At 41.4% G+C, this 65,268-nt stretch overlaps 5 protein-coding genes across 5 annotated transcripts; all 5 read left to right on the forward strand.

Moving 5' to 3' along the window:
* Nucleotides 1–4,219: 4,219 nt before the first annotated feature.
* LOC106899749 (solute carrier family 2, facilitated glucose transporter member 11-like) lies at nucleotides 4,220–16,128 on the forward strand. Its single transcript, XM_014961650.1, has 11 exons — nucleotides 4,220–4,351; nucleotides 5,330–5,490; nucleotides 6,011–6,135; nucleotides 7,140–7,269; nucleotides 8,535–8,683; nucleotides 12,106–12,293; nucleotides 13,496–13,606; nucleotides 14,225–14,326; nucleotides 14,675–14,750; nucleotides 15,077–15,204; nucleotides 15,925–16,128. The coding sequence occupies exons 1-11, from the start codon at nucleotides 4,256–4,258 to the stop codon at nucleotides 16,126–16,128; spliced, it is 1,470 nt and encodes a 489-aa protein (XP_014817136.1). The 5' UTR covers nucleotides 4,220–4,255.
* A 4,504-nt stretch (nucleotides 16,129–20,632) lies between these two features.
* On the forward strand, nucleotides 20,633–28,507 carry LOC106899612 (solute carrier family 2, facilitated glucose transporter member 11-like). Its single transcript, XM_014961498.1, has 12 exons — nucleotides 20,633–20,656; nucleotides 21,589–21,687; nucleotides 22,434–22,594; nucleotides 23,186–23,310; nucleotides 23,672–23,801; nucleotides 24,414–24,562; nucleotides 24,954–25,141; nucleotides 25,573–25,683; nucleotides 26,221–26,322; nucleotides 27,239–27,314; nucleotides 27,838–27,965; nucleotides 28,301–28,507. Exons 1-12 carry the CDS (start codon nucleotides 20,633–20,635, stop codon nucleotides 28,505–28,507), a joined length of 1,500 nt encoding a protein of 499 aa, XP_014816984.1.
* A 5,336-nt stretch (nucleotides 28,508–33,843) lies between these two features.
* On the forward strand, nucleotides 33,844–45,003 carry LOC106899623 (solute carrier family 2, facilitated glucose transporter member 11-like). Its single transcript, XM_014961506.1, has 12 exons — nucleotides 33,844–33,927; nucleotides 35,488–35,586; nucleotides 36,127–36,287; nucleotides 36,909–37,033; nucleotides 37,819–37,948; nucleotides 38,091–38,239; nucleotides 38,838–39,025; nucleotides 40,076–40,186; nucleotides 40,263–40,364; nucleotides 41,657–41,732; nucleotides 42,717–42,844; nucleotides 43,173–45,003. The coding sequence occupies exons 1-12, from the start codon at nucleotides 33,904–33,906 to the stop codon at nucleotides 43,377–43,379; spliced, it is 1,500 nt and encodes a 499-aa protein (XP_014816992.1). The 5' UTR covers nucleotides 33,844–33,903; the 3' UTR covers nucleotides 43,380–45,003.
* Nucleotides 45,004–48,151: 3,148 nt separating this feature from the next.
* Nucleotides 48,152–57,361, forward strand: LOC106899704 (solute carrier family 2, facilitated glucose transporter member 11-like). Its single transcript, XM_014961594.1, has 12 exons — nucleotides 48,152–48,175; nucleotides 50,095–50,193; nucleotides 51,080–51,240; nucleotides 52,932–53,056; nucleotides 53,333–53,462; nucleotides 54,021–54,169; nucleotides 54,730–54,917; nucleotides 55,065–55,175; nucleotides 55,708–55,809; nucleotides 55,974–56,049; nucleotides 56,706–56,833; nucleotides 57,155–57,361. The coding sequence occupies exons 1-12, from the start codon at nucleotides 48,152–48,154 to the stop codon at nucleotides 57,359–57,361; spliced, it is 1,500 nt and encodes a 499-aa protein (XP_014817080.1).
* Nucleotides 57,362–59,963: 2,602 nt separating this feature from the next.
* Nucleotides 59,964–65,043, forward strand: LOC106899760 (macrophage migration inhibitory factor-like). The gene is made up of 3 exons (XM_014961672.1): nucleotides 59,964–60,071; nucleotides 64,146–64,318; nucleotides 64,977–65,043. Exons 1-3 carry the CDS (start codon nucleotides 59,964–59,966, stop codon nucleotides 65,041–65,043), a joined length of 348 nt encoding a protein of 115 aa, XP_014817158.1.
* Nucleotides 65,044–65,268: the final 225 nt, after the last annotated feature.

Below are 65,268 nucleotides of genomic sequence, written 5' to 3' on the forward strand. Positions count from 1 at the left end.
ACCTTATCTTCACAATCCCAGCGTACCAGAACTGGAAAAAGTGAATGGGGTCCGCACCCACGTTGGTGAAGGGTTACCTCTTCTTCCTAACTTTGCAGAGGAGAGACATGCTCTTCTCCCCTGTACAAACGGATGCGTCTAGCCCAAATCCTCCCTCCCACCCTCCCTTAACCCTAAGGCTGTACTGTGAGACACGATGCAGCACAGAAACCCCCGCCAGAGTTGATACTCCCCATCGCCCCACCGACAAGGGGGTGTACGAGAGGATAGACAGACATGGCGTTCCCTTTCCTTCTACTTCCCTGAGTGCACTTCCATGGCGGGAGCCAGCAGGCAGGCGACCGCGGGCGGTAAAGAAACCCCCCCGCACACACACAGCCCCCACCCAAAAAGCTGTGAACAAAACACCAGCTCTGAGGGGAGGAAGCTCCAGGCGGGGGAGAAGCGCTTCACGGCACCCCCCGCCGGGGAGGGCAACCCCCTGGAGCCACAGGCTGTCTCTGTGTTCGCCTCCGCTGCTCGGGGAAAGGCCCCTCACGGCTCCCGGAGGAGCGGCGGCCGCACGGTGCCGGCGGCGAGGAGCGCGACGGGCCGGGCGGCCCCCGCAGGCGCCGCGGCCTGTGGGGACGGAGGGGTTACTGCCCGCGCGGCGGCGCACAGGCCCACCCGTGAGCGCCCTCCCCATCGCCCCACGGCGGCAGCACCCACCTGAGCCATCCCCGGCGTCCCTGCCGCTCCTCCGCGGGTCGAGGGGGGACAGAGAGGCGGAGAGCGAGCTCTGCCACTTCACCAAAACCTCCCCCCGCTCCGCGCTGCCGCCGCCATCTTTAAACGCCTGCTCCGAGTCGCTCCAGTCTCCGCAGGCGGGACTCCGCCCTCGCCGAACCAATTGCTTTCCCAGTCTCTTCTGTCACGGATTTGAAATCTCGGTAGCCATTGGTGAACTCCCTGGCATGTTAACTCGCTCTGCCAATAGAGACGCGAGAGGCACACGCCCTCACAGTAGCAGACCAATGAGAGGGAGGTGGAGGCGGGACTTGACGGCGGGAGGGCGCGGCCGGCCGTGATAGGGCCGGGCTCCTTTGTCTGGTGTCGGGGGAAGTCGCGGCGGCGGCGGGCGGCCCCGGGGAGGCCCCGGGGAGGCCCCGAAACCACCTCCGCCCCGCCGACGGAGGAATCCTCGGCACCAAGGAGCAGTCGGTGCTGAGGGAGGTCGTTAAAGGCGGCCGCTGAGGGGAGGCGGGCGGGTGAGGCTGCCCCGGTGTCGCTGGGGGCGCGGCGTCTGAGGGATGGGCGCTCAGGGCTTTCCCCCCACACGTGTCTTTAGCTGAAGAAAAGATGCCACGTTCTCCTACAAACGCTGCTTTATATCTTTAAGCAGCACAAGTACAGCATTGCCCCTTCGAACCACGTGTACCTAAACTGGATAAATCAAAGCAGGTCCATATTTCACACCATGCGTACCCGGCAGTTGACAGAACAAGCCCCAAATCTGACCGTAGTGTTTTGACAATTCTTAAATAATTACAAGAAACATCTTACACAATTCATGTAACGCTACTTCCAAAGCATTCATGAATATCTGCTGTTCTTACTTTGATATTCTATGATTTGCTTCCCCCCTGAAATAGAACGATAATAGCTTTTGCTGATACACTTAAATTACAGGGCTGTCTCTCGCCCGTCACTGTCACGCCGAGTTGCAAACAACATGGAATCATAGAATAGTCACGGTTGAAAAGGACCCTTAAGATCATCGAGTCCCTCCTTTAACCTCACACTGCCAAAACCACCACTAAACCACCTCCCTCAGCACCACATCTCCCCAGCTTTTAAATACCTCCAGGGACAGTGATTTCATTGCTTCCCGGAGCAGCCTGCTCATGTGTTTTATAACCCTTTCAATGAAGAATTTTTTCCTAATACCCAATCTAACCCCCTCCCGGGCACAACTTGAGGCCATTTCCTCTTGTCTTAGCGCCTGTTACTTGGGAGAAGAGACCAACCTCTCACTAAGACCTCCTTTCAGGGAGTTGTAGAGAGTGATAAGGCCTCCCCTCAGCCTCCTTTTCTCCAGGCTGAACACCCCCAGCTCCCTCAGCTGCTCCTCACAAGACTTGTTCCCCAGACCCCTCACCAGCCTTCGTTGCCCTTCTCTGGACACGCTCCAGCCCCTCAATGCCCTTCTTGTAGTGAGGGGCCCAAAACTCAACACAGTATTTGAGGTGGGGCCTCACCAGTGCCGAGTACAGGGGGACGATCACTGCCCCAGTCCTGCTGGGCACACTATTCCCAATACAGGCCAGGATGCTGTTGGCCTTCTTGGCCACCTGGGCACGCTGCTGGCTCATATTCAGCTGACAGTCAACCAACATGAATGTCGATACATGAAAATGCAAGTATTGTGACTCATTTACATCCATTTTAAATTTTACATTACTATATAACTGAAGTATTACAATGAAATTTTGAACGCTGCAGAAAATAGGTTATTTTTTATATGCACACAGACGACGACAATAGGATCAGAAGAGGCACAAACACAGATTTTTGTGTAGAGTTGGAAGAATTAAAGTACCTGCAGTGCTGTGAAAGTGAAAAAAAAAAATAACCCGTATGTTAACTTTTCCATTGTGCATCTGTTTTCAGAGAATCACAGTACCATGACTTACGGCAACAATGCTCATTCTTTGAGACACTGACTCTACAGGGAAATATACTTCTATCTTTTCATAAACAAAAGAATAACAATCCAGTAGCAAAACAACGGTTTCATCAAAACAATGTTAAAATCATGGTTAAATTTTTAACCCAGAAGGCCTGTGGGACCTTGGAGAATTCAATCTCATCTGTTATGTCTGACAAGTTACAAATTCACCTGAAAATTGTGGTCACCTGCACTTCTGACGAAAGACTTGCTAAACGTGCACAAAACCCTTATCTTCCATCCAGACTTTAGAATTAGAAGCACACGGGTCCTCCTGCACAGTGCGACCAGGACTTGCAATAGTATCATGAACTATCAACATTGGCAGCAAAACCACTAATTTCAAATTACAAGGAGATTTTCATAGGCAAGATATAAGAAGACTGGACAGAAACAATTGCCGTCAACATAAAATACAGACACCAAGCCTATAAGGAAAACAACTATGAGTTTCCTAATAAAGTGAACAGGCTGCATTCATGGGAATGAAAATTAGGTGGAGCCAGTGTCTTTTTCATATTGTCAGTTACAATGCCAGTAACTGGAGCACACACTGCGCTGTTCCTACAGCGAAATCTACTGGAAGACAAGTTTTGCTCAGCTCGCATTACTTTTATTTCAGTAAAATAAGTTGTTTTGCAAAAAATGGTATTTTACTTTCTGAAGATGTGAAACACAAAGAAGTTAACATGACTTATCTTTCTAAGGACACTTTAAGCACTAATCATCAAGGCATAGAATACATTTCAGGTACAAAACAGATTTGTGTGTACTTTACAGTATGTATGATTAACCTGATGGAAGCAATAATGACCAGATCCAGATCTGAGTCCCTCTAGCTACAGCCTACTGTGTGCTGATTTGCACCCAAAGATGTGGAACTGTTTAAAAATGCAATTTGTACGCAGTATTCATATTTTGGCCACCATGGACCCTGATCTCACTTTTTGCTCAAATCTGCTCTCCTCAACTCAACTACCAGTAGTAACGGGGAGCAGTGGGAGTCGGAGGCATGAGGTACACACGTATCACAGCACTGTACCCCGGGGGAATTCTTAAGTCTTTTGTCAGATATAGTTCTAACAAAGGGTGAATAAACTATGAAACCAGGAATGCCCTTCAATCCCCAAATGCTTGTCTAGTCTCGGCCAAGTCACTGAGCAAAATATTCATTTAGGTGAGGTAACAAGAGGGAAAGGAGGAGAAGGAATGACAAGTAGATGGAAATTGTGCACATGATGCTTGCACATTGCACCATGCTCCCACAACCATTTACCCTATGATAGTGCAGATTAAGACACCCAAAGCTGAAGAGAGAAGCACTGAAGTGTGTAACTGGGTTCTGGGAGACAGCTATGACCTTTGTCTCTCCTCAAATCTCTCACTGTCCTCTGCTTTAGTAGTTGTGATTCTCTTTGTGCTGGCTCCTTTATCCCAGAGGAGGCAGGTGTGTGGCATTGCTCAACTGTACGAGTTCCTGAAGGTAAAACAGGACATGTCTGAAGAGCTGTACTAGCTTTGTTTGCTGCTTTTATTTCCTGCCAGAAAATGAGCTACAATCTCTTCCTCCTGGCTTTTGTTCTGGGCATTGGTGGAGCTTTCCAGTATGGGTTGCAGGTCTCCATTATCAATTCTCCTGCTGAGGTAAGAGTGAACAGCTCAAAAAATTGAGCTCCCAGCAAGAATTTCAGTGTTCTCATGCATTCCTGCCTCTATTTGCAATCACCAACTTTTTTACTTTTGCTCTCAAAACTAGACTTATTGTGGTTTCTTGTTTCTCAGAAGAGCTGCTATTGCTCTTGTGTTTCATTGGGTTTTAACTTCTGTCTAGTGTGACAGAATTGTGAGAGGGGAGGATGAGTGATAACTATGAAGTCAGCCATTTTCCCCTAGCTGAGTTAGATTGCTCAATGGACATTCTTCTCTTTCCAGTGCTCAGGGAACCCTCTGAATCATGTCCTTGGCCACACACATTAGGTCTGACTATCTGTAAGGTGAAAAAGGACAGGGAAGGAGTGTAGCTCTAGAACTGAGGTCAGCACCAATACCTGCAGCTCAAAAAAGAAAATAAGGGGAGGTGTTTGTCATTCTGAATGGTGGCAAAGACATTGAGCTAATACTATCACCACATTGGGAACCCTCATCAAGAATGAGGGTGCCATGGAGGTTATGAACAGTAGGTCAGAGAGACTCCATAATGGGCCGCATCAAGGGATAAATCCTGATCTCACTGAAGTCAGTTGATGTTAAACTGGCTTTTGCTGAAGGCATCAGCCAGGATTCAGCAGGTGGACAAGAGAGACAGTCAGACAAGCAGGAATGGAGGGCAAGATCAGGTAACAAAACAATCGGGGTTTGGCACATAAACAGAAGACCACATTGCCACTCTATTAGTGGCATTCACTGTTGATATTTGATATTGATATTTTTATTCATTGCACTGTATCGCTAGAACATTAATTCGAGGAATTCCCTCAGATTTTTCTGGGGCTAGGATTTCAACCAAGGTGTTGATAGAAATGTATCAAAAAGACCAGTAAGTGGGTAAGAGAAGTAAAAAAGAGGTGCAATTATTAAAAAACATGTTGACTGAGTCCATTGGTTTCTGTTTTTCTTTTGAAGTACATCAAAAATTTCATCCGTGAGACCTGGCTGAAGAGATATGGTTCTCCTCCCACTGAAGAGTTGATTACTTTGATGTGGTCCTTTATTGTGTCCATCTACAGCATTGGTGGGCTTCTGGGGTCCTTGTCTGCTGGATATTTGTCTGTTAGATTTGGAAGGTAGGAATAATGATTACATTACTCTTTCTGTTTACACCCACAACTGCAAAAATAAGCGACTGTGTCTTGGGAGAAGCAGCACTTGTAAAGTAGCACTGTGAGCAGCCCAGAGCTGCTGCAGGCGAAGGATCAGTTCAGTGAGGAAACAGAATGGTAAAATCTGCCAATGATCACAAAGAAAATCATACCCTCTTCCTTATAAATTCCAAAGTAAATCCAGCTCGGAGAAGTCACATGAAAAATGCATGAATTTTAAAGTGAATTTCAATCAATCGCTCACAAAGCTTGTTCTTTAGTGGAGATGTTGGCTTCACTAGAGGCATCAAAAAGCTTCAAGTACTTTATCAGTCTGTGACAAAGTTTTCCCAGTCCCACTTCCCTCAGTGCAGCTGATCTCCGAAGGTGGCACAGAGTCTTTAATCACAGTACAATTCATGCCACTTCTGTCAGGCTGAAGGATTGTCCATGTGAATGATGCACGTACAATATTTATGCTTACATTAATTTCAATGAATTCCAGGAAGAAGGCCATGCTGTTTGCCAATATCCCTGCTCTGCTGAGCGCAGCTCTGATGGGACTCAGCCGGCTGTGTGGATCCTTTGAGATGATCATTGCTGGAAGAATATTTTCTGGAGTGTGTGGAGGTAAATTAGCATTCCCTCATATAGTATTAAATAGTTGGGAGAGCAGTGACTGAGTGTTACAAGGATTTATCAGATTGAGTATATGGATCACGGATTTTTACTAAACTCTGTGGAGAGTCTGATTGCTGAGCGCATTTTTAACCAAATAAGAAAGCACAAACATACTTAATCATGTGTGACATCTCCATTTTGCATTCTTATATCTTTACATCCAATCCATATAAAAAGTACTGCCAATCTGTGAAAAAGCCAAAACATGCAATAGTTCAGGGGAGCATGCTCACTCAATAGAAAGCTGACCTCTGTTGCTGCTCATTGTGGCTGACACTGTCTTCCATATTGCAGCCAAGGGAGTGGATTTCAAGCTGGGCAATTCTAATTTCCAGATGCATCAGGATACATTCTGCCAGTGGTTTTGATCCCTGAGCAGCTGGATAATACTAACCAACAAAAAAATAATTTAGAGAGAGGATACATACTAAAAAACTTTCAGAATACATTCTGCCATTTTTGATCCCTGAGCAGCTGGATAAAGATAATACTAACCAACAAAAAAAAAAAAAATTTAGAGAGAGGATACATACTAAAAAACTAACTATTAATTAATTCACTGAGCAAATGGAATATATAGCATTTGTTAACTTGTTAGCTTCAAGCACAAAATAAGGCACATAGTGTCCTGAGTAGACACTGAAATATATAATCTGAGATCAAAGGGAGCAACAGGAACCCTGTATATGATGTGGCTGTAGGAAACATTGTAAGAGAAGGCCAGCCTGATAAAGAACAGATTTCCCCAGGGAACATACTTGCTTAGTGAAATATTTAGCAAAGACAAAAGGCCACGGTACTGGAACATGCTTCATGTCAGGCAGACAGATACTCAGCCTGGTTAAAGAAGTATCTCAGGGTCTATCCCTATATGCTTTGCCTGTAATAGTCCTCTCCAAAACCCCCAGACCAACAGGAGTCTGAATTACTCTGACAGTCTTTTGTCACTGCAGGTTTAGGTCTGAATATCCATCTCATGTATGCTGGGGAATGTGCCCCACGAAAACTCCGCGGGCTGATTGCCATAACAGCTTCTACTGCCATTGCCATGGGAAAGTTTGTAGGATTTGTTCTGGGTCTCAGGTATGTACCCTATATGTTTTGCCTGTAATAATCCTCTCCAAAACACCAGACCTACGGGAGTCTGAATTACTCTGACAGTCTTTTGTCACTCCAGGTTTAGGTCTGAATATCCATCTCATGTATGCTGGGGAATGTGCCCCACGAAAACTCCGCGGGCTGATTGCCATAACAGCTTCTACTGCCATTGCCATGGGAAAGTTTGTAGGATTTGTTCTGGGTCTCAGGTATGTGGGTCTAAGACCTATTTAATTTATTCTGTTATTAAAATATATGCATATGTCAATGCAAGCCTATGGCTAGGCAAATCAGCAACTATTTTTAGATGTGTTTTCAGGGTACGCTATGCACCCAGACTGAATTAACTCAGCTCAAATTCCTGATTTGAGTGAACGGGAAACAGAAATAATACAAAATATTTAATCCTGAAGAATGATGTTTCTTCCTAGCAAAGACAGATCAAAATATAGATAACAAAAACCTTTAACAGATTTCAATGGGTTTGAAAGAAATCCATCTTTTGTAAGAACTGACCTTTACTTTTTATTTTTTTGGAAGGAGCAGGGAATATCAGATAAAAACCTTTAACAGCTTTCAATGGGTTTGTAAGAACTTTTGTAAGAATTGACCTTTACTTTGTATTTTTTTGGAAGGAGCAGGGAATATCAGAGCCATCCAAACTTTCTTGAAAATACACACAAGCCGGCACACCCACTAATCACACACACAGAGAAAACCAGAAACCAACGGTGGATTCATTCCCCCAAGCACAGGCTCCTTCTGCCCATCCTGTGCTAAAGATGGTCCATCCTGTTCCCAGGCACACATCATTCTGGCCATGGTATTCTCAGAGCTGCAGGAAACCCAGCAGCTGCTATTTGGGACAGGCAGTACCAGGCTGATAACCTGTGAATCTTGTCTTAATTGTAACTTGAGACTCTTTAGATCAGAAGCAGAGGGATCAGCCACAGCAGGTTCTTCCCTGTGGGCCCTCTGTGTTGCAGGAGGATGCAGTTAGCCTTGCTGCACTCACCACTGAGCAACGGGTGGCAATACGGTTTAATTTATGTGCTGGCAGCAACAGCACTCTGCTCTCCCCTTCTGCCTCCCATTGAGATGATCAGTTTTCTGGGCTGAGAAATGCTGGAAACTCCTGGGTGAGAGCTATTGAGACACAGGCAGCAGGGCTGAGGGACCGCCCTGAGTCTGCGTGTGCTCACATGGCACATGGTTGCTCAGCTCCTGGCACTCGGCTGGTTTTGTTCCAGGGAAGTTCTCGGCGTAGATGCTCTCTGGCCCATTCTCATGGCAGCCAACACACTTCCTGCCCTCATTCAGCTTCTCACCCTCCCCTTCTTCCCGGACTCTCCCCGCTACCTGCTCATTGACAAAAAGGACAAGGAGGGGTGCATCAAAGGTGAGGAAGTGAGTTGCAAAGCATTCATTTTAGCAAAAAGCAGAAAATACAATAAAGGCCCACAGAAGTCTGGAAGAGAGTGGGGAAAAAGACTTTAGGTCTTTTAGCTCTGAAACAACCTTCAGCTTTAATCATAGAATCATAGAATGGTTAAAGTTGGAAGGGACCTTAAAGATCATCGAGTTCCAAACCCTCTGCCATGGGCTGGGACACCTCCCACCAGACCAGCTTGCTCAAAGCCCCATCCAGCCTTGAATCCCTCCAGGGATGGGGCATCCACAGCTTCTCTGGGCAACCTGGGCCAGGGTCTCACCACCCTCACAGTAAAGAATTTCTTTCTAGTATCTAATCTAAACCTCCCCTCTTCCAATTTAAAACCATTATCCCTCATCCTACTACTGCATTTCCTGATAAAAAGGAATTTCCCTGATAAAGAGGTTGGAAGACAGTCTCTTCCATTTTGATATTAGTGCTCTCTTGGCACTAGTATTTCCCTTACGCTCTTCCAGGATCCTCCAAGGGACGTGATCACACAGAGCTTGTATTTCTATCCATACAGATTCTGCCCTGAGCTGAACCAGGGTGTGGATACGGCGCCTTCTGGCTCTGTGTAAGAAAGAGATGCTCTTTACTGTCATGCCATATCCATAAGCATTCCAATTCTTCAGTAACCCTAACAACTACTGACACAAACAGATAAACAGCCATTGTAGGGTTTTAGCTATCAAAAGAGAGAACTCTTTGGATGTAGACTTATTTTTCAATGTAGGAGTCATTTTTCCTCTGAGATCAAGGGGAGCAACAGGAACCCTGTATATGATGTGGCTGTAGGAAACATTGTAAGAGAAGGCCAGCCTGATAAAGAACAGATTTCCCCAGGGAACATACTTGCTTAGTGAAATATTTAGCAAAGACAAAAGGCCACGGTACTGGAACATGCTTCATGTCAGGCAGACAGATACTCAGCCTGGTTAAAGAAGTATCTCAGGGTCTATCCCTATATGCTTTGCCTGTAATAGTCCTCTCCAAAACCCCCAGACCAACAGGAGTCTGAATTACTCTGACAGTCTTTTGTCACTGCAGGTTTAGGTCTGAATATCCATCTCATGTATGCTGGGGAATGTGCCCCACGAAAACTCCGCGGGCTGATTGCCATAACAGCTTCTACTGCCATTGCCATGGGAAAGTTTGTAGGATTTGTTCTGGGTCTCAGGTATGTGGGTCTAAGACCTATTTAATTTATTCTGTTATTAAAATATATGCATATGTCAATGCAAGCCTATGGCTAGACAAATCAGCAACTATTTTTAGATGTGTTTTCGGGGTATGCTATGCACCCAGACTGAATTAACTCAGCCCAAATTCCTGATTTGAGTGAATGGGAAACAGAAATAATACAAAATATTTAATCCTGAAGAATGATGTTTCTTCCTAGCAAAGACAGATCAAAATATAGATAACAAAAACCTTTAACAGATTTCAATGGGTTTGAAAGAAATCCATCTTTTGTAAGAACTGACCTTTACTTTTTATTTTTTTGGAAGGAGCAGGGAATATCAGAGCCATCCAAACTTTCTTGAAAATACACACAAGCCGGCACACCCACTAATCAAACACTCACAGAAAACCAGAAACCAATGGTGGATTCATTCCCCCAAGCACAGGCTCCTTCTGCCCATCCTGTGCTAAAGATGGTCCATCCCGTTCCCAGGCACACGTCATTCTGGCCATGGTATTCTCAGAGCTGCAGGAAACCCAGCAGCTGCTATTTGGGACAGGCAGTACCAGGCTGATAACCTGTGAATCTTGTCTTAATTGTAACTTGAGACTCTTTAGATCAGAAGCAGAGGGATCAGCCACAGCAGGTTCTTCCCTGTGGGCCCTCTGTGTTGCAGGAGGATGCAGTTAGCCTTGCTGCACTCACCACTGAGCAACGGGTGGCAATACGGTTTAATTTATGTGCTGGCAGCAACAGCACTCTGCTCTCCCCTTCTGCCTCCCATTGAGATGATCAGTTTTCTGGGCTGAGAAATGCTGGAAACTCCTGGGTGAGAGCTATTGAGACACAGGCAGCAGGGCTGAGGGACCGCCCTGAGTCTGCGTGTGCTCACATGGCACATGGTTGCTCAGCTCCTGGCACTCGGCTGGTTTTGTTCCAGGGAAGTTCTCGGCGTAGATGCTCTCTGGCCCATTCTCATGGCAGCCAACACACTTCCTGCCCTCATTCAGCTTCTCACCCTCCCCTTCTTCCCGGACTCTCCCCGCTACCTGCTCATTGACAAAAAGGACAAGGAGGGGTGCATCAAAGGTGAGGAAGTGAGTTGCAAAGCATTCATTTTAGCAAAAAGCAGAAAATACAATAAAGGCCCACAGAAGTCTGGAAGAGAGTGGGGAAAAAGACTTTAGGTCTTTTAGCTCTGAAACAACCTTCAGCTTTAATCATAGAATCATAGAATGGTTAAAGTTGGAAGGGACCTTAAAGATCATCGAGTTCCAAACCCTCTGCCATGGGCTGGGACACCTCCCACCAGACCAGCTTGCTCAAAGCCCCATCCAGCCTTGAATCCCTCCAGGGATGGGGCATCCACAGCTTCTCTGGGCAACCTGGGCCAGGGTCTCACCACCCTCACAGTAAAGAATTTCTTTCTAGTATCTAATCTAAACCTCCCCTCTTCCAATTTAAAACCATTATCCCTCATCCTACTACTGCATTTCCTGATAAAAAGGAATTTCCCTGATAAAGAGGTTGGAAGACAGTCTCTTCCATTTTGATATTAGTGCTCTCTTGGCACTAGTATTTCCCTTACGCTCTTCCAGGATCCTCCAAGGGACGTGATCACACAGAGCTTGTATTTCTATCCATACAGATTCTGCCCTGAGCTGAACCAGGGTGTGGATACGGCGCCTTCTGGCTCTGTGTAAGAAAGAGATGCTCTTTACTGTCATGCCATATCCATAAGCATTCCAATTCTTCAGTAACCCTAACAACTACTGACACAAACAGATAAACAGCCATTGTAGGGTTTTAGCTATCAAAAGAGAGAACTCTTTGGATGTAGACTTATTTTTCAATGTAGGAGTCATTTTTCCTTGTCTGTGTTTCAGTGTGTGCACTAGAATTGCACCTTTAGCAGGAGGGTATTCGGGGAAGAATTGCTAAGAATTTAGGCATGATTTACATTGAAACACTGTAGGCGGCTGTTGGCCAAAGGTGAGGCCGTGATTAAGATTTATGGGTAAAAATAGATAATAATGAACTGGGTCTGTTTCTAATCTGAACTCAGAACTCTAGGAAGTTCACACAAGCAAAGTGCCTGAAGCACAAATAAGACACTCTGCAAGGCAGGAAGTAATCCTCTGAATTCACATCTGTGCTGGTCAGCTTGGACCAGGAGTCATCTTTCTCTCCCTTCTCCTTCCAGCTGTGAAGCAGCTCTGGGGAGACGGTGACCACATGGCCGAAATAGATGACATGGTGGCAGAGCAAAAGGCCATTCATGGCGAGAAGGCCAAGAGTGTTTGTGATCTTTGTCGTGACAAAGCTGTCCGTTGGCAGCTCATCACTCTCTTCCTTGTCTCCTCATGCATGCAGTTAATTGGAGTCAATGTGGTACGTGTGCTACTTTTCTCTGATTTCTAGATTGCTTACAGTTTCTTGGTAAAAAGCAAGCTTTGCAGTGAGTAGTAAAACACTTACTGCAACAGTAGCTGTAAGGAGGGGATCTCTTGTTACTGTTTATTATAATTTTTTCCCTGGGACCTGGGATAAGTCAAGAGCTGTGTCTTCCCAAGTGTCATCTGAAGGTGTCTATATGAATTACCTTATTATGATAAGAGAATGGAAGGGGATAAAATAAAATCTCAAACACAGAACAACTAAAGAACAGCATAACCTCCTCTAGGTCTCTGAACCCCAGAATGCACTGACCAAAATTGTCCAGCTATTTCAGTACAAACTGAGCCGGGTTTGTTACATATATCAACAGTGCAGTTCCATACTCCTACTTCTTTGGGTTTCTTTCTAAATTCTTTAACTTTGCACTTTCTCAGATTATAGACAATTACAACATCCCAGCAATATATGGGACAGTTACTGGTACATACTCTCTAACATACCTTTTCTCTGGAAATATCTCTATCTATGTTTCAGTAGAAAGTATTGAGTTTTGGAGGGGTTATTGTATAAAACGACCTTATAGTAAAAGCATAGAAGTTTCAAAATCCAGATTAATTTTGCAAATTCAGAAAGACTTCGAGATTCATAAGACCCATTTCTACCCCCACTAGTGCAGCAGTAATTGTATCAAGAAGGACCAGTAGAAACTGAGCATATCAGCAGTGGAATTTCTTATGCCTTAGGAATGCTTACATCTAGAAAAATATTGACTATCATAATCAATGTAAAGGCTTAATGATGATGTAGAAAGAGAATTTAAACCATTTTCTTAGTATGTGCTGTCCACATTTCTATATTCTCCTCATCCAAAGTACATGAGACATTAAAACATGTGAAAGATGTCAGACAGATAGATCAACAGATGTCAGATAGAATTATAATCTGTAACATAGGACAAAGGCTAGTGTTAAAAGCAAGTGAAAAAAAAAAAGAAAAAGGCTGTATTTGTTACCGAGTTCAAGACAGAGCTGCTAATAACAGCTGTTCTGCACAAATAAGCCTCATGAAAACATTGAGGATTGTAAAGATTTTCTCTTTTGCTAAAGTCTAACTTGTTATTTTCTGTCAAAAAAGACAGAACCGAGTGTAAACATGACCACTGGGGTGCAACCTTCACATATTTCTATTCTTTCCAGGTTTACTCTTATGCATACAATGTCTTTATAGCGGCTGGAATCCCCCCTACTCAAACCCACTATGTCTCCCTGGGAATTGGGATCACAGAGATCCTCTCCACAGTTCTGTGTGTAAGTGGCTCTTCAGCTGAATTTAATTCTGCTGTAATGCATGTTTCATTTCCATCTTTAGAAACTACTGCAAATGAAGCTTCAGGAATCAAACTCCTGCAAATCAACAGTAGTACTTCACACTGATCACAAAACCTCATCTCCACACACCTTGCAAGGACAAGCATTTGTGTTCAGTTTATGGGAGGGTGGGAGAGTCTCTCCCTCAAAACGACCATACAGCCTGAGCCAGCCTTGGGAGTCCCACTTCCCCTCTGTAGGAAGGGCAGATGACAGACAGTCCCTGTGTCCATTTGTCAGTAGGATTCATGGCTGTAGGATTCATGGTAATTAACAGTGCCAGCATTTCTGCAGAGTGCCACCTCAGGCCTTCACTGCCCAGGCAATGTTCCCTGCAGCCCTGTGCCTCCCCAGCTTTCCCCGCTCCCTGCAGCTCCTGGTCCTGCTCAGTCCCCCCAGATGCCATCACTCACCCTCCCAGAGGAGGTATGACATCCCAGGGCCTGACTCTTCAGGGATACTCTGCTTGGAAGGTGAAGGCAGCTACCAGAGCAGCAAACCAGTGCCTGCCTTTAAGGTCTGTCCTTTGGAGCTGACAGCATGTCCTCCTGCTTGCAGGGTTTCCTAATTGAGCGTGCAGGGAGGAAGACGCTGCTGTGGAAAAGCTACACTGTTCTGGCCTTGGCTTTAGTGCTCCTCACAGTCACACTTTCACTACAGGTAAGATCCCACTTATGCATTAGAGCTGTATCCTGTCTTCAAGTTTTATTGTATATCAGGTGTCATTACTATGTCCTTCTCCCCAAATCACTTTATAGTCGGAGTAGTAGTATTTTGGGGGCTACCCATCATACTAACAGAGTTCTGTTCCCAGCCACGTACACGTAGAGTAAAGCTAATAGCTTTATACAACCATGATCACTGCCAAGACTTTTTAAGTTTCTGGAAGTAGAGGAAACAGATGTATGTTTAACTTCGGCATACTTAGCAGTGAGGAATGTTTCTAATGGAGCTGCATAAGTAAAATTTTAATTTCTGATGTTATTTGCTGTTCATTTCCTATCATAGGATTCCTTTTCCTGGGTACCATACTGCTCTGTTGCACTCATCTTTATTTTCATCATGAGCTTTGGCATTGGGCCAGGTTGGTATTTTCTACTGGAATGGTTTCATACACTCATTCCTTCCTCACTGCAGCCTTTAGGAGAGGTCCCAGGCATAGCTGTTCCACAGTTAGCATGAATCCTTACTCCTGATTCAGTGCAGGGATAGATGTTCCCCTCCATACTGTGGTAGGAGGTGAAACTTCATTTCGTATTGCATTCCTACATACCTTCCTCCTGAAGAGCCAAGCAGCACCTCAAACACTTCCAGGTCAGTTAAAACCATTAACTTATATGGCACTATGAAGTGTGAGTTGCAGAAGCATCTTGCATAATCTCTAAGCTTCCTTTTTTCCCTTTTTTTCAGCTGGAGTATTATGCCCCTTGCCCACAGAAATATTTATTCAGTCATACAGACCAGCTGCTTACGTTTTTAATGGTTTTACAAACTGGATCCAACTCTTCATCCTTGGACTTGTGTTTCCTTTCATTGTGGTAAGCAAAGCAGGGTGCTTTGTGTCAGTACAGAGGAGGTTAGACCTTTCTTGAATGCAGAGCATACTTTCCTTTTGCAACACTTCAAGCAAAGATCAGAGCCCAAGCTAATCGCAGCTCTGATGACCTCTTCTTACCCAGATATCCAGTGAAAGTGTAGTGAAACCAGAAAATGCTGCTAACTCTACAAAATTAGAGTGTGATGCTGGGAAACACAGAAGTGGTGACAGAGGCACCACCACTGTCAGACATCATTTGAATGTCATGAGGGGCTCCCTTCTTTTCCCTCCTTGTCCTGTATGTGGGTTTGGGGTTAATGTTAAATTAATCTGACCCAGCACTAGCAAGTAGCAGGAAATTGAAGCCTTTGCAGTTTTGGTCTGTGCAAGGAGGGACAGTGCTAACACGCTACGTACCTTCCCCAGTGAGCATTGACTGAGAGTGATGGAGCAGAAAGGAAGAGTCACTGAAGCTCAGCACCTCTCTGAATTGTCAAGCAAAGACATTCAACTTCTGCTGAGCATACAACTTTCCCCCTTAAAACAGGAAAGGAAAATTAGTTCATCTTACCACTCGGTGCCATTCCCCAGGTGGCAGTAAGCAGGCTTTACATCAGCTGAGTCCCTGACCAAGTTTACAAAACCAGAAACCATGTATCATAAGAGAAAGAAATCCAGATCAATTCCTATGAACGTATTTCATCTCTTTCTTTTCCTATAGGAAGGTCTTGGTAGTTTCTGTTTCATCATTTTCCTGACATACTGTCTGTCCATGGCTATCTTTGTCTTCCTGGTGATGCCAGAGACCAAAGGAAAGACCATGCTGGAGGTCATGGAGGAGTTCAACCGCCTGAACTACCGTGGAAAGAGACAGGCAGCCCTACAGCAGAGTAACTGCCCAGTGATGGTTGTTACTAGACTTTAATAACAAACTCTCCACTCCATATTTTGCTCTTTTATTGCTGTAGTGCCCAGAAGCCTCACTAAGCAAGAGAGATTCCCTTATACCACAAATCTGTATTTTAAAAATAATCACCTACGGTGCAGAGTGCCAGATGAACAGGGTGGTTCTCTCCAACTGCTGAAATATGACCTGAATTAAATCCTCTGCAGAAAAAAATTAAACACAGTGTATGAAGAAATAAGGTCTTTGTCAGTCCCTGCAAGTTAGCAGCTGTGTAAACTGAAAACATAGGATCTGCTATTTTTCTTACCAAAACCAGGACTCCACAGTTATTGGAGGAAGTGAGTGTGGAAGGTTCAGATGTACAGCATACTTGTGAAACTCAGAGAAAAAGAAGACAGAGCTTTCACACTGAAATTATCTGCTCCTATTAACAAGTCAGTGCTTCTGAGCTTCCCAGAGAAGGAGCTTCAGTCCAGCTGAAAAGAAGTGTTTAGCTGATTAACCTGGTAGAAGGGTACGTTGCCTATCAGTAGACAGAATCAGTATGCAATGTTTCCCACTCTTACAATTAGACTTGAGAGCAAGGACATGGTATGGGGGTAACCAGGATTTTCTTGAGGAGCATATGACCATGCTTCTGTGACCTGCAGCGTGGTATAAGGTCCTACTAGAGAAGCATGCAAGCATAACCTGTCACCTGAAGCCAAACCTCTTTGCTTGGTAACTGGGGACATTGCCTAGATTTTGGAGATTCTTCTATAGGGACAAACAGGGGTATGTCAGCACTGAAAGAAAGCATGAGTGAAGAAAGCAGAGCATGCAGGAAATCATGAATGGTCTAATTCACAGTGGACATGTTCTCCTTCTTCATTAGCAATGACTATGTAGCATGTCTTCAGCCTGGAGTTTTTCATGTCAGAGAGAAGGAACACTGAATTTCAATGGGACTGAGTTCCCAAGAGTAACTGGTACTGATGGGATAAAAAAGAGTGGTGATTCTCCTGGAGAACCCAATCTGTATGTTCTGAATGTTTGCTTCTCTCTCCAGGTCTCTGAACACTCCACGTTTTCATCACAAACATGGTAAAAAGGGTTTCACTTTTTGTATTTGTTGCTATGCAACATGACACACTCTTGCTGTTCTTCATCCTTTGCAGTTTACTGATAAGGAAATACAAAAGCATTGACTAGGAAAATACATCCTGTGATCATGCCTGGTTTGGTTTTCATTGATTGAAGAGTCAGGGACAGAGGAGAGCCCATCTTCTGGGAGTGTGTCATTGGGGTCAAGGAATATTGTATCTGTCTTGTTCTGGAAATGAGATCTTCACTACTGACTGTTGCAGATGCTGCACAATAAAAATTGCAAAAGGACCTGAATATTGAGTGGAAGTTTTCTTCACAGCCTTAGCGCTCCTGCTATTTTATCTTCACACCATCCTCTAACAATATCTGTAGCAGTGCCAAGAGCTAAAAACAAGAGCAGTGGGCTTCCCCAACACAGCCATCCTTCCTGTGACAATCATCATATTACAAAAAAAGCTAGACAAAGTTCACAGTTTTAAGGCTGGAAGCCATGAATTGCACAATACCACAGTAAGAACCATCATACATTCCATCTTCTTGTCAAAAATGCAGGGGATAAAAAAGAAAGAAGTTAAAGTATTTTGAAAAGAAAGGATTAGGTAAGACCTTGATTATTTAAAAAGTCTTTATTTGGTCCAGTCTTTCTCAATCTTACTGGTTCCCAGCGAGGAAGTTTTTAGTGTCTTTACACTAAAAACTCATTTCCTCATACATGTCTTTCTACAGTGTGATCTTGTCCAGCACGCCTGACTTCTTCCCTTTGCTAGTAAATACTGTTTGCAAGAGGGAAAGAGTGGTGAATCATTAACACTACCATAAACTAGCATGGATTGGGAATAAAGGTTAAAGAAGTACTTGTGAATCTGCAGTGTATCTCTTTGATTTCCAGGATCACACAAGTGCAACACATGTCATCTTTGAAAACAAAATCCCTCCAAGCCAAGGGTATTGGGTGAGCTAAGTACTGGGTCTGCAACAAGCACATTTCTTCCAGTGGTGGAAAGAATCGTCCTGTCCTCTTCCTTAGGGAAAATAAATAACAACTACACTAGGCATTCAAGTCTTGCATTTTCCATATCACAACACTGAATAGAAGTGTGAGTCCAGATAGAAATGAGACAGCAGTATGAGTATTCTGGGAGAAACACAGACAACAGGAGGAAGAGGAACAGGGGACCGTTTGATCAACCAGGTGTTAAAATCTGGCAACAGACAGAGTGTTTAAAAACCAATCCAGAAAGATCCAGGGCTGCCATGTGTGTTCTTCCTTCCAGCAGCCAAACTTTCCATCCTCGGCTCAAAGAACAAATCCTCCTTTCCCTTCTAGTTCATTCAGGCTGATCTGTTCCCTGCCCATGGCTCTACTATAAGGTGCCTGAACCCTGCTGTCCGACTCCAGCAAAATGGTTTGCTGTTAGTCTGGCGGAACCCCTTTGAGAGGGAAAAGAAAAATAAAAACAGAGTTGCAAAGAACAGTACAGCACAAAAAGTTCTGGAAAGAGAGATATGGCATTCAAACTTGATACAGAAAATAGAAGAAGTTAAAAGGAAACTAAAATAAAATGAGGGAAACAGCAAAAGAGAGGGGTAATTACTTCAAACATAGCTTTTAGTGTGTTCTGACAGAAAGCAAGAAGTAACACTGGATTGGTCAAGCATCATGTTAGACCGTTCTGGCACAGGAGTTGGGAACAGCAAAAGATTACAAGAGTTCAAAGAGGATCCCAGTAAATGCGTGGAAGGAGCAAACATAAAGACACCATCCTGACCAACAATGTCCCAGGGCTGCGCATCACTGGGGCCTGGGAGATGCACAGGGAAAGCACCACTGCACACTTGCTCTATTCTTACACTTATGCCTACAACTGATAATTGCAACTTACAGCTCTGGGGTACCCTGCTGGACACAGTTCTGGTCTGATTCTAGGAGATAAAGTGGGTGGTGGTGGTAAGGCAGGACAGGGGACAGCTGGACAATCTGGCTGCAGTCTTCTCTGTGACAGCAAAATCTTTGGCTGAGGGGAGAGCTGTGGCCAGTGTTGAAGTGACTGGAGACTGAGAGGGGGAGTTTTAAGAAACAAGAGAAAACCTAAATAAAGACAGGGATTCTTGCAGTAGTTATTAAAGAGAAAGGTAGATTCTGGGGTGTTTTAGAAGAGGAAGTGAGAACAGGAGGAGTCTGTGCTGAGAGAGGAAGGAATGAAATTTACCATCATAGATGATGTGGAGGGGATTAAGACTTCAGGGAGAAGAAAAGTTGAATAGGCGGAAAGAAGAATACAGCTTGACTTATTTCACTGTATACTGCTGTGTAACAAGACATTCAGGCAGAGGATTTGTTGAGAGCATTTCTGGGACATCCAGCAGGAGAAAGGTCAAGGTGTGACTCAGCAAGCTGTCCCTGTGCTGCAGAGCACACAGCCCAGGGGACAGTGTGGGGCTGTTGTGAGTCACTGTAACATGAAAAACAAACTGTAGGAGGAATGCCAGTGTTTGCACCATGCTCCTGAGCAAAGCTTCTGTTGCCTTCAGAACTGTAACCTCACCTTCCAGCCTCCCCTTTTGGCCCTAACCACAGACAGTTAAATCTTTGTAGTATAGAGTGAACTCTGCTGCATTCAATATAGTACAAAATGTTATATTTAATAAATATACACCTGAAGGAAGCAAGAATTAAGTTACACTTTTTGTAAATAGTCAAGTCTTTGGCTGATTCAAAATAAAATCTTTTAAGGAGAAAAATAGTTCTTAAAATCAATTCTCAAACCAGAACAGAATGAGCATCGTGCTCTGGCACACATTGTTGTAGAGAGGGAAGAGTGAGGCTTCAGACATCTTCTAGAAACACTCTATGTGTGACCTTCTATGAAGAACTGGGAATTACCAAGGACCCAATATGCCAATATTCAGGTACTTCATGTCCTGCATCTGGGAAATTACTCAAATCACTTCAAGCAATTGAAAATCTCATAGCACATAAGAGGCGTTAGAGCTCAGCTACGCTACAAAGTGGCTTATGTCTCTAGTGGACTGGAGAGGAGGAAAACACTCTACCTAAGCTGCTTGTCAGAGAAGTAAATAGGGACTCTGCTCTCCTGCAGGAAAGATGGTAGCACCGTCTGACACCCCCCCCAACAGGAACACGCAGTTGTTTTAGCACTGTGAATAAGGGGGGGCACTCCCGATACAAGAATGATAAACATTTACCAATGTTGAAATTGGCTTGGCATATCTGGGTCTTAGAATAATTAAACCAGCAAGAAGAGTCCCTGGCCAGTGTTGCAGGAGGACACAATTCAGTAAAAACGACATAGTTAGAATTTAACTTCTGCGCTATGATCCAAACTCCTTATAATCTAGGCATAGAAAACATATCTCTTATCTGACAGACTTGACTTGACAGGGGCTCTCAGAGCAGGCAGGTTTTCAAGGGGAAATGGCTGGTTTCCTCTCAGACCTGGTGAGTATCCAACTTCTTGTCTTCTAGCCCTAGTCACTAACAGCTGCATGATCTTTACAGATTAGGGCAAAAGGAATCAAACAGCCTTTTTTGTAACAAAAACGAGCAACAGGGCATATATTTGGGACATATTGAACATGGATTCAGCAATAAGACTGACTACATGGCATCTCCAGAAAATATATTAGAAATACAAAAGAATTAGAGGTTTAAAAGAGGACCTGGGAAACCAGGAAAGAATAGGCATTTTGAGAGAGGTAAACAGTAGCAATGAAAAAGACGAAACAGCAAAAACCCTCCCATTCTACTGCCCTGCAGTCTCAAGGATATTTGAGGATCCTCATCTGTTTAGAGTGTGACCTGACCTTTGGCTGAGGACATGTGTGCTTGTGAAGAGTGCTCTAAAATCCAGTATATTTCTTGGAAACACAGCATTTCAAATAGGAGTGATTCAAGCAGGGGGTCTAAAGATGCAGACTTATGGGGATAATAAAAGTGAACTATAAACAAAATAAGTTTTAAGGACACTTGAATAATCTCTGGAAACTGGTGAACAATGTCTCTTGGGAGGCAAAGTTGAAGGAAAAAAGGGATTAAAGAAAGCTGTGGGTTCTTACTAGTACAAAACCAAACAAAACTATCTAAACAACACTTTATGATTTTTTTTAATTATTTCTGTGGCTAGCAGAACTAACAGAATTAAACACAGCATCTTTTTCAGGCTCTAATAACCAGGAGAAGAATATATAGGAATGTGCATCTTAACAATTTCCCAGCAATTTTGCTTGATTATTGAAAAATTCAAAATTGATGTTTGCATTTTAAAAGTTTCTTAATCATAGAAATGGGAAGATATAAGATCTCATAAATCAGCTCATGGTCTGAAAGCAATGCTGGTATCAGGAACTTATATGTTTCATGATCTTTGGCAGGTTCAATACCGGAAGTTATGGCTAATGATCATAGTGCTAGGAATTGGTGGAACCCACCTATCTGGTTTTCAAATGTCTGTGATCAATTATACTTCTCCGGTAAGCAAAGCCTTCATAAAATCACATCTGTAACTGCTTTTCATGGGATTAGGCCTTACACTTTGAAGATGCTCTAAAAATCTGTTAGGTGTTGCTATGTGAGTTTATTCCCAGTTCTTTCCAGTCCCATACTGTCCACTCTCAAAGGAGCTGACGTGAGTGTTAGGAGCTTTGCTCCAAATACAAGTTCCCACAGAATATCAGAAAGGCTGAAAAAGCTGGAAAAGCAACACTATTCCTGCTGTGGTCTATAGCTGAATGGAGGGAGAGTGGAAGTTTCAGTGGCTCCTTAAACTATTATTTTTTCTTTTATAAAACCTCTCTAACATTTCTAAAACGAAGAATTAACAATGTGTAGAAACAACATCTTGAAGCATGCTCCTTAAAGATTATGCCATGGAGAAAAAGGTTTAAAACTAGCTGATGGAGCCTCAACCTTCAGTTGAGCCCTTTTTCTATCCTCCACTCGCACTAAAGAACATTTGCATTTCACAAGATTCGATTAAAGGGGACAATAATTTTGTGTAGGAGAAACAGGATTCAACAGACTAAAAAGTATAATTAATTTTGAAATATTGTCTTACACTATTAGGCTGTATGAGAGGAAATATCAGCTCTAATTTGCAAATGAGCCCCATAGCAATGCTTTTAGTAATAACTATTAATCTAAATTTTAATTGTAAACATAACGAAGAACTATTGTAATTAGTGTCTGAGTGGAATGAAAATCTCTTTTTCCATCCCAGTACATTAAGAAGTTTATCAACGAAACTTGGATGGAGCGATACGGTTCTGTGCTGCATCAGGAGACACTCACATTATTGTGGTCCTTCATCGTGTCTGTGTACTGTGTAGGTGGAATGACAGGGTGTCTGTGTAGTGGGTACCTAACTGCAAAATATGGAAAGTAAGTATGTTTCCCAACAGCTCGCTAACCAGGGCTGCAACAAGGGAAGAATTCAATATTACTCACCTAATATAAAGGATGTCAGAAATTAACTCGATTCAGCATGTATAACTACACCTAGGTACATTAGAGAGACAAGAATATTAAATGATTTCTTATTCCCTTTTCACAGTTTTTAGTGCCATGTGATTCCTGGGGTTTTGCTGAAATTTTAGTAAAAAATAAATCTCTGAAATTTCTTTATTGTGCAATAATACCCTAGGGAGCCCAACAGCACTGCAGTAGTGCAGAAGGGTATATATTCTCTGTAGGTAAAGGGTATTTTTTTTTTCTATTTAGAATTTTATTTAATTGATCACAGGCTTTTGTGTAGGTTCATTCTTCTGTAAGAGTAATCAGAGTTTCAGCAAAGATATGCAGAAATCCCTGAGAAGACATTGTGCCTTTTCATAATCAGATGTGGCTGTCCTAGAAGCAACAGATTTAAACATGGTCATGGCTTGGTCTGTGAATCTAGAGATCAGGGAGACATTAGTCAAAGACAAAAAAAGTAAAACTTGGATGGTACCTACGTGCCGTTTGCTGTTTCAGGAAGAAATGTGTGCTGTTCAACGACGTGGTCCTACTAGTAGCCACGCTGCACACTGGCTTCAGTAGGAGAGCCAAATCCTTTGAGATGATACTGATTGGGCGCTTCCTCGAGGGCATCGCTGCTGGTAGGACTCCCCACTACTTCATGTTAATGTGACTTCTTTGGGGTGGATACAGGAATTTTCCTGCTGGGAGTACCCGGGCATGCACAGTAACCCCAGTCAAACAAGAAACGGGTTGGGAAAAGGTAAGATGAGCTGTCCTTCACCTTCAAGAGGTCTTGTTGAGAGAACGAGAGATCTGATGGATTAGCTAAACATATTACTTAAAGTAAAAGGTATATTTTCAGCCTAGTATTGTGGAGAATAGATAGCAAACAGTTCAGAAGAGAGAGGAGAGAGCTACCTTTAGCTGAAGGTGAAATGAAAGGGGACCTTATCTCTTGCTTTCTATGCCTTTAGCTCTCTCCTGTCTTCTTTGCTTTAGGAATAAATATGAATGCCCATGTTCAGTATGCTGGAGAGATCTCACCTAAGAAGTTGCGTGGATTTGTAAATGTGACCACCTCTGTGTTTCTTGCACTAGGAAAAGCTGTAGCAAGAGTTCTTGGATTACGGTACTTGTACTACTCCTTCTCATCCTATTTTCTGTTTATTTTTCTTCTGTATGGCAGGAAAGTGGTGTCCTCCCAATCCTGGAAGCAGACATACACTGAGGGTGGGGTTTTACTTTGCTTAACTACAGCTGTCAGAAAGGAAGCATCCACTCCATACCAGTCCCTGCGGCTCCCTTGTCATTCACTGGGGAGAGAAAGGCCCTTCTCTTAAGAGAGGATGAATTCATCTCTGGAGATGCAGTCTCTCTGCTGAAGTTAATACGAAAAGATTGTATGTAAACACTCTTGGTAAATTTTTGAGATCTGAAATCTCTGCTAATTTCTTGATAACCTCATGCAGAATTGCAGTATTGGTTCAGAGAGCTGTTGTGGGAATATTCAAACTCCTCTGATCTTTAGGAAATATTCAAATGTTAAGAAAAATCTTGCAGTAGAACTAGAGCATTAGTCTGCTTTCCTTTCCCTAGCCTAAACATCTTCTATTTCAATTAATCTTTTCAAGGTCTGTATGTATATTGTGTCTATTTAGCTATCCTAGGATCTAGAAAATACCAAACTAGTTATATACTGTAACTGTGCTGAACTATAAACACACTGTATGTGCTTTCATAGAGATCTCTTAGGAACTGAAGACATGTGGAATGTGCTATTGTCCTTCTCTGGGTTGGTGGCATTGATTCAACTGCTCTTTTTGCCATTCTTTCCTGAGTCCCCTCCCTATCTCTTGCTGCAAAAAGGAGACAAGGCTGGTTGTTTGAAAGGTAAAATAAAACTTAATTTGTTGAACTGTAACTCTTGGGAAACTGAAGCTAATGCAGAGAATCAGCTTTTCTATTAGCCAAATACAGGTTTCTTGATAATTACATGATTACAGATTTAGTAATCATGTAATCAAAGATCATAGCATTGAGTTACTCCAGACTAAAAGGAATCATCATTTAAGATCTACCCCTAAATACTAGAGCAAGTTGAAAGCCATTTTCCAGGGCAATCTCAGTGTAGTCCATTAAGCCACATTCTAGTTCTTTGCTCAGTGACTGATGAATCAAAGCATGGACTGAACTGAAAATGTTGCAAACGTCATTAAAAGCTGAAAACACAGAACTGAGTGGAAGAGAGGAAGGAGTATGCTTTGTTTTGTCTCTTCTGTAGCCATGAAGCAACTCTGGGGAGAAGGGAATTATCACACAGAGTTTGATGACATGATGAAGGAAAAGGCTGTAACAAAAGGCACCAAGATCATGAATGTCCTAGAGGTGCTGAAAGAACCATCCGTATATCCGCAGCTGGGTACCATGCTCCTTCTTTTACTGAGTCTACAGTTCTGTGGCCTGGGTGCAGTTGAGTATACCCTATTTCCATGCGTAGATCTACTATGAAGTAACTGAAGCATCACAGTTCCAACTTGTCACTTTTCTTTGCATCTACATTATTCCTCCTCCCACAAAGCTCCATGCCGGTGAAGCTCTGCAATACTATCACTAGTATTCTTCTGACCTTTAAGGGAACTTCTGGGGTGGGAATACAAAAGATTCACCTCAGCAGAAGTTACTGCAAGGGCACTGCTGCATTCATTCCCCTAGTGGTATTACCAAAGACTCTGTAAGAGAAATACCCTAAGTCTTGCTACAGCCCAGAGATACAGACTTCCATCTCTACTTTCTTTGACTTCCGCAGTAGCAGACTACTATCTAGTTCAAGGCAATGCTGAATAAGCACAAATGACATCTATTGACTATGTTTAATTTTAAAAATGTTTCTTGTTTCCCAGATCACCTTCTACACCTCAGAAATTTTTCAGACAGCCAACCTGCAGGAAAGCATAATCCCATACGTATCTCTAGGAGTTGCAATCTCTGAGCTCATCTCTATCATCTTCTGTGTAAGTCAGATCTTCCTGGGGCTGTAAGAGTTAAAGTACATATGAGTTGAGTCTATTATTCCTTAAAGAAGATGAATCTTTTCTTTGTGAACTAAAGAATTTTTCTATGGCACTGCATAAATCTGTAAAGTGGTGGTTACCATCTCCTCCAAATTTTGTCCCACCTCTTACAGCTTTCTTCCCATCTTCATTCTCCATAATTTCTTATAAAAATTCCTCTCTTATACAGATACAAATTAAATGTCATTCAAACATTAATATGTATACTTGTTTCCATATATTTGTGTATAAATATATATTCAAATGGAATCACAGCATGCTTTCATTTATTACAGTATTCATGAAAAAGTAGCTGCAATGCTGGGCAGCAGTGGTAATTCATAGCATTAGAGATGCTAGAAGGAACTCAATAAAATACCAGACTTGGTACCAATAAGATTTGTGTTCTCTAAAGGAAAAAGAACTTAATTTGTTGGACAGCTGACAGCAGGATTTTGCCACGCTTCCAGTGATAAGCAATTTTTTTCTACTCTTCAGAGCTCCATTATCGATCGTTTTGGACGCCGGATACTCCTGTGGGGTGGTTACTTGCTGATGGCACTGATACTGGTGTTGCTTGAAACAAGCCTTCTACTGAACGTAAGCTAATGTTGCTCTGGGGGTGGACCTGCATCAGAATTCTGTGTGCAGGACAGCAGATAGTCAACCTTAGCTTTCTTGTCCAAAATAGTAGGTCAGAATGTCTTCTGAACACAAACTCATAGCCCCTCTGCAAGGCTTTTTTTTTTGTGTGTCTTGCCTTGCAGTTCTTTTTAAATCAGGTTTTCAAACAGTCAGTGAAAAACAAGTTGTAAAGCCATTTCCTCCAGCTCTCTGACCGCCTGAGCTCTCCAAAAGCCTCATCTGTCTTATTTTGCTGTCCTTTGAATCCCCAGATGAGCATCCCTGCTGTCACCTTTCCCATTTGCTGTCCCATGCCTCCTGCAGCAGAAGCAGTGTGTTCTTACCTGCCCAACAACCACCAATTTCCACCCTTAATACAAGTGATCCAGCTACATAGTGCAGCTCTCCAGCTACTGCCAGTCGGGATGGTGGAAAGCAGTGAGGAACCCAGTGTCAGGGCTTCAGTAGTGCCAGTGTTCTGCATTGCACTGCGGTGCAAACCAGCCCATAAACTTTCAGCTTCTTTCTGGTTCACAGGATATCTTGTAATTCACAAGAGATTTAAACATTTCTCTCAAGATGTCTAATTCAATAAGATAATTAGGTTAAATCAGTAACAATTTTCCCTGTGCTATAATTAGCTTGGATTTGTTATTTGGTTTTTTTTAGACCAAGGTGTGGTTTAGCTCACCTCTGTAGCTATGATACTGCAGGCAACTTTTGGCCTTCACTGTATTCAGTACAGAGAGATAAGTAGTTCTAGTGAGCATTTACTACAGATCCCAGAGTTGGGGGCTCTTCATAAATATTGCTTCTTCTGTATGTACTGATCAGCTGCGCTACGTCTCTAACATTAAATTTCATTCTCTTCCCTCCTTCTGCCTTTGTCTAGGATCAGTTCCTCTGGACGCGTTACTGCAGTGTTATTCTCATCTTTTTATTCCTCATTGCCTATGGAATAGGACCAGGTGGGTACAACAATAAAACCAACAACAGGTAAACTTGGGCCACAAGGATAGGCACAGGCCATGGATGTATGGAAACAGAACCAGACTGTGTGAATATATCTTCAAAAATCAACAACTTAGTTTGGACTGAAATTGAAGAAGCTCTGATTTTTGATGGATTCACGACCCAAGAAACAATTTCTTTAACAAATTACTTGAACCAATTCAGACCCTGATGAATAGGGTGCCTGGCCTTCCAGTACCTTAAGGGGGGCCTACAGGAGAGATGGGGAGAGACTCTTCATCAGGGAATGTAGTGATAGGACGAGGGGCAATGGTTTTAAATGGAAAGAGGGGAGATGGACTGCAAGGGAAGTCTGTAGGGGAATTCAGATAGAGATGTCTGTGCTGCCCAAATTTATATGATCTCACAGTAGCTTGATTTACTGGGGCTGTGTTTGACCAGTGACATTAGTTCACTCACTTTGAGGAATATGGTTAACTACAACAATGCTTTTACTGCTTTTTTATGGTTTTTCTTCAGCTGGAGCTGTCTCATCTGTCATGAATGAAATCTTCACCCTCTCAACAAGGTCCTCTGCTTTTGTAATTGGTGGAATCGTCATTTGGCTAGGCCTCACTTTCACTGGAATGATTTTCCCCTTTGCTGTCGTATGTAATTTGATTCAAATCTTCTCTTTGACTCCATCAATTTAAACTGTTTTTCTAGGCTGGTCTGGACAGGGGGTAGGATGAAATTCCTTGTGGATGATCAAAGCTGTGAATCCCTTATTGCTACTGGCATATGGAGGCCATTTATGTAAAACATTTCTCTAGACTTCAGACATCCTCTGCTGCCTCAAGTATAAATTGAAAGGATAAATAAATATTGCTTCTGTAAATCGACTTATTCCTCATTTCACAGGGACAAATCAATGTTTTTTAAGAACCTATAGGGACAAGTGCTGTCAGTGAAATCACTCATCTTATTCTATTTTTATCTCCAGATGCTTCTTGGTCCTTTTTGCTTCCTCATCTTTATTGCTGTCCTGGTCATTTCCGCGGTTCTCATCTACCTGTTCCTCCCAGAAACGAAAGGGAAATCAACCTCTGAAATCACAGAAGAATTCAAAACACGTCAATTTAAGAAGAAACGTCATCAGACTGTGGAGAAGGATGGTACTGAAGAAAAGACATTCTGCACCAAGCTCTGATAGGCCACCATAAGCAACTTCCACAGACAAAAAGCCCAGTCTCAAACTCGAACTGAAAGCTAAACCTTAACACAGACTTTTCCCAGTAAAATGTAATCCAATAAGTTATCCACAGACAGCTTGTCGTTAATCCAAACATTCCTATCATATTAATCTCTGCTTAGCACAGTAACAGACAATGTCTTCTTTCTAGAACAGCTCTGTAGCCAGAAAACTTCATTAAGTACAGGCACTTCTCAGGACTGACACATGGAAAACATTTTCAGGCATAACACAGCAATTTTATTTCAAGTCTTTCTCCTTTGTTATCGTTTTAAAGAAGTGGGATTTCTCGTATGTTTCTTACTTTGTAAGAAAGCTCTGCTCAGGATTAAGAGCAGGATGAAGAGAGGAAGAAACATAAACACAGTTCTTGTAAACAATTTTCATGTAATATCTTGACGATATCACACTGAAAGGACCATTGATCATGAACACTGCACATGAATGAATAGCTGGTAGAATAACAAAGAGAACTCAATTTTGTTCTCTTTTCTTGAGCTGACATCAAGTAACTCATTGTCTGATTGCATATCCTGGTTGTCTCTGTAATGACTGTCAGGTATTAGCCCCAATCCCCGGGCAATTGGTACAGAAGATCTCTCACGTGCATCTTTTGGGGCAAATTGACTGCACCCTCCATGCATAACTGTTGTAGCAAAATCTGGAGCAAGTATTTGTAGTGTAAGCAATGCTCTCTTTTTCTCAGTACCTCATGGATGGCACAAGGGTTAACAAACATAGTGGCAGTGCTGAGAGCTAGAGGACCAGAGCCCTGCAGTGAGACAGGGAGTAAGACACTTTGAGAGAGGACTGAGAGAGCAGACACTTTGAAAATTCAGTCCACTTTAGAAATAATTAACTGCTCCAAAAAAGAAAAGCAGAAACTGTGATAGCAAATCTGTCTACTAGCTGTGTACTGGCCTAGGACACATTGCAATCTACTAGTGCACATCAGCACAGAATACTACAATTTTCCACCGCTGTGCTCCACAGCACCCATGTACTGCTGCTATACAAATGCACAATGTTAATTAAGAAGAAAAGTTTTGAATTGTGGACATTTATTCTGCAATAATGCTAGAGGACAGACTGGCTTGCGTATGTTAACTTGCCCGCAACAGCTCCTGTGCCCCCATACCTCACTGATTCCAAAAAGACTAGCAAGGTGCTGCCAGTATAGAGGATGAAAGCTTATGCTTTTTTTTGCCACTGTGCCTTCTTCCACTATCCCCTCTGCGGCAGTGCTTCTATACAATTTGCAGCTTCCCTAACAATGTTGTAAAGGGGTATTTCTCACGCCTGAGCTTCCTGTTTGAAAATAAGAACAGTGTGAGACCAAAGGGAACACAAATATAACATTTATTTTCTCCCATGCTGTTCTTCTACCAGTTTGCACAGATTTCACAACATGGTGCAATTGCAAGTGACAGAACTTCTGAACTGTGCTGAACAGATATTAAGGCCGTGGAGTAGCTGACTAGAGAGAGAGACATGGAAAAATATAAGGTAGGATTAGTGTTCACTATTGGCATGGTGTCAGATCAATGGTGTATTCTGCTGTGGTAGCTTCTACTTTCACTTGTCAATTCCTTCTTGGATTTTACTCTCCTCTTCCTTTTTTCATATCTCTTTTCAGAAGTCCAAAGCCTTCTGCACGTACAGAATTATCTGTTGTCATGTTGGGGTCAGCGTCCCTTTGTCTTTGCTTTTCATTTGGCAGGAACCACTGTCAGCAGAAGCACAGCATTCCAGAAGGACTGTTCCTCCAGGTTTAAAAGCATCAGTCTTGGATCCCTCTGTTCCTCACTTATGAAGTCCAGCCAGGCTCATTCAGATTTAACTCCCCTGTATCCTGCAAGAAGTCAGACCTCCATGGGTAGTCTTCTTGGGCACCTTGACTACTTCATGGCTTAAGGAATCTTCCCATTTCAAGCGTTCATCCTCCCAGGCTTCACAAATCCAATGTGCCAAACCTCAGGAGGCCTGTTCTCCCAAATGCTTACTATTGCTGTACCTCTTGCTGTTACTGATAAACCAGATAGTATATGATTAACCCGCCAATATTAAGGTTTGCGTGTTGTTTTAACCCTATGACAAGGCCTTTTTCTCATACTTCTGCAAGCAACATCTCAAATTATTTTGGCTACTTATCCTGCCCATCTTTCACTCAAAAGGAGAGATAAAACAAGTAAGCTAGGCATTTTTCTCTTAGATTTCTCATCTTTGTACTACTGCTTCAGTGTCATTGCTACGACTGACACCTCAAGAAAAAGTTGGAAATTTAGGGGCCATCCAGCCTTAATTATTTCAGTACAGGCCCATGCACCATGGTCAAAATCTCTGTTACAAGGCTGCAGCTGGCATCCAACAGAACTGAACACAAGCAGTGGCATCACCTGTGTTACAGTGTCTGGGTTATGCTTTTGTTCAAAGGAGGGTACGTTCTGTAAATATTATGGCTTCAGTAGCTGTTGCTGTTGTCAGGAGAGCTAATAAAACTGGCTGGAAGGCAAAGCACAGCCTCTTCGAGCTACTGCCTGCTAGAGCCCTCTCATCCCATATTCTTATCTCTTTTCTGGGCCCTGTCTGGGATAGAATAGCTGTATCAATAGCTGTATCAATAGCTCCTACTTCCTCACCTTTACTGGGATTCTCATCAGCTCAGGCTGATGCTCTTCACCTACCTCTTCCTTCGGGGCCATCCAGCCTTAATTATTTCAGTACAGGCCCATGCACCATGGTCAAAATCTCTGTTACAAGGCTGCAGCTGGCATCCAACAGAACTGAACACAAGCAGTGGCATCACCTGTGTTATAGTGTCTGGGTTATGCTTTTGTTCAAAGGAGGGTACGTTCTGTAAATATTATGGCTTCAGTAGCTGTTGCTGTTGTCAGGAGAGCTAATAAAACTGGCTGGAAGGCAAAGCACAGCCTCTTGGAGCTACTGCCTGCTTGAGCCCTCTCATCCCATATTCTTATCTCTTTTCTGGGCCCTGTCTGGGATAGAATAGCTGTATCAATAGCTGTATCAATAGCTCCTACTTCCTCACCTTTACTGGGATTCTCATCAGCTCAGGCTGATGCTCTTCACCTACCTCTTCCTTCCAGAGACAAAGGGAAACTTGGTTATTGAAATAACTGAAGAATTTGGTGCTTTACATTTTAGGAAAAGACCTCATTTCTTTATTTACAGGAAATACTTTCTTGAGAAACATATTACCTACACCAGCTTCTGACTGGTCAGCAGAATGACCATGTATTAAGTAAGGTCATAAAGGACCTTGATGCTTGCAGATTGCAAAACAAAACAAAGGCATATTATTTATTTTCCATTATTGGGAAAGATATAAATATTCCTGCATAGACACAAATGGAATCTTCTCACTCTCATATCACCTTAAAAACCAGAGAGCAGTCAATAATCAATAAGTCATCATAGAACATGTGCTATGCTAAACTTAGAGATTTCACTTAGGAAATGTTTTCTGGCTAAATGTCTTCTTTGTTCTAGTCTCTGTGATTTTGCTATTCAGAATTTCATTTTCAGTTTTGGATTATAACAAACACAAAGTCTCAAATCAAACCTGGAAGAAACCACTGAGTTTCTCTGAGTGTGAAATTAAACTGCAGATGGCAACATTTTTAACAGAAATGGTCAATTCCATTGACCTGACAAAAAACAAGAGGTAAACTCCTAGGATAAAATCCTCATAAAATTGCTGATAAGGTGAAATGATACCATGCTATACATTCGTGTGCAGTTCAGAATCACCAGAAAGCCCCCTAAATTTCCCCAGAGAAATTTCACTGTCAGTTGGTGGAATTTGATGCTCTTTGAGATCCTCAGTAATTACTTTCAATAATCCTTATGAGATAGTCCTATGAACACTTTGAGACAGTTTGAGATAAATTATGTAATAAAATGGAAACATTAACATTTTAAAACCGTAAATAGTCAATAGCTATGCAAATTGCATTTTTGTCCAATCAAAATGTTACAATTGTTGGTAGTCAAAAGAAAATACCTACAAAAAATGCCAAATCATTCTAAATGCTATTGCATGCCAGAATAAATAACACTTGCTATGCAGTTATATAGGCAATAGTTGGAATTACACAAGTAACCAAGGTTTTATTATTAACATGCATTTTTTCTCATTTCTTTAGACTCACAACATTTGCAGTAAACTCCTCTGTAAATAATTCTGTGTTTTATGAACTGAAAGTACAAGTCTTGAGGGTGAGCTCAGGCTTTTACTCGGGGCTTCAGTACAACCCCATTGCCCCATCTGCCCCCACCTCAAGCCTTGTGGGTGGAGGAAAGTCCCTTGGCATGAGTAAGAGTAAGCAGAAGTCTTTGAAAGCAGCAATGACATGAGAGCCCCAGGCAAACCTCTTTCTTCTAAGTGCTGTCTCTAGCAGAAGCCACGTAGAGGTACAGTTCAGGCTTCATCTCACAAGAGAGGAGCCTCTGGAAGCCAAAGCGACTTTTCAATGGCTGCAACACTGATTTTGGATTTGTTCTGTGTCTGAAACCTGAGAGATTAAGATCCCAGTTGTCCCATCCCAACTCATTAGGGAATATTTACCTACTTTGGTTACTTTAATGAGCAAGTGGTCTTACAGGTACTGGTTGTTTCAAGTGGTGCCTTCAGGACCAGATGCTCTATTCCAAAAGCCAAGGCACAATATCTCTCACTGCCTTTTTACCATATCTGGTCAACAAACATCTGCATAACCATCAGACAAGAAATAACCTTCCTCTGTCCAGTCTAACAGATAGATAAAGCCAGAACAGCAGTTAGACTTTGAAATTTGCTACTTCTACTTCAAGCCCAGTGAAGGGCTGCGTGCTTCATAATTTGTCTGTTTTTCATCTAATAAATAATATTTACTATACCAATGAAACTGAAGACCACACACTTATTGATAAATAACAGTATCTAAACATTGTATCAGCTGCTTTTTGCTTTGTGCAGATTACAGCAGAGATACTCCTCAGTCTGCATCATAGAAGTATTTTACTGTTCCTGTTTATATATTTTTTTTTGCCTGAACTGCTCTCCTTTCCCTTTCCAAAGCCCTCAGTACCCCAAGGTGCAAATTTCCTCTGCTTTAAAACTTTCCCCCTGTGTACTGGACTAGTTGCAATTATTTCCTGAAATATTTAATCCAGCAGTGTTAACTTTGGCCAGTCGAAGTAAATATAAGTGAATGAAGACAAAGTAGTAAAAATTTAACTCTGGTCACTGAAGCCAAATGCCCACTGCCATACCAGCAGGCAGGAGACAGAGACACAGACGCCTGTGATGACAAAGACACACCACACACTGGACAACCAGCCTGTAGCCAGAGATGACCGGCTTCCTATCAGACCTGGTAAGTATTTGCTGGGGTATTTACATCTGTGACATTTTTGTATGCTGCTAGTGTTTCAAAGAAAACAAAATCAGTATCTCAGTAAAAACAACAAGGATCCTATTTACTAAAAGCGTTTCAGAAGTGGTTCTGCCCACCGTTTTGAGATATTACAGATGTTTGCATTTCATTCGCTCTGCCATCTATCTCTGTCATATTTTTATCAATATGTTAATGTTTCTTAAATGTTTTCATTTACTGGAAAATATTTGCTTACTCTCAAGCATAATTTGCTTTGCTTACCTGCTGAAAAAAAAGTTTTGATAGATATATCACAAATTATTTAATGCAAGATAAGACAGGCAGAGGTTTTGAAAGGCAGGGAACAGGACTGGATGTTGGCAGCTGTGGCATCTTGATAGGGATGTTTGTGGGAGCCTGCAGCATTTATTTCCTGGCTATGGCTCAGTCTTGAAGCCTCCTACATCAGTGAGGCACTTCCAATTAGGACAATGTCTCTTTGAGAAAGAGCTCCAGCTCCTGCTGGTCACCCTTAACCTCTTGTCCAGGAAAGAGGAATATGGCAGAGCACCTCTGAAAGGCTGGCAGGTTTTCATTCATTCACAGCACTCGCTGATTCTCACAGAATTCACTAATTCTTGCTGCAAAGGCTGCTGTCGTGTAAACCTAAGTGCTGTGCTGGTTGTCTATTTTTGAATCTGTAACGAACTAGAAAAAAATCGAAGTGGGATGCCTGTTCTCAAAGCTCCCAAGAGGTTAAGATGACCTGCTGCTCGAGACAGGCAGGAGGGGCAAGAGTTCAAAACTGATGATGGTAAGAAGAGCTAGAAAAGACACTGTTCTCCTACAGTGCAGTTTGAGCAGAATCAGGGCAGAAGGGAAATTCTGTCCTAAGACTTTGCCTTGTTGTTCGCTCCTCTCCATCTATGTAAAAAAACCATGGATTTCCAAGGGTTGCCACACCCAGACAGAAGCCAGAGTGGAAAAACATGCTAAAAGCATATGAGTCTCTTTTTTTTTTTTGCCCATTTCAGACTCCTTTTTTAAAATTTTAGCTGTTGCGGGCAATTTCAGGAGGCTTTGCCACACAGCTTGAGTTGAGGGATCTCTTCCCACTATTCAAGGGCCTGAAGGGCAGCGAGCTTCTGTGTCAGACAAGATGGGAAAGGTCTGGACACAGAGGACCTGGTCACTACTGTGGGCACAGGTCTGAGCTGCAGATAGCCTGTCTGCTGTCCCGATAGCGGACAGAAAAATAAGACCTCCCTCCCCAAAACCACTCTCCCATGTATTAGCTCTGGAGTATGGAATCATCTTCAGCTTGCTACTCTATTGACTAATTATCAAGGAGGGAAGAGAAAGGTAATAAGGTTGCATTTCTTTGAGTTGTTTGTAGGGAAGTCCCAGGAGGATGTACACTTCACACCAGGGCAAGAAGAGGGAATATGCCTAATTGCAAATCCCTTGAACAACTGAGATGCTTCTGGAGAGTGAAAGACACATTCAAAGAACAGCCTGGTGTGGCTACAAGCTTAAAAAGATTTTGTTTTACCTCTGCAGGTACAGTACCAGGGGCTCTTTCGAATGGTCACTGTCCTGGGGATTGGTGGAACATTCCAAATTGGCTTTCAAATTTCTACAATCACCTACATGTCTCAGGTAGGCAAAGATGCACATGGCACACTGAATAACAGTGGCACTTAATCTAAATCCATGCATGAGGATGCTCCTCTCTGGCAGTCAGCAAGGCCTTAATCACAGTAGCCTCCTCCCACAATTCTTTCCCATTACTAGGCTATCATGTAAAGCAGAATGTGTCAAAGTGTTGAAAACAGAAGAAAAGAGAGACCTGTAAGTTGTTGTTTATAGAACCATTCCTCAGAAGGCGCACACTGACAGGGGTGGCCTATAAATGTACAGCACATGTGCCTACTTCAGTGATCTCATTTGACACTATTCTTCACTACAAGTCTGTGCCTCATTTTCTCAGATTTCAAGGACAAAACACCAAAGAATGAACTTCTAATGGCAAAATGAACCACCATAGTCTATTACACTGTCTATTAGCTAATGCACACTTTTAGAATCTGTATGAAATAGCAACTTCAGCTGAAGCCACAAAACTATGTTCTAAATATAATAAAATACATGCACTGGAGTCACAGTTATTGTTAATGAAAATTCTTTTTTCTATTTCAGCATGTTAAGGCTTTCATTAATGAAACATGGCTAGAGCGCTATGGCTACCCCATCCATCAGGATAACCTCTTGTTCCTGTGGTCTATCACTGTGTCCATCTTTGGTATAGGAGGTCTCTTGGGTTCTTCAGGAAGTAGATACCTAACTGTCAAGTATGGCAAGTAAGTATGTTTAAAGTCAATTTGTCAATTGAATTTTAGCTTAAGGAAATGCCAATTGAGGTTTAGAAAGCGAGACGGACTTTTAAGCTTAATCATGGCTGTAATATAGCCAGCTTAGCAGTGCTGTCAACAGACTTTGCTGCTTCTTGCCCTTGATCTGTGGCTTGGGGTAATCAACTGTGCTGCCAGCCTGTCACACCAGACACAGTTACTCAGGTTGGGTTAGTCTTGGCAAGGAGGAAAGGGAGGTCCCTAGCTGAAGAGAGAATGGGTTTCTTGGAGGTGCTACTCAAAATACAGCAGCATTGACATGCTCCTAAGTGTTCCATTAATGTGTGTCATAATGGATTTTCAAGTGCAGAAATGCTTTAAGACTTTTCTCCACTTCAAAACCCAGAAGCTTTCCCCAACTGCCAGGTCTAGCCATGTGCCAAGGCACAGCACGAGTCCAGAGTACCCAGTGCCAATAGTGTGGAAGGGTTTATTTTCTCCTGGACCACATATGTATAATTTCACAAAACCAGCAAGACAATTTCACCCAAAACATCCTACATGCCAGGAGCTTAAGTGCCATCTCCCTTCTGATTTACAAAAATTCTTTTTACTTTCTTACACTTACAGAAAGAAATGTCTCTTGTGCAACAATCTGCTTATGATAGTGGCAGCATCCATCATGGGATGCAGTAAAATAGCCCGGTCCTTTGAGATGATTCTAATTGGACGCTTCATGTGTGGAGTAAGTGCAGGTAAGTGATTTCTCCCAGGGATCAGCAGGCTCTCCCAAAATTTTATGTCACTATTTGCTTCATGCAAAGATCTTATTTTTGTTAAAGAGATTGCATATCTCCATTGCTTTGATATCACATAAAACCAGGAGCTGAACATGTTGCTTTCAAAACAGATAAAAGGGGCTGTGACCATCATAACAGTAAAAAACTCTTATTCCCACGCTAGTTTTCAGCCTGCCTGTACTGCATTAATACCTGGAAACATCAGCTCTTCCTGAAGTCATCAAAATAATTGCTGGACAGTGGAAAAGAAATGCTTGTGTCTCCCCCCAAATCGTGGACAAATCAACATTGATTATAGCACAGTATATTTTAATCTGCTATGGATCTACCATACAGCTATTCTATAGCATTGTGTCAGAAAAGGCTGAGATGATCTGGGTTAACTACAAGCAAACTAAATACTTCTACAGAGCTAATTATTCAGCACTTACATACTCCGTGTCCTTTAAAACAGGCTAAGACACACAAGAGATACTATGTTGAGGCTACACCTACACCCCAAAGGGAAAACTGTACATTTCTTAAGACCTGTGCACAGAGGACAGGAATCAAACACTTTTGTAGAAAGGGTTAGAAAATCCAGTCCTGAAAAATCTCATCCGTGATTTGAGGTATGAGCAACAGTTTGGTGCATGAGGCAGCTATATTTTGTAATGCTTAATTATTTACATGCAATTTTATTTCCAGTTGCTTATCAATAACTTCTTTCTTCTCTAACATAATTCTCTCCTCACCCCAAGGTCTTTGTGTTCCTCTACATCATCAATACGTTGGGGAAATTTCCCCTAGGAAGCTACGTGGATTTGCAAACTCTACTTCCTCTTTCTTTTGGTCACTGGGAAAAGCCGTAGGGCAAATTTCAGGACAAAGGTATAATACAATTGATTTCCCACCCAATTAATTTCTGTCTCTCTACCTTTTGCTTCTTCCTCTGCTTTTCCATCCATTCTTTTCTCTCCTCAAAACCAATGCAGTAAACTTTTATTCTACACACACATTCTATCCCCGCCAGGGAGCTGCTGGGCAGCCAGTCCCTCTGGCCCATGCTGATGGCCTCCTGTGGACTTCCAGCACTGGTCCAGCTGGTCACTCTGCCCTTCTTCCCCGAGTCTCCACCATATCTCCTCATGCATAAAGGAGACCAGGAGGGCTGCAAAAAAGGTAACTGAGGGCTCCAGGTTCCTGTTCCTCACTTGACTTGTGATGTTTGCTTTCTTTTTATGGAAAAAAAAATAAGCAGGACAAAGTTTTTCCTTGCTCATTTCTAAGATGACTCTGTGAATACCTACTAAGTATATTTTTGTTGTAGTCCCCACATCAAACATGAAACTACTTCTCTTTACAGTTCTGAATTACAAAACCTTTTGCATTCAGCTGACACCACTTGTGCAGTCAGTCTGATGATAAATGATAAATGGCTGTTTGCACTGCAGGGTTCCATAAGGCACCCCTCAGCTCTGGTTGTTGGCTGTGTACCCTGCTGATACCCTGAGAGAAGGAGGAAGGGAGAAAAGTGAACCCATGGGCAGGGAGGGACTCACTGTGCACCCCACTGGGCTTCTGTAACAGAACAGGTCCCTCTGTGCAGGAGGGGACTAGGGCTCTGGAACACACTTTAGAATATCTCTGCCTCACACCACAGCCACAGCCCATGCATGCTGTGCTGCTAAGCACTTGCATCACCTACTCAACAAGCTCCTTAGGCAACAAACAAGAGATGGATTAACATGGCAGGTCTCACTCTCCTTCTCCTTCACAGCCATAAGGCAGCTTTGGGGTGAAGGCCATCACCAAGCAGAGATTGATGACATCATGAAAGAGAAGGCAACAATGAAAAACACCAAGATCTTGAGTGTCCTGGAGCTAATGAAAGAACCAGCTTTCCGTTGGCAGCTGTACATGATAGTTATTCTGACCGCCACAGTTCAGCTATGTGGCATCAATGCAGTTGAGTGTATTTCCCCCTTAAAGACTCAAAACACTTATTGACAACCTTAAAGGAGACATCATTGCTCCCAGGAGTTCCCTCCATTTTTCTCAGACTTCTCAGGCCACAACTTGCAGCCCTGCTACAGGGCAGCAGCAGCAGTCTGCAAAGCTTGGCCGGGCTCTTCATGTGACATTCCTTTGCCCAGCTCTTGGTCCTTGCTGGTGTCACCTTCCTCAGTAGTTAGGCTTATTTAGCAGCCATTTTTGGAAGCTGTCATAAGGCCCCAGAACCCGCTTTTACAAATGAGCCTACCCTATATTGGCAATGCAGTTTTATGTTATTGCTGCTATTTGTCCCCTGGCTCTTAGCATCCTAAGATGTCGGGATGGCAGTGTGCTCACTCTACCTTTAAAGCTAATCAACAAGCATGCTCACCGTTCTGGCAGCTTCTGCAGTTCTCCTCCTCTTCCTCACAGCAGCACTTTTCTGCGATTTTTTTGAAGCCACAGCTTTGCAATTGCTTGCATGATTCTTCTAACATCACGGTGAAGCAACATCTGCAAAGAAAATACACAGCTGAGTCTAACAGAGCTTAAACTGGAATCTTTATCATCTCAGCACACCTCCCAACAGTAGAAGAGATACTTGAAAAGAAAAGATGCTTATTTTACCCCCTCACGGCTCCATAATACATGCTCTTCTTTCTTGAGAAAAAAGAATATATCCTACAATAATGCTTCTGGACAGTCTCTAGAAGTGACAAAATACCTGGATGTTTCTGAAAGCACCTAAATCCAGACTCTGTAAACTTAATTACATTGCAGCAGCTGGAAGTCCTTTTATCTCAGCATTTTATCTTTTATAAAATTAATTAATTAATTACATTTTACAATGTTTTTGTCTGATAAAAAGTGAATACTACAAAAAAAGAGTGTAGAATTCTAGCTCACTCCAAAGCCGAGCGGCATGTTCCTTGGTTAGCAGCTCCTATCTAGGGCAGTGTCACACAGGTATGGGTAAGAAATCAGCTATTTTCTTCTCTTACTGTTTTATGGGGTTTTTTCCAGATCTATTTTTATACTTTTGAAGTCCTCCAGGCAGCTGGCTTTGATGAAAGAATGATATCCTACATGACCCTCTCTGTTGGGCTCTCTGAACTTGTAGCTGCTGTAGTTTGTGTAAGTCACATTATGATGGGAATGGGTCACAGTTTGTTCTTTTGGCACTAGTGCCAGTGTGATTTCTGTCCTTCAGAGCTCCATCATTGAGCGACTGGGCAGGAAAGTGCTCATAAGAGGAGGCTATTTGACAATGGGTTCACTGCTAGCTGGCATCACTGTTACTCTCTCCCTACAGGTAAGGAAACTCTTCTCACGGCAGACCTCTTTCCATTATCTATTCTATTTCTAACCTCTGCTCACAGGCAGGACCATGCTACTGAGAAAGGAAAGTGAGGCTTAGAAGTGTCAAAATAACTTCTGTGTTAACAGCTTACCCTCTGGGACAGCTAGAGGGCTCACAGCAGACCTCTTTCCATTATCTATTCTATTTCTAACCTCTGCTCACAGGCAGGACCATGCTACTGAGAAAGGAAAGTGAGGCTTAGAAGTGTCAAAATAACTTCTGTGTTAACAGCTTACCCTCTGGGACAGCTAGAGGGGAATATCCTAAAAATCAAGTTTATCTATGCATAAGAGTAAACCCTCTCTCAGCAAGTACTCTCTTGTACTCCTGCCTTCCTTTCAACATGATCCCATGAGCTCAGCAAGGAGTACATAAAACACTTGGAGTCCAGCACTAATTCCTGATTTCATCAGACTGCAAGAACCAAACAGTGGCCAACATGAATCAGAAGACAGTCCTAAGAAAATGGCCCTTTTTACTCACGCAGTTTTTAGCAAGTAACCAGAAAAACCCAGAGTCTTTCCATCAGTTAATTTGAAATTTAACTTTGCTGCAAAAGATATTGGGAGTGCATGTATCTGTTCACAGACTGTAGACCAGTTCACTTCTATAAAACTGTGTCACTGCTGTAGCTTCTTCAGAAGCAAGTCTCCTGGGTTACTGGTATTCATCCAAAAGCTGCTCTACAGATACTGCTGTAAAATTAGCCTTGAAGCAAGGTGGCAGCAAACTTCCAGTTTTGCTTCATTCATGAATGATCTCAAACACAGGAGACAGAAATGTTTTTCCCTAAAGTATCAAGTCTCGTATCTTCTTGACTAAGATCTAGGAAAGTTTCTTTTCAGTATCAGTTATCGAACCTACCACTTAACAAAAGTAAAGAAAGATATGATATGGCATTTCCATATCTCTAAGTAATGGGGGAAGCACTGAGGGGTCAAGAACAAAGGAGGACATAGGGTGGAAAAGTACTATTCAGACTTCTTTTAATTGAATTCTTCTAAGCTTGACAGTTGTTCTATGCTAGCAAACCTGCTCCTCTAATCACCTAACAGAAACCTCACTGCTCTGTCCACAGGAAAAAGCACTCACATTTCTCTGCTAGTTCCCACACACTGTATATTTTTTCTTGGGTTGATAGTGTTAGAAAACAAACAGCATTTTTCACCTACTGTGTTTAACAGATTTCACCGAGAAGTTTGTTACAGTTTTTCGGGTTTGTTTTTTTTTTTTTTTTTCTCCAGGACTGGTATTTCTGGATGCCATACTGCAGCCTTTGTCTGATTATTTTGTTTGTAGTTGTTTTTGGAGTTGGGCCAGGTAAGCGTTCATTCAAAATAGCAAAATACTAGCAAAATACTGCATAATATTGCATAACATTTAGCATAAGTAAATTCATTTTACCTAATCTGTTCATTCAAAATAGCAAAATACTGCATAATATTGCATAACATTTAGCATAAGTAAATTCATTTTACCTAATCTTGTAGTCATTTAGACATCATGGGTCCAATCATTGGCCACAAACTTGAATGCCATCAGGTTTGGGTTTTGCTAACAACAGGAAAGGAACACAGCAAAAAAAGCACTCACTGGAAAAATACAGCGAAAATAGAGCAAAAGCAGATGGGTAAAAGATATTATTATTTTTTTAATACTAAAAAAAAAGAAAAAGAAAAACAATAGTTCTTTTAAATTCAGTGTTGTGTAATGTTACAACTTATCCCACATAGCAGTTCAGAAGACATAATTTTGAGTAATTCTTTTCCTAGCATATAGTACTTGTTCCTCTTTAATTATTTTTTTTTAAAGCCTATTAATTTTTAAAATATTTGCCTTCCCATATGGCAGGGTTGAACTATTTTCCTAACTCAAAGCTGTCAAAGTCCTCTGACTTCAAAACCTAACTGAAATGCCCAGAAAGTGAATCCAGGAAGATCCTTCATTGGTGATCCAGCAGTACCATGCTGGGAATTCTTGTTAGTAATATTAATTGCTATTCCGTCCTTACACAGCTTCTTTCATGAGAAGATGTCAGACTTTCTCAAGCGTTGACTACTTAATTATTCAATCTCCCCAATAAATGTATTTGAATAGTTTGCCACTCTAATAAACTGATGTCTAGCAGATTAAAAGATGCCACAAGCATTTTCTTTTCTAAAAAGGAGTGACATACTCAAGTCTTTTGAATGCCAGCCCATGACAGTAGCCTCTATTTACTGACTGTGTAACAGTAACACTCAGTCCAAATGTTCAAATCGAACACATCAACAAGTAATAATTCTTATTCTTATTTCCTTTCAGCTGGTGCCACAGTTTCCATTAGGGTTGAAATTTTCAAGCTCTCATGCAGACCCCCCGCCTTTGTGATCAGCGCAGTTATGAACTGGATGGGCGTCTTTGTGATCGGAACAACCTTCCCATTCATTGTGGTGAGTGACTGTCCCTGGGACACTCCCCAGGGGGCTGAGCTCAAGTCAGCCATGGGAGCAGGAAGAAGAGCAGCAGCAGATGACTATGCCCTGTTAGTCTAGAGTGGCCTTGGCACCTGCTCTCCCCTGTCCACTTTTGCAACTGAAGGTCCCTGATTTGCCCAAGGTACTTATTCAGACCAAAATATTTGTTAAAGGTCAAAATGCAACGAACTCCTTATCAAATTCAAAATCCTTTGGGACTCAAATACAAAAACTGTGCCAAGAAAGCGACCAAAGAAAAGATATGCTGCTCTTGCTCACTTTCTCATTTTGCTCTTCCCTGCAGGAAAGACTCAAGCACTTCTGCTTCCTCATCTTTATGGGGGTACTTTTCACTTCAGGGATAATTATCCACCTATTTCTTCCAGAAACAAAAGGGAAATCCATCGTGGAAATCACAGAAGAATTCAATAAGCTAAACTTTAAAAAGAAGCGTATTCCGACAACTCCACATCATGTCACAGAGGATCACACCTTCTGCACCAGGCTTTGACCAGCCGTTAGGGGGAGTCAGGTTTTCTTAAAAGGGAGGAATAAAAAAAGACATTTGTCATTTTCTGACTAGCAAGTCGGTTCAAATGCACTATCAGCTTTCATATTTGTCACTTACAAGGTTCCCATTTTGCCAAACCAGCACCTTTCTCAAGCACTCCACTCTGGGCAGCTTAGAAAAAGGATGATGGCTGATACTAACAGGATAGACTCGTGTGAATCATGAGTATTTTAGCTCAACTTGCTGATGTGTAAATCTCTTCTTAACAGAGCAACTAATACACACTGAAACTACATGTAGAATTTATAAACACTCTGCTGACCACAGAGAAAGGGAAGATCTGCGATTCCCTCTCTCTCTCTAATTTCTGAGAGTGTTTTTACAACCCCGAAATGGGAATAGTAAAGTTCTTGGCTTGCTATCTCTGGCTAGGGTTCAATCCATAACAGATTAAAGAAAAAATTTAGTGGAATAGGAGAGTAATTCTTTGTTTCTCTAGACTCAACTGAATTATCAAACCTTGCCAGGTTCCCATGCACAATGCCATGTTGTCCTTGTGTTATATCTAGTTTGACAGACTTCAGCCCTTTTGGACTGAAGTTTTCCATGTCAGCAGCCATCCTTTCTTTGACTTAAATTTAATTTTTTGCTAAAAAAATCAGCCATTTGATTCTAAGCTCAGACTCGTTAATGAAAAAGCATGGGGAAAAAGTTGCTATACAGTTCTTCTCAAGGAATAGTGCCTTTCAATGGCAATACAGCTAAAGGACACGTGGGTGGAAACCAGTTGCCATAAACCACAAGCACCTAGAGTCACTTTAGATGCTCTGTGCTATCTTGCCCATCACCGCCATCATCTTGAATCTGTAGCTCAATTTCCAGGATCAGAGTTCCCCCAGATGTCTCATAGACTGGGAATCCCATAGCAATTTAGCCACTACTTGCCTTTGGGTGATTTTCAGCTACCTGGACCAAACTTACCCCAGAAGAAATGCCCCAGACTGGAACTCCTGGCTGTAATAGAACAGCTGTTGCTTTACAGTTTCTCTTATAGACATCTGTACAGTAGCCTACTGTATGTATAGCAGGCTGTCAGCAAAAGCTCAGTCACATCCTCAGCTCTTGGATACATGCAGGGCTCCTGTCTGGGGTGTGTTTCTTTATCATGACTAAGAAGTGATCACATATACTCAGATTTCAGGGATGTGCAATCAGTACAGACTCTTCAGTTATTATTCACTGCAAGTGTAGATACTGATTGACAGCTTTAGAAATGACTGTAAATATTTTATGCCTTGAATACTTTGTCAGAGTCATACAGCTAGGTAGGATTTACAGTAAAAGTGGGAAGTGTAATTCTGATGTAAGGAACTTCTAAGGCTTTCATCTAAGCATTTCCAACAACAATTTATGGTTTAACTTACAGTCTCTCATAGGAGTTCTGCCAATTTTTACAAGTATGTTGTGTGCATAAAGATAAGGAAACAAAGAGAGAGAATGTGTTAAAATGTATCATATGCAAGTTTTCTAACTTCCAGATTTAGTGTGGTATACCATAGCCAATGATCCCTCTTGGAGGAATGGATGCAATATAATTTTCTACACTGATCTATAATCAACATCTGTGCTTGAGTTCACATACTGCAGGCTTTCAAATTGAGTTCACATTGCTTGAGTTCACATACTGCAGGCTTTCAAACTGTGAATGATCTTCAAGGCACTCTGATATCGAGTTCCTAATTCCTCTTCCTGCCATACATTGTTAAAGGTAAAAATAGTTTGTGAGCCTTAAAGGATAGCCTGATCTACTTGTAAAGTACCGTAGGCATTAATTGCACCAGAAACTTTTTTTGAGATATGCAAACTTATGGACTTTTCTTTAGAAGGTATCTAATATTCTGCACGTTTCCCTTTATTAATGAGAGGCTCACACAGTCCTAGTAGCAAAGCAATGCTATTAGGAAGAACAGGAACAAAGCTAAGGCTCACAGTGGAGCACACAATACAAATGAAAATCCAAACTCTAGATTGCACAGTAAAATAAGTGTGTTTATCTCTGATACTGGTTTGACTAGCATATTTACTTCAATTTAAATAAGTTTATTAAAACTATGAATTAAATTGTTCATCTTAACTGCTGCTTATTTTTAATTGGAAACGTTAAACATAATAAAAATGGCAGCTTGCCTTGTAATAAAATTTCTGGCCTCCACAAATGTTTCTTTTCCAACATCAGGATCTCCCTTAGGGACAGATGACAAGAAAATAAGTTAATGGTGTGCGTACCCTTCCTTGATTTGGGTTTTTCATTATTCCTCTCTCCAGTATTGAAGGGCACTTAAGACTTCCACTAAAAGATAATCTACAAAATATGAACTGTCCTTAAAGTCAGAAAAGTTTAATAATTTTGTAGTGTTCCATATACAAATATATGATTAAAACCTAACAGTTGTTTGGAGACAACTACCAATATAGAGAGGAAATCTCAACTTTTTGCAAAACAGAATTATCTTTTTCTAACCAGTCATTCTGAAAACATCTCTCATTCCATTACAACAATACCTGAAGTCTCTGGAAACATAAGCAGAGTGGCATTATGTAGCATTGCTGGAGTGACTCACTAGTGAACCACTTCTCCGATGTCAGTTATTCATTAGATGTCATTAGGAAAGCCTTCCCATAAGACCCTCCCCAGGAAGCAAGCGGATGCCCTGTGGAACATTCATGTGACAACGAAGCGGAACAGCTATTTGGACCACAGGTCAATCTTCGCCTGTGCTCAGTGGAGCAAGAGCTGTGTTCTGGTAACTGTCTGGTCAAGGGAGGAAACAGCAAAAAGGTATGGTTCAAATATACATGGGAGGTGACAGAGACAAAGAGGACAGTCATTCAGAAGTTTCAGGAGCACTACATGTTCATTTTCTTCCAAAGACACCAGCTGATAGGTAAAATATGTCTCAAATACTGACTCTAATTGAGGCAGATGTAAACACTTACAAACTCGATCAGTCAACTGCTATCAGCTAGATACACACAAAAAATCTGATCTGGTTGGCCTGTATTAAGGAAGGTTTAGCACAGCTTTGCATATGTGTGTCACACATGACTGTAAAATTGCAAGAAAAATGACTAAATGGCCTGATGTGGGGAGATTTACTGTACTGATCACAATTATAAGTAAAAGATACCTGTAAGATTTCTGCTAACTCGTTGTTAGCACTAATTATCAAAATGCACATCTAATAAAGGGGGCTTCAGCACATGTAATAAGAGCACAGAAGCAGTACAGAAACTAAGCAACATAAATGCAAAAGACATTATGCATTAAGGGCATTTTGGGAGGAAGACTTTTAACTTACCAACAGTAGGAATCCAAACTTAAAGTACAAGAGCAAAGAGTAAAAGCTACAATATATATAAAGAATACTAAATAGAGGTGGGTGAAGTAGAGCATAAGAAAACATGTGCAACAGGCTGCATCTGAGAAGGTATGCCCCGTGCTGGTAGCTACCTATTATTGCCTGCTTGTGTCTTCTCCCAATATCATCTAATCAAGGCAGATACTAGCAGCTAACATGGCATTTCTTTCCTTTGTCAGATGCTCATTATGTTGTTTCAACTTTGCAGGACTTTACAGAAGAGGAAATTAACTCTTAGCATCAAAGGAACAGTCTATGTTCCGTCAAAGGAACGTAAGTTCTGACAACAGCTTTCAGCAAACATCACCAATGAGTCAACTTCCCAATGAGGACCTCAGAACAATGAGAGAAATGGCCTGGTGGTGCGACATCCTACATTTCAGACAATTGCTAGAGAATCTGTGAATATTCTTTGCATGTGATGTATTTTCTAGTAAATATGACTGATTGTATCCAATAAGCCTTTTATGATTTCTTCATCCTCATCTTCTTTAACGGAAGTGTATATGGCGAATGATAACTAAGCCATTTACCTACTAAATACATGTAAGCCCCTCTTAATTATGAAATAAATGAAGTTAAAGCCTGATAATTTTCAGTCTGAAGGAAGAGACATCAATCCAGCTATGGAGCTACAGGACAGTTTGAATCTTTCTTTCATCACAGACACAGAAATAAATATACTGACTAATGGAAATGTCAGACAAAACTGTACATGATGTTGAATCCTCCTCTCCCAGCAAAGGAAAATCAGCCACGATTAAATATTTAGCTAGTCAAGCTTGGTGTGCCACTGTAGAATCATTAAGTTTGCACCCCATTCCAAAATGATGGAGCATTTCTATTCCTTTAAGTAATCATTAAGTTACAATGTGCTCCAGTTGCTGTCTCATGAAGAAATAATAGCTCTTTTTTATTATATGTCAAAGTCCCATAGTTCACTGTCCAAGCCCCATCTAAGATTCCCAACAGATAACTTGGTCTTTATGTTTTCCAGCTTCTACTGAAAACTAAGCAAGTTACAATTATTGGAATTCTGTTTAAAATTGATATCTCAATTCCCTATCCCCCAAGCACAAGACAGAGTTCATGAAGTATACAGGTTCCCTGCAAGGGAGACCATACTGTTTACTTGGGCCAGATAAAACCAGTGGTTGAAATATTTAATCCAACAATTCTAAACTTTGTACAACAGCTGAAATATGTGTAATTAACTCAAAACCCTTTGAAGTAAAATTTAACTTCAGTAACATGGGACTAGTTCACTGACGTTGCTATTGCATAATGCAAGCATTTGGTTCTTTTGGCAGGTACTAGCCAGTAAAGCAACAGAAATCAGCTCTTCTATAGGAGATGGCCACCTTCTTCTCTGACCTGGTGAGTATCTGGTCACTTTTTCTCAGACTTATAAAGGACAAAGCTAACATAGTACTAAAGATTCAGGTTCCTTAAAGATTTGGGACAGCAACCATCTTTCTCTTCTGCATTTAAACATCACCAGGAACAACAGGGCTTGGGGCCATGAAAATCATGTTGCATGGTCTTTTCCATGCAATAAAATAAAATAAAATAAAATAAAATAAAATAAAATAAAAGCTAACAAAAGTCCTGGCAGTTCCACCACTGACAATGCTACTCCACTTTTGTCTTCTGAATTACTGAAAATAATAATAATTATTAAGCACTCTGATTAATTCCCAAAGTAATGAATATATTAATGGTACAGCAAAAGACCTTAGCCATAAGCTTTAAAATGTCACTTTCCTCATTTCATCTAAAGATAATTAATATCATCCATCAAGTGTTTCCATAGTCTTAAATAGGGAAGAAGTAATAACTATTTATTGCTCTATTTCTCAACTGCCAGCAAGTAGTTATTTTGCTTTCCTTTTTAAGTGTTAAAATTGTTAATTTGTAAGTCTAGTGAAAAAAAAAAAAGAGTGAGAAGGTGAGTTCTTAATTTGCCTTAATACTTTTGCCAATTAGCAAAGCCATTAAATTTGAGACAGGATTTTGAAGGAAATTTAAAGTCTTCTGATCCATAGCTTCTTCATTCTTGTCATGTGATAACTTGGGAAATCCAGTGGTGGAGTAGCTAAATAATAAACTCTTGAAAGACCGTCCTACGAACTATGAAAAGGAGCGTTCTAGTATCTGCCAGTCTGGCATTATTCACACTTGCATTATTTTGTTTCTGGCTGGTTGCATTTCCTACCAGCTTCTCTTCATCCAAGCACTGATCTCCAAAAAGCTGTGAGCTCATGAAGTTTGTATCTAACATGAAAAGAACACAGAGCACAGTGTCCTCTGTACAGAGATGATGTTACTGTCCCGGTATGTGATGTGCTGAATAAAAAGGGAGAGGCAGTTAAACCCCAAAGGATGCTGCACAGATCCTGATGGGGCTAAAATCACAATTGTTCTAGGTTTGGTCTGCTAGGTACAGTCTAAGCTGTTTGAGGATAACTCCATCTGGCCTTGCAGGCATTTGGAAACAGGACAGATAACCAGTGGTATCACATACCTCAAAAAGCTCTAAGCAGTTATAAATTATGTTTCTTTCTTATTTACAGTTAAAATTGTTTCATTCATCAAAGCAGCCAGGATATCTCAATCCCTAATCCTTCAAGATCTTCAAGATGCAAGAACATAACTTCATGGTTAAAAAAATAGAAAAATAAAATATTAAGAAAGGAGAAATTAAATACCAAGTCAGTAAGGAAGATTTTTGTTTTAATGCAACTATAGAGGCTGTTCCAAATTATTCTATGTAGTCCATGCCTTTTTGAAAAAGTTGAATGTTAAAAGGATCTTTTCTTTATTATGCTTAAAGATATGACACAAAAATGAAAGCAGAGAGTAAAATAAAATGTTGATTTTTTAATGCTATACTTTTGTGGCATAACATTATGGCTTGATGTATGTAGGTTACTGCAGATTGCAGCCAAGGAAACTGATTCCCTCTTCCCCACATCCAGGACTGCCAACCTGTCAGACACTGCAGGCACACAGTGAAAGCTGTACTGTCAGCAACATCTTTTAAAACTATTTCTCCTTGCAAGCAAAGTGGTGGATTATCACTCTTATACTAGTACTTAGTCTTGCTATGGCACTGTGGCTGTTTGTACTTTGGCAGTAATTCAGAGGTATTTTGAAAAAATGTTTCAATCCAATAGGATTTGAAGCAGACAAGGCAGGTTTCCAGAAGAGAAGGGCAAGTGTGGCTACAAAGACTCTGGCCCTGCACAAATCTAGACTAATGAAAGCTGATGGAGCATTTTATTCTTGCATTGCAGGTTAAGTTCCGGGGATTATTTCAAATGATTTTAGTGCTGGGAATTGGTGGTAGTTTCCCATATGGATTCCACATTTCTGTCATCAACTATCCTTCTGTGGTAAGTAGCCATCTCTCTCAGCTTGAAAACAGAAAATTGAGAGCCTGACCTCTCCATTCTCCCACAAATCTCAAATTTACTGAGCATTCATCTGATAACATTTATGCCTTTTCTTTGGCTAACAGCAACATCAAATGTGTAGAGAACTTTTTCTCCTTTAAATAACAGAATGGCTCTTCCTGTTTTAAATAAATCGTTGCCACATAGTATAAGAGCTTCCAAAGGAAGACATAAAATGTGCTTTTAGCATCCTTCATCAAGAAGCTTACTGAATGACACAAACTCAGAGATTTGGCAATGTGATCTCAGCTAATTTGTTTTACTAAGAAAGTTAGTCTCAAAAGAAGTCTAATATTAGAACTACAGGCTAGATCTGTGTCCTGGTTTCAGCTGGGAAACTGAAAGGAATGAAAGCATACCTATTGGTTTTAGTTGTTGCTAAGTGATGTTTACATTGTTGAAGGACTTTTCTTTCAGCTTCACAAAAAAGAATAGATGGAATGATGGAATGGCTAATTAAATATATCCCATACCACAGACGTCATGCTCAGTATATAAATGGGGGTTAGCTAGGGGGTGGAAATCCACGATCACTGCTTGGGACAGTGCCAATGCACTAGGTGTTGAAAGTGTCTGGTGTTATTATTATCATCATTGTTATCATTAGTGTTATTTTTTCCTTTTCTGATATTGTTCTATTAAACTGCCTTTATCTCAACCCTCAAGATTTTTTTCCTTTTCCCTCCTTTTCTGTCTCTTCTCCCTTGTGGAGTAAGCAAGCAGCTGCATGATGGAGGTCAAACCACAACAATCTAAAGTACAACACACAGATATTATGAAGGGATCTTATATCCATTGTCCAGTCAAATCTCATTTTATTTTTCAGCACATCAGGAAGTTTATTAATGAAACCTGGATAGAGCGACATGGCTCTCCCCTCCATCCTGAGACAATCATGCTGTTGTGGTCCTTCATTGTGTCTGTTTATGGGATAGGAGGATTCCTGGGGAGCCTCTGCTGTGGCTACTTGACTACAAAATACAGAAAGTAAGTGTTTCTTGTAACAGCTCAATAGTCAGGAAGTACAGGAAAATACCAAGGTGAATGAATAAACCTCTTCTTGGTTGAAACAGTCTGACTGAAGACTAAACTGATTTGGTTTGCTAGAACATCCACTTCTTCCAAGTAGCAACCAGTCTTTTACCTTGTTTATCTGCCCTCCCCAGTGTATTTCTGTAAAGGATGCATTCACCAACACGTCACTGGATCAGTGCCTCTGGGAGTAGCAGGATAGTGTAACTGCTTCGTGTTCTCTTCAAGATCCCCTATGACTCTCATAAAGACCTCCCAATCTCTAAACACCCCCAAAATGGAGCTGTGTGTACTGTGTTTATAACATGGTATAAGCAGTCACTCTAACCACCTGGAAACCACTGTGTGGAAGATACCATTAAGTGTCAAAGAAGAGCCAGATTTCCACTTAAGTACACTCATACTGGGGTGATGAGATTGTATTAAATATTCCTATCTACTCTAGTGAAAATGTGGACAGAATAGAAAAAAAAAAAAATTGCCTGTAACTATGCTGTAAAGATACAATCAGCATCAAAACAAATTATCCAAGAAACATCTCTGTTCTTGGCAATTCATTTCACTGAAAGTCAGTTCCAAAGTATCCTTCCCACTGGATGGAGAAAAGATTCCTCACCAGTCTGGTCTGTTCTCAATGCCTTCTGTAACACCACTAATTTCATTTGCAGAGAAATTGGCAAACATATCTACTTGGTGTGACCCACTTAAAGATCTGCTCCACAACCCACTGATCCAGAGGCCCCTCATATGGGTCTCAACAAATCATCTTAGCCTGCCTGCAATTGTGTTCTTTCCTATCAGGTAAGTGCCCCCAAGAAATTTCTTGTGGGACACTACCTCATCCCACATGCAGAGGGTCTCCCAAGACTGAAAACAAGATCATGGACTTCTCCCATGGCTTGTTTAACACATGATAAACTAACTGCTGAATCAGTGTCTTCTAAACACAGGATCTCTGTGAATCCTTAATGTGTGCAAGATGACTCTTATCTAGCAAGTGTCATGGCAAAACAACCATGTACAAAAGTCTTTGATTTGAGCCTGAGACATCAGGGTTGTGAACATACCAGCTCACGATTCAAACAGAGTGTCTTTTGAAATATGCTTCTAAAAACTCTTTCTGCTATCTCAGATCACATCCATTTATCAAAAAATATATTTAATATGAGCCATTCTAGAGTAGGAGCCATGGACTCAGATTATTTTTGGGGAACAACCTGGTGTTTTGTGAGGAACTCTAGCAATTTCAAAATCTTGGTGACAAACTGGGCCAGTTCTTTGATTTCTTTCCCAACTTGTACTGTGGAAATGCTCATGAAGTGTTCCAATTGTTTAAAATCTAAGCAAAGAAATATTTATGAATTCAAATCCAAAGGATCCTGAAATTTTAAAGAATCACTTTGACTATCCAGAGTCAAAATTATTTCAGCCATTCCTCAAAACAGCAGGAATGGCTGTACCACACTTTCTGTCACAGCAAGATAAGTCAAAAGAGTGCAAGAGATTCTCATCTCACACTAAATTTTCATGGGCTTTTTTTTTTTTTTTTTTTTCAGAAAGAAGTTCTTGTGAAACAAACAAGTGAGTTAGTCTTGGTCAAACAACAGGGATGACAGCTGATTCATTTTTTTTTTTTTTTCTTTCAGAAAGAAGTGCCAAATGCTCACCAACCTGATCATGCTGGTAGCTGCACTTTTCATGGCCTTCAGCAAAACAGCCAGATCTTTTGAGATGATTCTGGTCGGACGCTTTCTCTATGGCATTGGTACAGGTATGTATGTGCTCATGCCACTATGGAGCGCAAGCATCCTTGCTGTCCCAGGATTGTCTCTACAGGTATTGCCATTCTTGGAGAATGATTTTTAAAACAAATATACTAGGCACTTCATAAAAGTGAAAGACATCACCCTATTGCAAGACATTTTAATACAAATACTAGAGTGAATGGAACCAATGTAAAAGAGGATGGAGACAGAAAGCTAAGTTTTTCTAACATTTTTTTTCTAACAGCTATTCCAACAGTCATTTATCCTCTTCTTTGTTAAAGGTTTCTCTCTCAATATACATCCTCAGTATGTAGGAGAGATTTCACCTAAGAAGCTGCGTGGATTTACCAACTCCACAGTTGCTGTTTTTTTGACACTGGGAAAACTCACAGGACAGGTTGTTGGACTACGGTAAATTCTCCAATCTTTCTATCAGGTTGCACTAAAAGTAATAGAAATCTTACTATAACTTTATCCTCTCACCTAGTCTGTGACATCTTCCCCAAAACTGGCCTTCACTTTTGCCAGAATAAAAGTTTTGATCATATTTGAGGCAAATATATAGTTTTAGATACAAGAAATTAATTACTCATAATCTGATTTTTTCTTATTTTCACACCCTTTCTACTAGGGGATTTCCCTTTCAAAATTTACTGCACTTACATGAAAAGTCTTAGCAAGATGCTTTGGCCCTATGGTCAAACATAGGTCAAATGAGTCTTACCAGCTCTCTAGGCATTATAACGGATCCTAATGATATTTAGGAAGTTTTTCAAAATGCCAAATAATTCCTTTAAAATTGCCCAAAATAAAAATAGCCAGATTTGTGAAATTTGCCAGATTATCAATTCAGGTTTTTGCTCCACTGCATCCTTCAATGGAATTTGAGCAATCTTCATCACTCAGAAAAACTTCCTGAACATTCATTCCATTATTTCAGCATAATTTTGTTTCACATACACTTTCCAGGGAGATTTTAGGAAGCGAAGCTTTGTGGCCATGGTTGTTAGCATCTAGTGGACTTTCAGCATTGATTCAACTGGTTACTCTCCCATTTTTCCCTGATTCACCATCCTACCTCCTGATACAGAAGGGTAATGAGGAAGCCTGCAGGAAAGGTAGAGTGTCTACTTTCCTCACTTATTTCACTTCATTTGATATGTTCAAGTGACAGCCTCTATAGAAGAAAGCAGGGCAGAGTTGTACAGCACAGCGCAGTGCCATCGAGTGATAGCAGAGACACTTTTAAATCCACCAGTTGAGACACCTATGGCAATACCGCTGTTTAACTTGGGGTCTCCCTCTAATAATCAGTTAAGACAAGAAAGATAGGTATATACTAGCATATCTAACATTTCCCACTTTAGCGGGAGCTACTTTATTTCCTTAGAGGAAACAGTGTAGACAGTTCATTTTTTATTAAAGAAAATGTACTTTAAAATGTTTACTTTGTTTACAATTAAGTCAACTCAACATTAGAAAGTTATGCTATACTGACAATCAGCGAGGCAAAATTTTTGCACCTGCCTACTGCCCCAGACCCAACCAGATGGCAGAGGTGGAGAAAAACACCACCAGTACCTACACCAACGGACAGGCAGTCTAAAGGGTTTCAGGTAACCACTCTCTATGAAGTTATACTGGTAGAATAATCCACTCCCCTTTTTCTCCCCAACAGCCATCAGGAAGCTCTGGGGGGAAGGAGACCATCAAGCAGAAATCGATGACATTATGAAAGAGAAGGCTGCAATGACGAGCACAAAAACTTTGCGTGTCCTTGAAGTAATAAAAGAGCGATCTTTGCGCTGGCAACTTTACATCTTGATGACTGTCATGACCACCTTGCAGCTCTGTGGAATCAATGCAGTTGAGTGCTCTCTTTAGGCCCAGAACAAGAGACAACTCTAGGGAGCCTTACCAGCCCCTCTAAGTCAATGTTATTGCACCAGCTTAGAACTGCATCACAATTGCAACAGTTTTTTCACAGGTGCATTTCCTTTCTGCATTTTTCAGATATACTTCTATTCGTTTGAAGTATTCCACACAGCCAAGTTTGAAGAATACCTTATTCCATACGTGTCCCTGGGAGTTGGGTTGTGTGAATGCTTATCCTCTATACTGTGTGTAAGTCTTTTCAGATTTGAGTTTGAAGGAAAAATTTAATATGGTCAACAATTGTACTTTTCCCTACTTATAACTGGGCTCAGGGAAGATTTACATAACCTAAGACACATCTTCCTGCTTCTGCAAAACCACATGCAGGATAAAAAGCAGCTCTTTTCCCAGATTATTTGCACAACTGTATGTCTTTAGACTTATTTTTATCTTACCCTGTGAAATAATTTTCTGATTTAGATGGATTAGATGTGTTCTGGATTAGATATGTGTATGCACATGTGCACAATTTGATATATAGCAGCATACAAGAAAGGGAACTGTCTAACAACAGCATAGGGCTGTCTAATAAACACAGCATAATTAATAACAAATATGCTTTGAAGAAGCTAATCAAATTCCTTAGGAATTAAGAGATTCTCAAATTATATAGATTTCTGGCTATTATTCAGATAAATCTGCTGCAAATAACACGTGGAGAGGGGAGGAATTATTTCATTTGAGAACTGGGATTTATGGGCCCGTGTTTTCTGCTTTTCAGAGCACCCTTATAGACCGATTTGGGAGGAAGGTGCTGCTCTGGGGAGGATACACACTGATGTGTTCTGTGCTAGCGCTCCTTACCATGAGCCTGTCACTGCAGGTAAAGAGGCAGCAGCCTTCTGGCCACTTACTCAGCATCAGCCCACCTTTCTCATCTTGCCTCACAGGATATGTACAAAAGCTTGAATCAGTGGCAGAAAATACAGAGCTCTGCTATTCTGTCATGTATCTAATGGTGTGATATCACTGATTTCTCACTTTTAGCATCAGTTTTTCTGGATGCATTACCTCAGTGTTATCTTGATCTTCCTATTCGTTATCTTCTATGGAATTGGACCATGTGAGTACATCAGTGGCAACTTTGGGAGGAAATTTTGTATCATATTGGTTGGTGACACAACTAGCAGAGGAAGAACAGACTAGTCCCATGGTAAAAAGTTGTGGAAAAAATGTACAAGTGGGATACAGAAAAAGAATACCTCAAATTTTATTGCTGATCACAGGATCTAAATAACTTAAAATACAGTATTATCTTTTCCAGAGGGTTGGAGACAATTTTCAGAACAATTTTTAAAATACTCAGCTAAAAAGAAAGGATTCTAGGCATTGCCGGGTATATTAATCATCTTCATTAACTTAGCAAGTTAAGTTTTATGCCTACCAACATGCTTCAGGTGGAGCCAAAGGGGAGATGGATTTATAAATTACATGTGATAATAATGACTGCCAGGGCAATAAGGAACTACACAGACCCACTGGCACCAGAAAAAGGATTCCAGTATGTACAAAAGAAACCTAAATTAACAGCTGAAACCAGAAATGAACAGTGGAAGTCCCTTTCTGGAATCAAAGTCTTTCACCTTCATAGCAGAGACCACCTGCCAGCAGGCCACCTATTCTGCTTGTGTGCCATTTTCTACCTCTGCCATTGCGAGGATCTTTGGCCAGAGCAATGAAACAAGTATACCTGTTTTGTGTTCTGCTTTTCTTTTTCAGCTGGAGCCACTATATCTATCATGGTTGAAATCTTCAGCCAGTCATTCAGACCATCAGCCTTTCTGATTGTTGGCTGCATCAACTGGATGGGACTGTTTGTACTTGGGATGATTTTTCCGTTGATTGTTGTAAGTGATTCTAACTGGATCCCTCCCTCCAGGTGAATGCTGACAGGGAGCAAAATAGTAGTAATAAATTGCAACGACATGCAAAGCTGAGAGCTCTGTTTAAATATCAAACCTGCTCAGTAATCCCCCAGGCCTGACAGAAACAGACAGACTCAGGTCAAGCTTGGCTGGTGGAAACTCCTTGGTCTGATACCCATCCTGGTTTGTGTATTGAGCACACCTTTGAATTTTAATTACTAAGACACAGACTTGCACCTGAGGGCAGGGAAATAGAAATGTAATTCTTATTTTCCTTACATTGTCTCCCATTTCTGCTTGCAGGATAACCTTGGGCCCTTCTGCTTCCTCATCTTTTTGGCAATCCTTGCTTTATCAGCAATTTTCATCTACCTGTATCTCCCCGAGACCAAGGGAAAGTCAATCATGGAAATAAAAGCAGAGTTCAACAAGCTGAACTTCGGGAAAAAGGAAATCTCAGTCACTGAAAATAAGTTTCCTAAGGAGCAGTTGTTCTGCACCAAACTATGAATGTTCAGAGGAAAAATTTGCATCTCTTAGAAAACACAGGAAACAATGTTGCAGAAGAACTAAAAAGGAAACATTAAAAACAGACTGCAAGCTCTTCTGTGTCTTATTCCGGTTTTCTTTTTTTTTTTTTCTTTTTTTTTTTATATACAGATATGAAAGTCATTATACTAGAGTTTTATTTCTGGATGATATCAAAACATTTTCACAGGAAATTTCACCACTTGGTTTTAAGACCTACTGGATATAAAGAGATATTATTTTTTTCTATTAAAAAAATCTTTTTATGATAGTGTAGCTTACGAAGTTTTAAAACATTTTGTTAACAGTCCATAGGGCCCAAATCCTGCTAGAACATACATAGAGGCTCTGCTCAGAGCTCTGGACCCACAACCCTGGACCTCAGTTGGTGTCCCTTGTTTCCAGGAGTCCTGCCCAACGCCACAGGTACCCCAACAGTTCGTTATTGAGCTTTCCTAAATGAGACCTCACTAGCTCTAAGCACCTCATAATCAGGAAACCGCTGACAAATAGCTCAGAGAAGAGTACCAGAAATATGGAGAACCAAGTGAAATAATTAAAGGTGGCAAACCAAGGGAAGGAAAGATTAAGAAGGCTAAATGATCATCAGTCATGAGGCTGGGGAAACACAGAAGTCTAAAATATTTGCCTAGCAGGCTGATAGAGGAACAGCCAGATATGTGATTTAGGGGGATCCAAGCAGATACAGATTCAAAACTTAGCACAGTAAATTAGGGGGAAATGTTCCAGTCATGATAATAGAACAAAAAAATATTGAAATGGAAATTGTACTGTCCAACAATCCTTCTGGCGATGTAATAGGAATCTCGGTGGAGAACACCTAGTAACTCTAGGCAGGGAGAAGGACCCACCAAACAGAGACATTATTATATGCAAAGAAGTAAAATGGCTGCTATGAAATAAAGCACATTCCCAAGAGCATCTGTGGTGTCTAAGGATCTGATTTCCAACCTGGTACATCAGCTTCTGGGAATTACATCAGATGTTTTCAGAGAAGAAAGAGTTTGTTTTGGAAATGTTTTTCTTGTTATGTAAGCAAGCTGCGAATAACAAGTGATTATTTTATCCAGCAGCAAAAATAGGTTGTGAAGTTCATTAGAAAAACAGTCTAAGTTTTTCCAAGTGACCACTAACAATTTCTGACTAAATGCTTTGGATCATGCCACCTGCTTTCAACTGATCACTGAAGGAAAGATTCATCAATATTACAAACAGCAATTCCTCTCCTTATGGATTTCACTTGAGTTTTATGCTTTGACATGGGAAACATGCCCTGAAAGGACTGTTTGTACAAACAGATATTATTTCTGGATTTTTTTTTTTCAGGGTTTTCATTATTTTCAGAATGCAGGATACAGGACACTCAATCCTCTAACATGGGCTGAAGGTGAACACTGGCATATAGTAATCTTCTGACTTCTTATTTGCTTTTTGGCAATCCTTTTTACAGTAAGGGTGCTACAGGGAAGGAACTGATTTAAAATCAAGATACACCATACAGTCAACTTAAGATGTTCATATGGAGGTTTTCACCATTTAAAAATATTTGTTTAAACTATACAGTTGCAGTACAAGCCTTTAGCTCAAGCTATATAAAGCTCTCCCTCTTTTCCACAGGCTGGAAAAAGGAGTGAGTAGAAAAGTCCTTAACTCATAGAAACTAACGGGCATAAAGAGACTCATCACCTCTAACATGCAGAGATTAACAAACCATTTATTTTATCACCATTAGCATTTTCAACCTGCTTTCCCCACACGCATCTCACCACGAACACCCCCTACCAAATGCCATATGACCCCTCTAAATCACTTGTCCCGTGGAAGACTCTACTAGGTAGCAAAGAGAACTGATCCCAGCTCTGCCACATACTCCACTCTGGAAAAAAGCCTCTCATTTTAGGAAAGCCTGTGGATTTCCTATCTCTCCGGAGATCCTGTTGACTGTTATAGGACTATTTGCACAACAAAGGAGCAAGTTGAAAACAAGCCTCCAGTGCTCACCACAGTAGAAAATCAAGACCCCGATTTTAAGGCATCTTTGTCATGACTTAGTCATAGTTCAGGGAAGGTCTCCACAACATGTGCTACTTGGATTTTTCTGTTATGGTCTATTCCACAGAATGAGCCCCAGACCTCACAAGTGAGACATACGTCTAAATTTTTTTTAATAATTATAAGACTTGCATAAAGAGGCACATCATATTTCTCCCACTTTCAAACAGTCCCTGAAACACTTGCTTTTTCACTGTTTTTCACGATCAGGCTGTACCCAAATATGAGGTGTCGTTTCGGATGCTTTGATTTCCAGAGTGCAAAGCCAGCTTTCCCCCCTAGGAAAGCTGGACACTGGTTATCTGCGTTAGCAGCCAGCAGATGGCACGGGCAGCCTCCCCTCTCCCAGAGGAACTCCCACCCCTCAGGTGCACCTGAGGAAGGTACCACTGACTATTTAAAGGCTCCAGAGGTGCTTACTAGCACAGTGGGGTAAGCTGCTTTGTGGGTGAGTTAGAAGCAAAGCTGTGAACGAGGTGAGCTTAAAGAGAAACCTGCTCGGGATCTAACGATGCCGAAGTTCATTGTTAACACAAATATAAGCAAGGATAAAGTGCCAGAGTCTCTCACAGGGGAGCTCACCCAGCAGTTATCAAAAGCAATGGGCAAACCAGCACAGGTAAGTCCAGGTGCTCAAATCTTTTCTTTTTTTAGTCAGCCTATACAATGAGCTATTTCTCAGTGATAGCTTATACAAACTGATATACTCAATGACTCACCGGTACTTAGTCTTCTCTCTGCACAAACATCAAATACTTATTTGCTGTAATTTAGGTCTGTTGAGGTCTCAAAACACTTAAAATACTTAAACTAGTTTTGTGTATGACAGTATTCCGTGTAGGGCTCTGTGTATGTTGAGACACTGGATGTGCGTGGGTATGTATACACAGGTATCTCTGTGAATACCTCACAAGAATCTTGCTGACCAAAAGCAGCCTCCCCTTCTGAGTTCCTTGCTGGGTCCTGCTGAATATGTGCTTATTATCTGCTACCAAATTGCCTATAGCCTACTGGTTACAGCTGAACAAAAAATCAAAGCATTCAGGTTGCTTGGACATCTAGCAAAAGTACTTCTGTGATGTCCTGCTAGTTTTACTCAAAGTATTAGAGTAAAATCCGTCTGCTGGTTTCATTACCAAACTAGGGGCTTTTTACCTGCTAAAACTGTGGCAATATGCTACTGAGGTTAAGTACTGAAATACTGTCATTAAGGGTCTTATAAGGCTTCTGTTTTCTTAGTTAATCCTGGAAGGTCACTAGTCACTGTATCAGTTGTTTACTGAAGACTCCTGATGAATATGAAAAACAAAGTGAAAGCTTCTCTGTAGAGCTGTAAGCTTCATAACATGAGCTACTCAGTTGCTCTAGCAGCAGTAACTTATGTGAATCAGTTATAGATTTTTTTTTTTTTTGTGGCTTGGTGAAGTTCTCTTCTATGTATTCACTAGCAAAACAGTGTTTTCAGAAAAATGTTCCTTATTTTACTTTAGGAGTGATGCTTTGAAACCCTGGAAAGAATTAAGATCTGGTGCCTACAGAGAGGATTTTGAGGGCTTCTCAGCAAATATTCACCTGCCCACTGGGACACCTGAAGTTCTTGAGCAGATCTTTGTTCTTCAAGGAAACAAAGTGCTCTGAAATGGTAGTCACCCCTGACTACTTAAGATGGCATCAGAGATCTCTGAACCCCTTACAGTTGTTGGATGACTGTCACTGATGGAAGTGTCCTGAGAAAGGAAGAAGATGAAAAATAGACTCAAAGTTAAACAAGTTGGACAGCTGAAAATATTAGGAGAAACGTTGCAATGTCTTAAAAATGGTAGGAAGAAAACTGTGAGCAGCTGGTGTGGTTTTGTGAAAGTCAAGATCATTTTAAATAGTCCCACAGTAGTGTCTTATGCTCAGACCTAGTCAACACTTCCAGTAATGACTCTGTAGACTGAGATGTGCAGGTGACAATAGCTTGTATGCACAGAAGACAGTAAGTATTCAAGAATACAGTATCTTCTCAAGTCAAGAAGCTTTCTTTTAATAGGTGATTAATAAGTCAAGCTACACAAAAGACAATAGTAATTCATTAAAGATGAAAGGATTTGGGGAGCTATTATGGGTTACAACATGAAAAAGAGTTAAGACAATGCTTTGGAACAGGGGAATTTCACTTCTGTTGCACACAAGGTAGAAGTAAGCCTCAGCAGGAGTACTCCATCCAGCCTCAGGCCCTTGACTTTGAGAAAGTGGTAGACAGATCAGAGACGTACCAAATGAAAAATCCTAAAAAAACCAGGATAATGCAAGGATCAACAGACATTCTGGCTCTTCTAGGAGAGAAGGCTGAAGAGGGAGGTTGTTAGGGAAGAGATGGGAACATTATTTTTTTTTCTCTTTCCTCAGAGGCATAAGGCAGGAAGAAGCCAGCTTCGCTTGCAGTAAGATTTCAACTAGCTCTTGGAGGTTAATAGTACTGACATTTCTTTGGCCAATTAGAAATTGTTCAGCACTGATAGTTAGAATATTTCTATTTGTTGTATGGCTGTATACATTCAAAGACAGTTGTATGAAGCTGGATATTTTCATCAAACTGATTTGATGTAGAGTTAAAAAGCCAATCAACCTGGAGAAGCCTGGTTCTGCTGTGCCTCCTCCAGGCAACTGTTTGCCTGATAAAAGGGCCCCTCTTTCTCTAGGGGCAGTAATGGAGCTCTATGCAATCAACCAGTCTCATTAAACATGTAGGAATTCAATCTCTGCCAAATTTGACCAGCGTTAAAATCTCAGGGAATAGTTAGAAACATGTTTTAAGCTTGTATAAGCCTTGTCTCTGCAGAAAGCAGGCTTAACTGTAAATGGGAGTATTTTTTTTTTACAACACATGCAGTAATATAATGAAATTCTTATGTAAAAGTGATCTATTCCTCTTCAAAAAAACATTTTTTTATCAATCTAGCAAACAAGTACTTGCTGTTGAGGAGGGGTTGGGGGGGATATTGGTGTGTCAGCTGGTGGTTCTTGCATAACAGCTCCTGAATATAAAGCTAGAGGCCAGGGCTGGGATGCAGCTGGAACAGGTTTGTGCAGCAGTGTGGAAGGGAAGGGATACGTAATGGGACTTAGAAGTATACAGGGAAGAACAAAGAGATTTTTTTGAAGAGGACATGCAGGCTCTTCGTGACAAAGGAGGCAAGAATAAAGGGATAGTCTCTTAGTTATAACACAGAAAGAAGGGAAGGATTAGGATGGGCTGGAATGTAGAGCTTTCATCTCGCAGGAAATGGTACAATTTGGAAAAAAAAATACTGATTTTTACTTTTAATCAAATAGGTTTGTTTCCACTGGGGAAAGAAACACTTCAAACAGCTCTAAAAAGAAAATAATGCTGACTAACACTTCAGTTTGATTTATTATTATTTTTTAAAATAATAATAATCTGCTTCCAGGGTAGATGTTAAAGGTATACATGTGCCTACATATAGCATAAAGTTGAGAGAACAGGGTGTCCAGCCAGGGGAGAACAGAGCCAAGCAAGTGGTACTTCAGCAGGATCTCTTTGGCTTATCCTATACTGCTGTGGTCTGATGCACCATGTACCCAAACAAGCTGTAAATGATGGCCAAGGCTAATTACCCAGACAACTCCTGGTACTCAGGCTAGCTTGTTTTACCAAGAGGGTTAATTGCTGCTGAGTTCCAATGATGCGCTGCTAATAAACGTGGGTAAGAACAGAAGCCAGATGAATGCCAAAGGAACTGATCCCTGGATTCCCCAGTGTGTGGATCTGACACTGTGTATTAGCAGCAGGGAAAATTGCAGGCTGGTCATTAACATAGATACTTTCTTCTATTTTTCTTGCTGTCAAGGACAAAAGTAGGATTAGGCTGTATTTTGTTTAATGAAGGGGATGTTGATTTAGTCCTCTGCTGTGTCAGTTCACATTTACCTCAGCAGGGAAGACTGCAGCAGGAGCCAGTGAGGTGCAAAATCCCTCTGGAACGTAGGGCGGCAGCAATGCAATTGCCCACCCCCACTGGCACCCAGCCTCCCCACACGGGCATGGAGAGCCCGGTGGCTCAGGAGGTTCTGTAGGTGCCACAGGTCACCGAGCTCTTGGTGCTCTCAGCACCTGAACATTCTACCCAAAATTCAAAGTCAATACTGCAGGGTCCTCCTTCCAACAGTGTACCTGGGCTGTGCACCCAGAGCCTATCTTTCTGTATGTAATTGGGCACGCTGGTGTTGAAGATTGCAAGACAGCAGACAGGGAAGGATCTTTACCACAGAGTAACTTAAGAACACGAATGAAACTATTTGCATTTTGGTAAGTGCTGAGGAGTACCTTTAAGTGCCTGGCAGTGCTTTTTTTTTTTTTTTTTTTAATTATGTGCTGTTAGTACTTTTAGTTAAGAATACAGCCATTCTGCAATAGATGAAAGAATTTGTGATGGCAGTGCCTGTTCCCAAATGGTATTTAATGGGAATGTGATTGGATTTCATACCTTTTCATCTCTGTGACTTGCAGGAAAATGTTTAGGAAGTTTGAAAGTGCGATGTAGTACACACAGGAGAATTTCAAAAGTGTAACTGACAGGCATGCACCTATTTGTGTACATAAACGACAGTCAAAATACCTTCCTGGATTTTCAAAAGTCTTCCTAACATGGCAAAGGAGAGTAATAATCTTTTCTTCTTCTAACAGTATCTAGCAATACAGGTATCTCCTGACCAGCTGATGTCCTTTGGTGGCTCTGCAGACCCCTGTGCTATGTGCTTTCTCTACAGCATCGGCAAGATAGGGGAGCAAGAGAACAAGGTCTACTCCAAATTGCTTTGTGACTTGCTGAACAAACAGCTGAAAATACCATCTGACAGGTGAGCTTGTACAGCAACTTGTCTGATGTGACTTTCCACACATTGTTAAAGCTATTAATCCCAGGCTTGTCCTTTTGGTGCTCCTCTATTAACATTCTACTTGAAGAGGCTAAATGCCAAGTCAATAGAGCAACTCTCCAATTAAAAAGAGGAAAGGAGCAATTGCATGAGCTGCAAAGCCAATGCCCAGAAGCAGTAAAATTTATTTTAGTTAAAATGATGGAGACTCAGGCACTGCACGTATGTGCAAGAGCCAGGTACAGACACAATAACTTGATAACTTGGGAAATTCTGGTATATGTTACTCTACTGCCTGTGGAGTACATGTGGAGGTCTATTACAAAAGCTTCCACTTATAAAAGCATTTATAGTCCTTTTCCTGAAGGTGGTGTACCAATCTGTTCCAGAAATGACTGTAAATAAAATACAGCATCCTGAGATCTCCCTAAAACAAGAATTGGAAAAATACCATGAAACCCAGAATGCAAGTATGATGACAACACGCAATGCTCAAACGTGCCTGCCAGAACTTGCAAAAGGAAATTGTAACTTGCTGAGCTGTAGCACGGGCCTGAGAAGTGGGAAGCCCCTGCCCTGTGGCAGGAACACCCTGGCTGCTCTGTGCTCAGCAGCTAACTGTGTCTGTCTTTCCTTTCAGAATCTATGTCAGCTTCTTTGAGATCAGCGCTGGCAATGTAGGCTGGAACAACACCACCTTTGCTTGAGGTGCCCTCAGGTGATAACGGCTTACTCCTGAACATGGCTTTTGAGCACTGCAGCTCCAGACATGTTACCAGTATCTGGCACAAATGCAAAATTGCAGTGGTACCTTAGTCACTGCTACTCGCTGCTGTTTAATGTCTTCTCTGCTGCTTAAATAAAAGTGAAAAATCCAGCAGGAGCTCTATGATTGATACTGTCTTGTTTTTGAAAACAACTTGGTTTTTTGT

This window comes from Calidris pugnax, unplaced genomic scaffold, assembly GCF_001431845.1.
Source record: "Calidris pugnax isolate Ruff unplaced genomic scaffold, ASM143184v1 scaffold32, whole genome shotgun sequence".
Classification (NCBI taxonomy): Eukaryota; Metazoa; Chordata; class Aves; order Charadriiformes; family Scolopacidae; genus Calidris; species Calidris pugnax.

Excerpts from the sequence above, each read along its gene's own strand:
- LOC106899749 (XM_014961650.1), top strand. The coding sequence starts at position 4,256 with ATGAGCTACAATCTCTTCCTCCTGGCTTTTGTTCTGGGCATTGGTGGA. Across the intron at positions 5,491-6,010 it reads TTGTCTGTTAGATTTGGAAG|GAAGAAGGCCATGCTGTTTG; the intron begins GTAGGAATAATG and ends AATGAATTCCAG. Across the intron at positions 14,327-14,674 it reads CAGTCACACTTTCACTACAG|GATTCCTTTTCCTGGGTACC; the intron begins GTAAGATCCCAC and ends TTCCTATCATAG.
- LOC106899612 (XM_014961498.1), top strand. The coding sequence starts at position 20,633 with ATGGCTGGTTTCCTCTCAGACCTG. Across the intron at positions 21,688-22,433 it reads TGATCAATTATACTTCTCCG|TACATTAAGAAGTTTATCAA; the intron begins GTAAGCAAAGCC and ends TTTCCATCCCAG. Across the intron at positions 26,323-27,238 it reads AAACAAGCCTTCTACTGAAC|GATCAGTTCCTCTGGACGCG; the intron begins GTAAGCTAATGT and ends GCCTTTGTCTAG.
- LOC106899623 (XM_014961506.1), top strand. The coding sequence starts at position 33,904 with ATGACCGGCTTCCTATCAGACCTG. Across the intron at positions 36,288-36,908 it reads CTAACTGTCAAGTATGGCAA|AAAGAAATGTCTCTTGTGCA; the intron begins GTAAGTATGTTT and ends TTACACTTACAG. Across the intron at positions 42,845-43,172 it reads CAACCTTCCCATTCATTGTG|GAAAGACTCAAGCACTTCTG; the intron begins GTGAGTGACTGT and ends TCTTCCCTGCAG.
- LOC106899704 (XM_014961594.1), top strand. The coding sequence starts at position 48,152 with ATGGCCACCTTCTTCTCTGACCTG. Across the intron at positions 53,463-54,020 it reads GGACAGGTTGTTGGACTACG|GGAGATTTTAGGAAGCGAAG; the intron begins GTAAATTCTCCA and ends TACACTTTCCAG. Across the intron at positions 56,050-56,705 it reads CTTCTATGGAATTGGACCAT|CTGGAGCCACTATATCTATC; the intron begins GTGAGTACATCA and ends TTTCTTTTTCAG.
- LOC106899760 (XM_014961672.1), top strand. The coding sequence starts at position 59,964 with ATGCCGAAGTTCATTGTTAACACAAATATAAGCAAGGATAAAGTGCCA. Across the intron at positions 60,072-64,145 it reads CAATGGGCAAACCAGCACAG|TATCTAGCAATACAGGTATC; the intron begins GTAAGTCCAGGT and ends TTCTTCTAACAG. Across the intron at positions 64,319-64,976 it reads CTGAAAATACCATCTGACAG|AATCTATGTCAGCTTCTTTG; the intron begins GTGAGCTTGTAC and ends CTTTCCTTTCAG.